General features: G+C 41.2%; 3 protein-coding genes and 1 long non-coding RNA gene across 8 annotated transcripts; 3 read left to right on the top strand and 1 right to left on the bottom strand.

The window, feature by feature from the left end:
* Positions 1–6,656: 6,656 nt before the first annotated feature.
* Positions 6,657–23,433, top strand: LOC130203275 (rho GTPase-activating protein 6-like). 3 transcript variants are annotated; one of them, XM_056429297.1, is made up of 12 exons: positions 6,657–6,875; positions 16,573–16,732; positions 17,183–17,254; positions 18,000–18,253; positions 18,376–18,571; positions 18,769–18,824; positions 18,929–19,079; positions 19,218–19,366; positions 20,177–20,356; positions 21,112–21,209; positions 21,377–21,639; positions 22,205–23,433. In XM_056429297.1, the coding sequence occupies exons 1-12, from the start codon at positions 6,729–6,731 to the stop codon at positions 22,753–22,755; spliced, it is 2,277 nt and encodes a 758-aa protein (XP_056285272.1). In that variant the 5' UTR covers positions 6,657–6,728; the 3' UTR covers positions 22,756–23,433. The 3 variants fall into 3 exon arrangements, with proteins under 3 accessions (XP_056285272.1, XP_056285280.1, XP_056285288.1); XM_056429305.1 differs by having other exon boundaries at positions 6,742–6,875; positions 16,593–16,732; XM_056429313.1 differs by lacking the exon at positions 6,657–6,875 and adding an exon at positions 13,404–13,467.
* Positions 23,434–37,081: 13,648 nt separating this feature from the next.
* On the top strand, positions 37,082–53,775 carry mid1 (midline 1). Of its 3 annotated transcripts, none has more exons than XM_056431964.1 (11): positions 37,082–37,277; positions 42,708–43,429; positions 45,175–45,237; positions 48,624–48,719; positions 49,203–49,310; positions 50,523–50,671; positions 50,763–50,890; positions 51,413–51,556; positions 52,139–52,300; positions 52,384–52,591; positions 53,237–53,775. In XM_056431964.1, the coding sequence occupies exons 2-11, from the start codon at positions 42,764–42,766 to the stop codon at positions 53,583–53,585; spliced, it is 2,073 nt and encodes a 690-aa protein (XP_056287939.1). In that variant the 5' UTR covers positions 37,082–37,277; positions 42,708–42,763; the 3' UTR covers positions 53,586–53,775. The 3 variants fall into 3 exon arrangements, with proteins under 3 accessions (XP_056287939.1, XP_056287958.1, XP_056287950.1); XM_056431975.1 differs by lacking the exon at positions 37,082–37,277 and adding an exon at positions 40,806–41,050; XM_056431983.1 differs by lacking the exon at positions 45,175–45,237.
* Positions 53,776–57,366: 3,591 nt separating this feature from the next.
* On the top strand, positions 57,367–68,466 carry cog3 (component of oligomeric golgi complex 3). Its single transcript, XM_056434903.1, has 23 exons — positions 57,367–57,577; positions 57,807–57,953; positions 58,036–58,097; positions 59,437–59,602; positions 60,090–60,164; positions 60,488–60,580; positions 60,885–61,010; positions 61,135–61,215; positions 61,309–61,352; positions 61,453–61,579; positions 62,211–62,302; positions 62,716–62,855; positions 63,175–63,335; positions 63,984–64,092; positions 64,225–64,343; positions 64,465–64,554; positions 65,148–65,268; positions 65,557–65,645; positions 65,773–65,907; positions 66,367–66,442; positions 66,558–66,685; positions 67,272–67,370; positions 67,531–68,466. Exons 1-23 carry the CDS (start codon positions 57,410–57,412, stop codon positions 67,558–67,560), a joined length of 2,478 nt encoding a protein of 825 aa, XP_056290878.1. The 5' UTR covers positions 57,367–57,409; the 3' UTR covers positions 67,561–68,466.
* Positions 68,467–68,532: 66 nt separating this feature from the next.
* Positions 68,533–71,350, bottom strand: LOC130206785 (uncharacterized). Its single transcript, XR_008834184.1, has 5 exons — positions 71,254–71,350; positions 70,939–71,044; positions 70,283–70,436; positions 69,834–69,945; positions 68,533–69,117 (listed from the first exon to the last, which is right to left on the bottom strand). It is a non-coding gene; the product is annotated as an uncharacterized LOC130206785 (long non-coding RNA).
* Between the last annotated feature and the right edge of the window lie 307 nt (positions 71,351–71,657).

Here is a 71,657-nt window from a genome sequence, read left to right as displayed (position 1 = left end):
ACTCCTCAGTAAAAAGCACATGGCAGCCCGCCTAGAGTTTGCAAAAAAGCACCTGAAGGACTCTCAGACCATGAGAAACAAAATTCTCTGGTCTGATGAAACAAAGATTGAACTCTTTGGCCTGAATGCCAAGCGTCATGTCTGGAGGGAACCAGGCACTGGTTATCACCTGGCCAATACCATCCCTACAGTGAAGCATGGTGGTGGCAGCATCATGCTGTGGGGATGTTTTTCAGCAGGAGGAACTGGGAGACTAGTCAGGATTGAGGGAAAGATGAATGCAGCAATGTACAGAGACATCCTGGATGAAAACATGCTCCAAAGCACTCTGGACCTCAGACCGGGGTGACGGTTCATCTTCCAACAGCACAACGACCCGAAGCACACAGCCAAGATAACAAAGGAGTGGCTTCGGGACGACTCTGTGAAGGTCCTTGAGTGGCCCAGCCAGAGCCCTGACTTGAACCCCATTGAACATCTCTGGAGAGATCTGAAAATGGCTGTGCACCGACGCTCCCCATCCAACCTGATGGAATTTGAGAGGTTCTGCAAAGAAGAATGGGAGAAACTGCCCAGAAATAGGTGTGCCACGCTTGTGGAGTCATACCCAAGAAGACTTGAGGCTGTAATTGCTGCCAAAGGTGCTTCAACAAAGTATTGAGCAAAGGCTGTGAATACTTATGTACATGTTATGTTTTCGTTCTTTATTTTTAATAAATGTGCAAAAATTTGCAAAAAACAGTTTTCACTTTGTCATTATGGGTTTTTGTGTGTAGAATGTTGAGCAAAATAATGAATTTAATCCATTTTGGAATAAGTCTGTAACATTACAAAATGTGAAAAAAATCAAGCGCTGTGAATACTTTCCGGATGCACTGTATATATATATAACCCTATCCTCAACGGGCATGAACAAATATATACTCATTCCATAGACAGGAAGTAGACAGAAGTCAATCACTGTCAATGAGATGGCAGGATATCACATTCCTTAAATCAGATAGCTACTCTTGTGTCAACACACTGCAGAAGCTCCTCCCTGCTGGCCTGGGAGGATAGATTTCACAGCATCCAGCAATTATCTGTAATGTGGGAGAAAAATCAATATGCCCATGAAAAGCTGCTAAGGTCACCAAGCCGACGCTGTCACTTGAATCAGAAGCACTGCGTTGCTGCAGGCTGAGCTCCAAGCCCATCAGCCGGCATCTGAGAGAACACGCATCATTTGTAATGCCATGAATTACGATCATTATTAGCCTAACGATATGTAAGATGAATGGTCTTTGCATATGATTACGGTAGGATGGGAAATTATATCAGTTTTCAGTCATCTAATTAATACAGATGACATCTATCATTTTAAATACAGGAATCATTTCACAGAACTCAGTTCAATCTTTTTTATACCCCATTCTTTATAAAACTATTTATAGCTTTATTTGTTGTTGTTCTTAGTTAAACATAGTTTTATTGTAGTTTTAGTTTAGTTTGTACCTCAGTTTCAAACTAAATAAGTATCTTTTGAAAAGCATTTCTAATAATGTGACAATTCAATTCAATTCAATTAAGTTTATTTTGTATAGCCCAATATCACAAATTACAAATTTGCCTCAGAGGGCTTTACAATATAAACACATGCGACATCCCTGTCCCAGGACCTCACATTGGATCAGGAAAAACTACCAAGAAATATAACCATAACCATTTTAAACCTAAAGGCAGAACTCAAGGTCCACAATCTACGCTGGTGCAGTTCGAGATTACATTTGTTACGCCAATATCTTTGAAATACAAAGCAGATTGGTGTGGGGACCAACATGTTTCAATCCTAAATATCGAGAAAAAAAATGCTCATCATTGAACGTTTCTGTTTTAAATCATTTTGGAATTCGTGGGGAAATAAAGAAGTAACACAGCTCACCTTTGCCGCTCGTTTTTTTCGTCCAAACTGCTGCTTAAGCCGATTCCCTGTTCGCCTAAATTGTCAATGTCCATGTCTTCTCATTCAGGTAAGGTTCCCACTACTGGACTAAACGAGGGGCAAGAATCAAGTGTGCCTCTTTGTGGGTTGGAAGATCCCGGCAGCACTGTAAGGGGAGGGGGAGGCCTCCTTGAAACATTGAGTCTTATGTAAATGCTATTAACGGCAATGGGATATTGAGAATAATTAAAAATCAATACCTTGTGGCCAGTAATGTTTGAAGAATCAGCTTGCTTGTGCTTGTCTCACATCCAGATTGCATTTTCCTCTCACCATTACTCCCACTTTCCTCCTTCAGTATAGAGAAGATGTGCTATCATATGTAAGATGGTAATCAAATTATCAACAACAGTTACCTATCTGATATAGCTGCACTCTTCTAAAGGGATTGGAAATGTGTTTTGTCTTATCATGTCAGATTTGAGAAGACAAATGCAGTGTTTTTCACGTCGAATGCATCTACCCCAGGGAAGCAGACACATGAGACATTCTCAGAGTCATTCTCAGACTGCACAGCCCCCCGAAAAAGATGGGATGTCTGCGATGACTCACCCAGTAAACACGTTGTATCTCTGCTGTGTTAAAGTGAAGCGAGAGCTTAAATAAAGAAAAGAAGACGCACACCCCAATGACGCAATGGATCTCCCGCCTACATACAGAATGTCTCTTAAAGCCCCTTATAGATCTAGAATTTAAATCAAAACAGCTTTCTTTTCTTATTAGGGTTATTTCTCAATATCTGCAATTTAATGGAGAAATAGGTGTCATACGCAGAATAGAAAATGCAACATTTCCAAAGGTGCCGTATCGCTCTCTTTTGGTAGCCCTAGGTCTGATTCACTCTTTACCGCGTGTCATTAAAGGTTCATAACACTCTGATGCACTAAATCTGTGTGACACCAGCACAGACAAGCGAAAGAAAGGAGGCACTGCATTTGACCACGGCAAAACTAAGTTAGTCTAATAATGCAATGTTCCTATGTTCATATTACACTTTTTGCATAGTTTCAGTATATTATGCGAGACGTCATTATGAAAACATGTTAAGCAGAACCTGCCTGCGTGTTGTAGTACAGTAGTAACATGTGAGGACGACCTCAAGAGATTTAAAATGGCTGCTGACTGTCCAAAACAAAGAAAGGTATTTGTTTGGATGGCATTGTAGCATATTTGAATATTCATTTTTAACTTACTTGGTAAAGTAAAATATCGTCAAATTTGATGTGTATCGTAAAAAAATAAATACTGTTTGGCAGATATATTTCTACATTTGCAACCTTGTTTAATTTATTAAATTGATTTATATTGTACTTGTGCTTTTGATTTGTCCATGTTATCTTGTCCATGAAACATCAAAATGTGCATTAAATAAGTACATCTGTCACAGTAAATCAAGTTAGGATAATATACACCATACAAAGGTGGAATGTGTTTTGTTGAGGATTACATTGTGTTGTGGGCAATGCCCAGAGACCAAAAAGTCCCCCCGCCCCCACCCAGGTTCACTGTGTTGCAATTTGTTTATGGCAATATGATTTATTTTTATTTTCTCGGTGAATATGAGAGTATCACACACACCACTAAACTACAATATTCACTCGCATGATATTAACCTTAACGTGGGTTCTGCTATATTACCTGATTGTGAGGCCCAGTCAAGCACTAACATTTGATGATGACACCTGTACTTACATGACCCATATTATGAATTACCTTTATGTTAAATCAAATTACCAGAGAGCAAACCTGAGACTGTCGTATGCTTGCATTGAAATACTGTTACAGTGCACAAGGAAGGGGTTGAGCGATGAGTTAATAGGCGCCCAGCAACTCATGTTTGCTCAAGGGACCCAAGCAGCTTAATCTAGCCACAGCAGCAAGCCAGGACAACTCTCCAAATCACTCATATGACACGTCCGATTTAGTTGATGCTTAGAAAGCAATGCGTGTGTGCTACCACCATCTAGTGGCCCGGGTTTATCACTAAAGGAGGATACAGAAGGAGGACACCGTCTCTCATTTTATAACATATACTGACTCAAACAATCATTTACAGCCTATCAACTACACATGGGTGGGGCTTCCGTTTGAATGTCCTTCACAAATAACCAATAAGTCCCAGAGTACAACTTCCCATCCATACCACAATATTCCAACTGAGGCTGCTTTCTTTTCATCTATTCCCCTCAAAATCGTAATAACTTAATATATCACGAGCAAAATTGACCACCCACATACATACTCTGAAACTTGTGGTTCCAATGGATCAGCAATCCTAACATCATCCCGTCAGCAGGCTGACATCGTACTGCTCATTATATTCCTGCTGTCTGAATGTGCACTGTTCACTATTCAATTCAATTCAATTCAGTTTATTTGTATAGCCCAATTTCACAAATTACACATTTGTCTCGGAGTGCTTTACAATCTGTACACATAGACATCCCTGCCTCAAAACCTCGCATCGGATCAGGAAAAACTCCCAAATAACCCTTCAGGGGGAAAAAAAGGGAAGAAACCTTCAGGAGAGCAACAGAGGAGGATCCCTCTCCAGGATGGACAGATGCAATAGATGTCATGTGTACAGAAGGACAGATTTAGAGTTAAAATACATTCAATGAATATGACAGAGTGTATGAATAGTTCATAGTAGGCATATTCCACGATGGAGACCTTCATGATCCATCAGGCAGATGGCGGTGGGGAGGAGTGGGCGGAGTCTCAACAGTGGGCGGAGTCCCAACAGTGGGTGGAGTCTCAACAGGACAGTGGCGTAGTCAGGAGCAGGAATTCCACGACCCAGACCTCGATGATCCATCAGGCAGATAGGATCTATGCCGTCTCATAGGGTCCGATGACCCCATGAGACGTGAAGTCAAAAGGACTCCGGGGAGAAAGCAGAGTTAGTAACGTGTGATTGAGAGATGAAAATGCATACATAAGGAGAGAGAAAAGAGGAGATAGGTGCTCAGTGCATCCTAAAACGTCCCCCAGCAGCTATAAGCCTATAGCAGCATCTCAAGGGGCTGGACCAGGTGAACCTGATTCAGCCCTAACTATAAGCTCTGTCAAAGAGGAAGGTCTTAAGTCGACTCTTAAACGAGGTGACTGTGTCTGCCTCCCGGACTGAAATTGGAAGCTGGTTCCATAAAAGAGGAGCTTGATAACTAAAGGCTCTGGCTCCCATTCTACTTTTTAAGACTCTAGGGGGGTTCTTGGGAAGTTGTTCAGCTGATCATGAAGGCAATCATCATTTGTGTTGAACAATATGAGCTACATTTAACAAAGAAATCATCAACTTTTGTGTTTCCCCTTGGAAGTGTGACTGCAGAACAAGAATCTGAAACCAAAGACTATTTTCCGAGCAATACAAAAAGCCCACATTAACGTTTTTTCTGACATCCTTTAATTGGTAGGTGGATGTGAGCTCCCGGAGCCGCACTTATGCCTCTGAGAAATGACATAATGGGAATTCTGATGATAATCTGTTTGGAGTGTACTCCAAACCTCGCCACCACCAAGTAAGTGGATCAAAGGCAAAGCCGTCCCCTTATCGCCACTTCCCCTGTCTGTTTGGTGGACCCTGCATCTGATGAATCCTTATCGTGTCCATACAGTGCTGGTTCACATGTCATGCTATCTTACAGGTCCCTTCCTAAGGGCCCCCACAGGAAGAGTCTGTTCCCAGGGCACGACATGCCAAGAATCTCAACGGCATACGGTGAGGAAACATGTGGCGTGGTCAAGAGGCGACTGTGGGCATGGTCTGTTCAATGTCTCTATTCATTCTAAGGGTCTCATTAAGCTATGCAAGTGAGAGCCAAATTAGATGAATCAAAAGGTTTGATTTTAAGTTTGTTGGATGTTTTCTGGTTCAGGAAGTGCCCCACTAAAGCTATGGATGCTGTGAATCCATGCTAAATCAGAATAATAATAAAAAGACACAGCCGCAGTTACCCTAACACTGATAAAGTCAAATAACAAGATTACCAAAAGCAGCATCATTATATACACAGTGTCCTTGAACAATATGCATCGTTGTTAATATTAACTCTGAAGTTTGTGTGACTTTTAAAGTGTGTGTATTGAATCAATTAATAACACTGAGTGGGAGATATCTTCTAAATTTGGAAAATTATATATTTGGATTTAAAATACAGTTTGAGATGTCTTGTTATTGGATGATCGGATACAGATTACCATTAATATAACTGCTGTAAAGCATAGAATATTGAATGTATGTCTTGAGGGCCTTTATATATATATATATATATATATATATATATATATATATATATATATATATATATATAAAAGGACCCACACGACAACAATTCAATATTGATGAAAACTTTTCATATATATATATAATTTAATTTATGTTTATATTAACTGGAGTGCATGAAAAGTCTATTTCACAGCAGGAGGACTGACGCGCGCACACGGTGCCACACCCGCGCATAAACAGGTTTACTGGCTTTTGAGGTCTCGGTGCCGCCTTGTTATTTGTTTTGGTCTTTTGGCGGGGAGATTAGCATACAGTGCTCTGCTATTAAAATCATATGAAGAGGAAGTAGTGAGTCACAGCATGTGGGAGGTGGAGGGGGTGTCCAGGGACTCCACAGTCAGCGAGCGGTTCATAATCTCCAGCATGGTGACGCGCTGGTGACTTGACGCTGCTGTTCGCAGCGGAGATATGCATCTCTGTTACAGTTCTTTAATCACAAGCTGACCAGCTGGAGGGGACATGTCGGCTCAGGGCTTGTTGAGCAGTGTGTTCTCATGCTCGCTGAGCCCCAAAACTCTCTCCAAACGGAGACTAAGACACACCAAGAGTTTGGACCCGGCGTTGATGAGCCATGACGGCTTCTACGGCGAGGAGACGTCGGTTCAGGTCAGTGGCCCGATCGCTTCACGGTGGTTTAAAAAAAATGTCAAGACAGCATCTATACTTTTGAACATATAGGAAACATCTGGACTCTTGGAGCTGAGATATGACATCGGGTCTGAGGCAGTGGTGTTGAGGGTTATACGTTATTGGAGTTCAATGATTTTGATGATAGGCCTACGTGTCATTAATAATGAGGGGAATTGAGTGATGCGATTCAGATTTCTAACTTCCATCACTTTTGCAAAGCAATTGCATGTCCTAAATGCATATAGGAAGTGCAACACATAGAGCTGAAGAGCAAAGACAACTTGAGTTCAGCGTGGTCTGCAACCAGATTCCGGAAGTGGCTGGAATTCCCTTAGGATGATGTAGCCATTTACAGGAGTTTACAGGGATTGTCGTTCATTCCCTTTGATCTCAAATGAACACATTTTGAAACTTTTGTAATGTATTTTTAGTAGGCCTACATGCAAATGTTTTGTCAAAATAGAAATAAATCAAAGGGAGCATGTTTTTTCCACAGTATTGAAACATAACTAAGTCCATGACTAGTCTACAAACATATAGTCTTTATGTGTGCATTGGTGACATAACAACTCGACTCATTCCTTTTGGTGAAATGGCAGCTGCAGCTTGCGCCAACTTGCTTAAGTTGGAAGTGGTGTGACTGGAAAGACTTGTCACATTTGGCAAGACGCAACTCAAAGAAGCTTATTTTCGACATCATAAAGAAAACTTTAAGGTGGGGTTCTGGAAAAAGGATCCTTTGATTTATTAATTCTCTGTACAGTGACGTGTCAATCCTGACAATTGTGCAAACATGACAAACAGCTATATGACAGAGCTGTGCGTTGTGAATATGTGCATTCACTTCTGGACCATTATATAATCCCTAATGAGCCGGAAAACACTCATTGCACCTCGACAGAACAGTTTCCTGTTTCCATTTAAAGTGACGCTTTTACTGGCCTTTTATTGTTCAAAAATGTAAAGAAATAACTTTATAAATGTATTGATAATATTTATTTATTAGTTGCCTCAGAGATGAATTGACAACAATCAACAGCAGTGCAGTAAATGCAAAGTATATTATCGTTGCCTTTCTTTATTACCAAAGGAAACAAATCCCCTAATTGTTAATTAATCATTATGCTTGGATATATAATAAGAATACTGTCCATGATGTTTGTCTCCATTAGGATGTGCCTTACTATTTAATTATCAGCAAAGAGAGGGGAATTGTTTTAACATATATTTAAAATATATTACAGTGGCCATTTGCATCTTTTTTATTGTTAAGGATAAATAGTTTTAGATTTACAGTACTTCTCCCTCGTCTCCTATGTTCATAATTTGAGCCAATCTGTTCTGCTGTGCTTCGGTTGGTGCTCATGGGAACGCCGTGTGTTTAGTATAATGGAAATGTATGACAGACTTGACATTATAATAGGCTTGTAATGAATACCAGGTATCTGGTGGCTCTTACAGTCATCAACAAGAACTCAAATCCTACAGCCAGAGCCCTTAACAATGTAATCACAGTAAATCTGTAAGAAGATGATTCATATTGGAGACAGCTCTGTGTCAGAGAGGATATATAATGTGATTTATGACTTTGGAGAGTGCTTGTGTGCACTACTATGCTCAGAGAGCTGCTCTAGATCCAGGTTTTTGCAAAGCATTGTTCAAGTGGTAAATGTTACCTCCACTGTGGATAACAACCCCAGACGACACATAATGTTTTACCACTAATATTGTACAATGTGTTTGTGGACAGTAGAGCTCTACTACTGTATTTCTAGAAGTCCAACAAGCCAGTTGGAAGAACTCCAGCCAGATAAGCTGAGGTCTGAGATGTGAGGTGTGAGATCCTTCCCGACTCACATGACCAAGCTGTCGGCTTAAACCGGCAGTGAGGAAGTGACCTCACTTCAAGTCCGTAATGAAAATCACATTTTCTGGGTGTGCAAATATCCAGCCAGCAGTTCATTCAGGGACAATAGTATCTATGATACAGTCACAACAGCATAAATGAAGTCAGCATGACAATGTTTCTCCCTTTGCAAAAAGCTCTGCTGCATCTCTGCCCAATAACAGCCCAGCTCTCCACAAGTCTCCTTTTATGAGTTGTACTATTATATATCTTGTATAACTCAGACTGTCCAGGCCTCTTATAAAAAAGAACATGTTACAGTACTAGTTTGTTGAATGTGATTCTTTGTATATGTATTTTTTCTTGGCAAAGAGTAAAACCAGTGGTTATGTATAAGACATACCTGGTGTAACGGCATGCTGAAGATGAGTCTGTAATCAATGGAAATACATCATAGATGTGTTGGGTCATAGTGTTTCCTGATGAAAGTAGATGCTCTTTTATATGTCTGGGATGGGTATGATTAAAATAGCCTTGTGTAGCATGCTATTGGCATAAAAGCACATCCTCTTCCCTGTTTAAAAAGCAGTGTCCGATTGGTATTTTTGATCTATGGTACAAGGGACGTTCTATTTTCCATAGGTTGAACATCACTGTGCTCTATTAGAAGTGTACTCACTTGGGGTCTCGGTAGCCTGAGCTGAGATGGAAAGCAGAGACATCTGGTTTACATGAAGAAAGCTTCAACTCTTATTTCTCACAGTAGAGCAGCATGACTTGAGCCTTGGCTACGGTCCCTCAGGCACATACTTCTTCCCACAGGAGACTGTCCGTTTGCATGGCATGGAAACAAACCTGCTGGCTTTACACAGAAGCCCCACAGCATCTACCTTGTGTCTGATAAGAGGGCAAATAAACAGTGAGTTAGATGTAAACATAGATGGTAAGTCATTGCTTCACGTCAATTAAATTAAATTAAATGGTGACAGGTCTTTATGAACAGCTTCGTGTCAACGTTGGGGTATTCCCAGTCTCAGTAGCAAGATACCTGCACTGAATAATATAATTGAGTTTACATGAGAATCCATGCGTCAGAAGGTGTTGGCATATAGTGCATAAAACACTTAGTTTGGGTATTCCAGGTGCCATATAGGCTGAGAGAATAAAGGGGTATGAGTTCAGTTATGAGACAATGAGTCTGTCTTTACTCTTCCCCAGTTCCCCTCTGTGCTTTACATTCAACAATGCAGTTGGTCATGAAATAAGATGGATGTGTCAACATTGTTTTAATTAAATGGACATGTTGTATTGTGGGAGAAGAGGCAGACGCAGTTTTATGAGATTAGATCATCATGCACTGTAGAATTTATCTTGAATTGTTTTGGATGCCTTTCATGATCATGACATAAGGCCTGACTGCCCCACTGCAAGTTAATTACTGTGTAATATGGCTGGAGGAGCCCTTCTCTGAGCCACATAAATGCCTAGCATTGGTCACGGTCATGTTTAGGATTCATTTATGCTGATTTTGAGTTTCATTTTGCGCTTTTATTGGACTGAATATGAGACCTTGTGAGATATTGTAAAATATTGCCTTTTGGTTAAATCCCTTTTGTAAAAACATAACTTATTAACTGTCATTCAATGTCCTTTTCTTTGCAGATGAAATCTTCTCTGTGGAAAAAAGTGATTTTGAAAGGACCCCGGGCAATATGTAATATAATCTTCATTCATTTGATATAAAGCACAACCCTTCAGAGAAATGACTTTGTAAGTCACTCTAAATAGTGAGAACAGATATGCAACAAACAAAATGTTTCCATTTGCTCAGGTATGTCTTAGGAAGCCGGTAAATTACAGGAAGGTATGAAGCTTTAGTTTAGAGGGAGCCATGTATTATCCTGTTGCAGTAATGTAGTGACCAAATAAAGGAATGACAATTATTACGGTTTAACAGCAGGTAGTATCTAAATATGTGTGCACTCATCTTGTATCAAGAACAATTCTAACGGACATTTGTAAGTTTTATCAAATGTCAATTCATTTTGCACTGTTGCTACTGATGTAGAGGAAGAGAAATTGTGCTCTGAGAACGGTGCATGAGAGCGGGCCTGCAGAAGAAATAGAGAACGTCTCTGTTATAAAGCCATGTGAATCTGAAAGGAAATTAATTTAGTTAAATGCAAGAGGAAACATATTTCATTTTAAATCCAACTTATTTTCAGAAAATGTTAGATTTGGAGACTCAGGCACGATGCTGAACGTAGGGCTGCTACAAATATGTCTGTCGGTATGTTCTCAAGCATTGTACTTTCAGTAGCACAGAGAAACACTGGAAACACTAACACGGAAGCTTTCAATTGAAAACCCACGCTAGTGAGCTCACCAATGCTTCAAGGGAAATATTTTAAAGGAAAATGTGATTTTCAAAAAAATTTACCTATAGAATTTAAATGATGTTTTCTCTCCTAATTGCTAAACTATTTATAGTCGACAGCATGTGTATTTAATCCCATCTTCAGGTTATAAGCAGCTGCTGGTCTGCTCGCAATATATGATACGATAATATTAGCTCCAAGTCAGCCCCCGACCGAGCTGCTATGCAAGAGGGTTCTCATGCGCTCTAGAGATGTATTCAAACTAATGTAAATACATGAAGGATTTAGAATATCTGTTGAGTTTGATTTGTATCCTGTATCAAAATTATACGCATTTAGCGTTTACAATATGTGAATTGGATTCCTCTCAAAGAGCGACACAGAGGGTATACGATATCTGTATCTAAATGTCTCAAACATTACACTATTAGTAGACTAATATTAGGTTATAGGTGACGTTCTTCATTAATTGAGATGTTAATATTGAGCTTTTTTTGTTTTGGGAAGCCTAAAGAGTTTTTAAAGTGAATGGATTTCCCCAGCCAAAATCGCCTTCAAAAAGCTTTGTGTCCGTTGAACATGCTACTTCCTGTTTATCATCACCATGCAGAGTATTAACAACCTCATTCCAGCACTCCAGGCTGTAAAAGACAGTCAACGCTTCCCCAGAGCCCAATAGAAGAGACATGTCCAATCGCTTGTACAATTTTCCTCAGTCTCAAACATCATTTAGAGGAAATCAATAATGTAGTCATTTTTTGCAGGCTACAGTTGTTCTAAAACATCAACCAAAATGAGAAAACTCAATCTCCTCATGGAGAGACGACTGCTGTTATAGTTGTGGTCTCCCGTAGCGACATCAATTAATCTGCTGCCGTCGCTGTCTGACTATAACAAATGGTCCACTTGCACAGGTGTTTTCACTTAGGCCGCCTGATTAGGCCTCCTCTCAGGACACATCAGGTGGTAGGCTGGGCCTAATTGGCGTCTCCCTCACCGTCTTGCTGCACCAACCGAGGCACCGAAATGTAATACAGACATTGATTTAATTTTTACACCTATGACATCCAAATGTGACGTCAAAATATATTTCATGAAAAATCCCTATTGATTATTTTTGGTAGATAGTCTTTTTTTTATTTTTATGTACGCAGAAGACATTTTGACATGTCACAGTAGAAATCCATTCATGCTGGCTCACTGTCACACTGACTTACGAAGAACCTTACATTCACAGCCATTGTTACTCTGAGTAACACCTGTGTGTTAACCATGAAGTCATAATGATTGCTGTGATCTTTAACTTGATGAGAGAGGTCTGATCCAACTGAACCACTCAAAGAATTGAGTGTGCAGGGCCTATAATTTATGTAGAGCTAGAACATGTTTGGATGTGTTGTAACACTGTTATCAATATTTTAGAGTGAGAAAAACAATAACTGACATTTTACAGTTGAATAAATAACCTTCTCAGTGCTCTCTGAGATTAACTACATAGCTCATATATTTGGCAGTTCGTTACTGACATCCCTTATTACTTATGTTATGACATATATTCAGACATAGATACATATATCTGTAATAAGCTCAACTATTACCAAAGTCTGGTGGATTTAGCAACCCAGCATGGCTCTTATTTTATCAGCAGGTGTACCTCGAGTTAACTGTGCTTCTGTATGACATTACAAATTCAGAGTTTTCTCCCTTTTTCTACTTTCTTGCTTTATTATGATTTATTTCCACAAGTGTGTTACAATAAAGTATGACAGTTATAGAGTACAGTATAATCATATTAGCTAGTCCAGTCTGTCTTACTTGCTGTTTTCGCGCCTTTGACTTTATTGAGCTCATGGGTATTGTAGTGTTCAGAAAGATTGAAAGCCACATTTTTTTTGCAGACTGCATTGAGCGATGATTAAATATGTCACAGTAGCTCCTTAAATACTCTGTTACGTCCCATATACATTTCTGTGCTGCTCCCAGTCAATACATTTGATATTAGCGTGACCGTGAACCATGTTTAACTTCAGCATACTTACAGGCAATGCTGCTGCTTATCTCCAGAGGGGTTTCTTTTGTTAACTTGTGCCCCGACAGTGACCCGCTGCTGCGGCCCCTCCCAGCCCATTAAGCAGAGGTCATGTTATTCACCGGGACTGCGCCGGTCCCTGTGACGTCAGCAAGTCGCTGGACTTGGTGCACTTGTAACTCATGCGGACTTATGCGAGGTCAAATGGCGTCGGTGGATCTGGAGTCCGGTGGTGGTCGACACGGTTGAGGGAGGGGTGACACCTCGACTCCCTGCAATGGGAGACCGACCCTTCAATGACACAGCACCTGTCTCGTGAGTAAACGCTTTCGTCAGCGTTAAGCGTGTGCACGAGTTTAGAAAAGTGGAGGAAACTGTTACAAAGATAGTAGACAGGGCAGGAATCAAAGGTTTAAGCCCCTACATTAAAAGTGCTGTGATAGGAATGGGTATATTTCTATTTTTCAGGTCATTAGGATAGTAGGCTCCTCACATTGACTGGGTGTTATAGTGTTACTGCATTATGATCTCTATCTCTTCCATCCACCACTCCTCATGTACAGTATGTGACATATTTATAGTTGTTTTATTATTAGCTCGGTCCTAGAAGGACCCTTTGTTCATGCTTTGCTGGTGGTCATTATTAACTGATTGCTGTCGACGTTGCCTTGAAAGCAAAAGGGGAAAAAGGCTCAAATGTATCGTGGATTTCTCTGTACATAGAGTACATTTATGGATGTTTACCTTTTTTAAGAATAGCAGGATGTGACTAATTGAATGGGTTTGTGTGTTTGTGCTGGTCGTTTCCAAGCTTCCAAGGACACCCCAATGTAATTGTGGTTACGTCAATGCTGTTACAGTCGGGAAAAAAGAGAGGAGTATGGGTCAACTGTCAGCCATTGAGTACAGTTCTAGTGATACATCATTTCCTGTCGAACTCAAGAGTTTAGGGGCTCTTGTGGAAAAGTCTTCCCACTGTGCCGCCATTGAATGGCTTGCTGAGTGCTGAGGAATACCCATCACCTCACTGGATCCACTTCAAGTGTGATCGAGTGTAATCTGAGTTCTCAATCTTGCCATATTGTATGAACTACCTTGCACGTTTCCTCTCATTGTATTCCAGGGAGCACGAACAAAAGCATTGTGTTACAACAAGGTCTTGAATTAAAGTTTGGATACTGCACAGCCACAAAAGTGTGCTCGCTGTGGATTCACTTGCACAGCAGAGTGTTGAGATACATTGCAAGTTGATATATTTCAATAAGTATGTTTACTTTATTGTACTTTGTTGTTACAGTCTAACTGAATGTTGAATACAAATCATTTTAGGTCATAAAGCACTAGCTTCATCATTGACCGTTGTATTTGTGAGCTCAGTGCGATAAGAAACAATAGCTTCATCCAGCTTTGACAGTGACTGATTCTGTAACAACTTGGAGCAGCTGTTTGGGACCGACTTTCTTCCACTGTGGCAAATATAGAAAACGTATCAACGGTTGTGTAAAAAGCCACCCACAAGTAAATATTTATATTTAGGATTATTATGTGCTACTTTCACTTATTTCATTTCACAGACGCTTTTATCCAAAGTGACTTACAATAATGTTACATTCATACACCGTAGACACAGCTACAGGGAGGAGTTTAGGGTTAAGTGTCTTGCTAAAGGACACATTGACTAAGACGGGGATTGAACCGCCAACCCCGTGATTGAAAGACGGACCTGCTAACCACTGACCCACAGTCAGCCAAATGTTCCATCTTCGGACAATTATAATAAGATAACTGGAGAAATGAGTTTAAATGTTGTACTGAAGCGATGAACTCAAACCTCTGATTATAGAATAGCCAAAGAGGTATTGCATCAAACTGCAGTAGGCCACACCAGTGTTTACCAAACTTTAATTCTGGGGACCTACTTTTTAAAAAGGATGACTCATCGTGACCCAGTTCACAATCGGCCGTATCCATAAATTATGAGAAGAGCACATTTGTGTGCAAATGAATGTTCCTGACCATTTTTACTGACATTTCCAGGTCACCATATTGAATACATAAACGTTTCAAAGAGATATACACTTGACGAATTGCACCTTTGTTTTATGCATCATGTGATGTTGAAAACAAACATATTACAATTATCAGAACAATACAAACATTCAGACTCCCTCATGAGGCTCAGAGGTGTGCTGCAGATATAAAAGTCAATGGAATGATTTGGTGACCCGAATTAAATCTCCTGCGACCCACTTGTTGTTTCCGACGCTGTCTCTGGGAATAACTTATTGAAGGGAGAGCAACAGAGGAGGATCCCTCTCCCCAGATGTACAGAAGCAATAGATGTCATGTGTACAGAATGAAGCATTACAGAGTTACATAAACACATTCAATGAATATGACAGAATGTATGAATAATTCGTAGTAGGCATGGACCATGATCCAGACCTCCGTGATCCATGAAGAAGGTAGAGGGCGGGGCACATCAGCAGGGCCATGGCAGGGTCATGAATGTATGTGTACTAGAACATAGTATGCTGTAGCACAGCCTAATTCTCATTTAATGTGTTTGAGCCACTTAAGTGTAAGCCTTATCCTGATAACGAGTTACTAAGCCTCTTTGGAACATGGCTCATATGATTGGCTTGACCGTACTGGGTCAAAGAACGGTAATCTCCAGCATGGAGATGCACAAAGGGTGAGGATTTAAGTTAAATTATTTGCCCTCGTCCTTACCACAGTACTACATCTTCAGAATGACTTACTTGCAGCAATGTTTACGAATAAAGTGTGTGTTTAAAAAAAAAATGAAAATGTCTTTGTTATAGATTGATGATAAATATCCATAAATCATTGGCTATTATCTGCAGGGTCACACACTTTATTGAGTGGAGGAGGGATACAAAGATGAGGTATTTAACATTTAGGAGCTGATGATATAGTATTTGCATTATTAATAAGCATGTTTTTGCCACTTGTAAAATAAGATAATTTACAAAATCAGTTGTCTTGTTCCTTTCTCTGATAAGACTTGCTCTGTCTTGCCTTATTCTGGGACACAGAAGTTCTGCCAGACAGTGTTGCTGATGCCGACATCTTGCAGTCCTCGCGTCTACAATCAGAAGGAAACAAACATGTCTGTGTTAGTTTTTGATAGAAATAAAAAAGTACAGCACAAATGCTGTATTCTAACATCAAGGAGATCATATCTTTAAAACATATCTGAAATCCTTTAAGTGTTAGCTGTCAGTTTTTGTGATTGGAAACCTATTTATGTTGTCAGAACCTTCAGCTGCAATTCATCAGTTCATACAAAGTGATGGACTGTATGGGATTGCTCATGAATGTAGAAGGTGACAGCAATGATTGATGTGTATCTGTGTGTGTGTGTGTGTGTGTGTGTGTGTGTGTGTGTTTCTTCAGGGTGACTTTACCTGGAACAGCGTGTCAGGACGTAACGTTGGCCTGAAGCCCGTCCCTTTGCACAGCCTCTCAGAGTTGGAGAGGGTTCATCTCCAAGACGTGGCCTTCAGACGGATGCTTCGGAATCGCGACCCGGGCTACCACATCACCATGCCTAAATGTATTGAAATAACCACCCACACTTATAGCCTTAGTCACATAACTAGTCTATTTGACATTCAAAGAATGATTTCCTTTTTGTGTAAGTGTGTCATGCTACCTTAATAGATTTCATGGTGTGAGACTGTCGGCCTTAAACATACTGTAATGACCTATGCAATCTCAGGCTACTGTAAACACGGTTATGTATGTTGTAAGTGTTAGTTTCTTTTATTAGATTCTATATTTTCTTCACATCTAACACAAATTACATTGTCAAAAAAAGAGAATGTTTTGAAATGTATGATATTATTGTCTGTAGTAAAGCTGTCCTACACCTGTAAATGGGTGATGAATGAAGGTTCAAACTCCACCTCTCCACCATTTATGAAATGTCAAGTGGAGCGAGCAAGAGCACGGGTAATAATGACCTGTTGTTGTTTTTAACTGTGACACCTCTGCTTCTTTTCAGATGGCCACAAGCACAAGAAGTTACTCAGGCGGAAGTTGGATTCATTATCTAAAGAGAAGAGTAAAGACAAAGGTAATGTGTGATTTACTGGAAACACTCAATACTGTAAGGGGAATGTTACTGCTCTCCATTGGGACTTTTATTGAGATAAAAATGGCTTACACACTCAGTTCTATTATTGTTAGTCTGTCCAACCCGGTGAAGATAAAGCGTTCTGTCTGAATCCTGTCACTTTATTCCCCTCCACTTTCTAATCTCGTCTGCCGAGCCAGACGCATGAAAACATACTCTTTCATCCCTTTGGCTGAAGCGGTATCGACTCAATGAAGCAGACATTCCCAGCTGCTGAGTGATCAGAATCTACAGAACGGTGAGGGAGTCTCAGAGGGAGCTACTCCCCCGCCCGCTGGCAGCAAAGGGATGTTCTCTGTCAGCTCGGCAGTCGAAGGAAATAACAAAAACAATCTTAAGTGGTGGTTCATTCATTACACCACCAGCCCCCTCTTTTCTCTTTTCCCCTTGTGTTTACAAAAGCACTCCAGAAAGTATGCGCTCTCTTTTTTCCCCCCTTTATTTGCCGACATTAAAATATAAATGGCGGCCTGTATTTGAAAAGGTCAGCTTTGAATATAAAGAATGAACGCAAAGACAATTTAGTGGTGCTGTGAACAGAAAATCAAAGCTCCAAAAGGTTAACATATAGAATGCGCTGACATGACTGGCACATCTTTTAATCTGATTCGACATCTCCCAGTTGACTTGGGGCCAAACCAGATGAACTTTAAATCTCCCTGTGTTTCCCCTTCTCCTCACACAGACACGATGCCCCAGGCGTTTGGCATACCGCTGTCGCAGGTCATATCCAACGACCGCACACACAAGCAGCGGCACGACCCCCCGCGGGAGGAGAACAGTGACTTCATGCTGTCCTTCTTCCACTTCAACTCCGGCTTCAAAAGGGGCAACAAGGAGCTCTCCAGCAGCAACTCGTCCCTTAGCTCCACTTCGGAGACCCCAAATGATTCCCCTGTGTTCAGCGCACCGGACGCAGCCCCGCGGACACGCAGGAGGGTAGGCTTGTCCTGTCAGATTACACTTGCGCGTTAGATTAGAGCTTCTTTGGGGGAGGGGGATACTCATTCAGCGGGTGGCCATTAAACGACTGCACTGGTTGTCGCCCATCTGCCTGACAGGGCGGAGTGTCGGTGGATTGCATCACCGATCTTGACGACAACCAGTCTCGGCTCTTGGAGGCCCTTCAGCTCTCTCTGCCAGTGGAGGCAGCTGGCAACAGCAAGAAGCACCATGACAACAAACTCAGCCTTAACCCTATTTACAGGCAGATGCCCAGGGTCGTGGATCTCTGCTGCCAGCACCTGGAAAAATACGGTACACAAAGTTGAACAGTAACACGATAGTGTTTCGTATATGAAGTAAAAAAGAACCGAACATATCTCTGTGGAGGGTTATCATTTAGTATTAGTGTGTTCATAATTTCCATTCATCATACAATTGGAATGTCTTTGAAGCTACATGTATTATCCACAATATTGGCACTAAGTGATTATCGCCATCTTTAATTTCAGGCCTGAACACGGTTGGAATTTTCCGTGTCGGAAGTTCCAAGAAGAGAGTACGACAGGTACAAGCTGGTTAACCGTAACGCACATCTCAACGTCTTTCTTAATCTCCACATAAAATGTGTCGACACTGAGCGACATTTTGCTTGAATCATGTTTCATTCAGCTTCGCGAGGATTTTGACCAGGGATGGGCGGTGCACTTGGACGAGGAGCACAATGTGCATGATGTCGCTGCATTGCTGAAAGAGTTCCTCAGAGACATGCCGGACCCACTGCTCACAAGAGAACTCTACACGGCCTTCATCAACACAAAGTGTGAGCAACACACACATGCACACACTAAAAAGTCACCAACAAGTTACCATGCAGGTGGTAGTTGGATAGAATTTAAAGTTGTGTTGCATTTTGTTTTTTTTACTGACATCAATGGTTTATATCTCTTCTTTTCTGCAGTGCTGGATAGTTCAGACCAAGAGAGCGCCATCCAGCTCCTGATATTTCTGCTTCCTCCCTGTAACAGCGACACGCTGCAGCGCCTCCTGTGCTTGTTGTCCACAGTGGCTGCAAATGCTGAAGACCGCCTGGACACTGACGGACAAGAGGTAAAGGAACTGTTCAAGCACAGTTTTATTGTCGAGGTGGCAATAATTTGGCATGCCATCGGGCTTATACGGCCATGAAAGGAACTATGGCAGTGTGTCACACAGTATGTCACACATTTTGCAACTGAATTCAGTAAAACGGATACCTGGAGCCTTTTAATTCAAAGTAAAGGATGTGCCAAAGCGCAGCGCATTTTGCATGATGATTTATTGTCGGACTCACACAAACGACACAACACTGGCGCTGTTCTCTTACATACATCATACTGTTTGTTCATAACTTATCTCCCCAGTTTATGTGTTTTAAACTTCAAGTACTAGAAGTAATTTGCAGCATAGAGGGAAACGGTTCATTTTAAAAGCTATGTACTGTATTTGCACCGACAAAAACAAGTCCTCCTCCGTGAAGCCACTCTGGGCCCAAATCGTCTTTTCATATTGATTTGATTTCATAAATACTCATCGTCACAGCGGAGATGGCTTGTTTCCCACGGTTCTGTAACATTGAACTACAGGTCTGTTTGGTCTCTTTGAACAAAAGAAGGCAGAGCCGGCCTTATTGATGGTGGCAGGGCTCTTTTATGTGCACGGTCACAACATTTCAAGAATGACAAGGAGGGGACCGTCTCCAACAAAAGACTTTTGAAAACATAATTGCAGTACTCTATGTGTGTACGAGTTTTGATTTCCTGTGTGGCCAAACCTTTGCTGTGAAGTGGCAGCTTTACTAGCGAGGTAGATTAGTCTGGTTTAACCGGAAGATCCTGTTTCCAAATTTAACAAATCTATTCTGTCCTCGGCTTTGTTTAGATCACAGGAAACAAGATGACATCACTCAATCTAGCGACCATCTTTGGACCCAACCTCTTGCACAAGAAAAAAAACTCAGACAAAGAGTTTGCTGTCCAGAGTTTCGCCCGCGCAGAGGAAAGCAACGCCATCATCAGCGTGGTCCAAAAGATGATCAATATATATGATATGCTTTTTATGGTAAGCCATCCTTACGGCAAACAGTTCAAGACAGCCCTGGGCTTAATGAAACAATCACAAGGATTATTCAGGATTGAGAGTGATTCTTGAGTTTACCAGAGTGGAGCAGCCAAATGAAATGTAAACATTAGCTTAATAGTTTGTGAGAAGGGCTATGCTCTTTTAGGCCCCTATAAAACATTGAGTGTCACAATGAAACAGTGAACCTTATGAACTGAGGTTTAGTGAACACTCTTTTTAGTACATGGGAATTGAGAAGCCTCTCTTGTTCAGTCACTAACTGGTATTCCAGTCTCTGTTTGGTTTATAGACAAAGATTGGGAGCGAGGGCAAGATCCTCATCATCATTATGTTTTCTGCTTTTCACCAGAAACTTAAGTGCAGATGCACTTAATTCCAGATTCCTGACAATGATCTTTTAAGGAAGCCAGAGGGCATTAGTCATTAGTTTAACCTTTCTCAACTGATGTTATTCTTGTTCACTTTATACCACAAAAAACATGATGTCTCTGCAGCTTTTACAAATCTAATCTGCTCTGGTACATACAGTAATGCTGTCATGTGTCTGTAGTACAGATGCATTGCATATACTTCTCCATGGTAAATATTGAGAAGTGGATCATATATTTTTTGTGTAATTAAAGTGTGGTTATAATTTTAGGCACAGTGAAATTAATGGGATGAATAATACGCAGTTTTACGACTGTTATCCCTTTGTTATGAGCTTCAGTGAAACTGGATTTTGACTCTCACAGGTTCCTGCTGACCTTCAGAACGAGGTGCTGATGAGTGTGCAAGAATCTGATCCTGATGTTGTGGATTACTTACTGCGGAGAAAAGCCTCTCAGTACTCGTGAGTTTCCACTATTGTCTCATTGTGTGTGTGTGTGTGTGTGTGTGTGTGTGTGTGTGTGTGTCTCCTTCTGCTCAAATGTCCAAATCCTCAAGATGAATAATACATTATTCACCCCCCTGGTGATGATGATCTTCATCTTGATTGCATATTCTCTGTTTCTGTAGTGAGCCCGGCCTTCTTAGAGCAGAGGATTCCTTCTCTCTGACTGAGAGGTACGTATCCAGTGACTCCATCAAAGCCTCTAGCGGAGAGGTGTCTCCCTATGATAACAACTCTCCTGTCCTGTCGGATCGACTGCTGTGTAAATACCCCGAGGAGAGCGGTCCCCTCTCAGACGGGAGCCCCAGACTTTCTGGGCAGTACCAAATCAGCGGCCATTCTAAAGACGGATCTGGCTGCACCTCTCCGACACTTTCTACGGATAAAGGTGAACTAAATGTATTGCGACATATACTTTAGAAGAAGAATCATTTGAAAGAACATGTTGACATTTTGGAAATATTTATTGACTTTCTTGCTGACATTTAGATGAAAATATTGTTACATAAGTAGAAGTGTATAGATAAGTCAGTTATCACTCGGAAATATGGTGGATGTGTAAAATGTGTGAAATAAAAACAAAAATAAAAAATAAAAAACGCAGAGCAAACTGCACACCTTATATATTTGTTTTTCTTCAACGATACATATTTTAACAAAGACAAAAAGATGACACCAAATGTATTATTTACGCTTGGCCCTGAAAAAGAAGAATGAGATGATTAAATCGTACGTTTAGTCAATGTCACCGCAGGGTTGGAACTGCGGCTAGGAATTTTTTCTTTTTCTTTTAGAGGGCTCAACTGATCATTTCTGAGACACCTGGCATTGACTATTCAACAAAGAGTTTACTGGTCATCATATTACTAGAAACAAAATATGTTGTACATGTTGCTGCAGATGCTCTAGAGATATGTAATGAATGCCGGATGTTAATGAATGGTTTCTCCCAGACTTCCTCGGAGACGTGTCGGAATGTGAGTCGTATGGATCTTCAGAATGGCTGAGCAGTCACCAAGGTAACAATAAGCTGCCCGTCAGACAAACCTCATTGGACGTGTTGGAAATCAGGCCACACCCCCCAGTGACTCGCAGCTGCAGTGGTTCTCATGACCAGAAAGGACAAAGACAACCTCAACCGTCATTACATCAGTGGAGTAGCAGCCAATCAGCAGCCCTCCGCTCTGACACCTTAGCAGAAAGGACAGGACAACAATCATGTCCGTCACTTAAGGTCAGGACTTACGGTTTGGCTCCCCCTCACTCCTCCGGAAGGCTGAGGGAGACCCATAAGTCTTACTCCACGCCCTCCGTCTTTATATATGAGTCTGACACCCAAACCCCACAGCAGTGCAAGCAAAGCCCCGCCGCCCAGAGTGCAGATGCCTCTGGGCCCGGACCAGAAAAGAGCCCTGGTACACCAGACTGGCAGACGCAGAGGTGGCATATATGGCATATGCTGTCAAAAGAAAATGCAGACGCCCTGCCGGAGACATTGGTGTGATGCAAACTTCGACTATGTTATATGGAAGATAATTTCTAATATAAGGGGCCATTCTCCTGTCACATCATCAGTTGCTGAAATGCTACTGTGTGTCCGAACATGCAGTATCAGTCAATGTTTCTCATTGATAAACTGATGGGACTTTAACATTGTGATGATAGTGCTGTTATTTTGCAGGGGCGTTTAACTTTTTATATATTCATATTGTTGTGTGTGTTAACATGATGGAAATTATATGTTATGTGAATATGTTAATGAGCTATTGTCACTAACAGAGATTATTTGAAATACAACCATCAAACACTTTGTATCCATCTGAATGTCAGAAATAGACTTGAATGGTATTCATTTGAATTTGACACAATGGATGTTTTTAAGCTGAATGTAACAATATAAATTATGTTTATGTTTTCAAATTGAGATGTTTATTATTATGTTCTACAATTATAACTTACTTGTGGAAAAACTGCAGAATGAGAATTTAAGAATGTGTATATCTAATGTATATAAGTGAAGGAAAATGGCTGCATGAAATGAATTTCAATAATTTCTGTGGGATGGTATATAAATGTAACATTAATGGAATAAGTGATTGTAAAGGTTTGGGTCAGTACATGCATTCATGTTTAAGTTATACTTTGTTTAATATACTTTGGAATACAGTAATACCCTCTCTTCCTTCATGGCTGGTTGCCAGCACTTGTCATTGTTTCCAATTAACCCAAATCATAGATTTATTTAAAAGTGTCAACAGCTAAAGAGTAAAATATATAATCACCAATTTAGGAAAATAATGTAAACGTCAGCAGGGTGCATATTACATTCCTATGAGTAGCTGTGTTTTACGGTTCATGGTAACAATCTAATGTGGCCCTTTCACTTGGGAGTTAATTAAGGAATCAGCATAAAGTTCAATCAAACGTTACCAAATGATGGCGTGCAGGACGGATTCTGCTCTTTAGTCAAAAAACAATTAAACAATTACCATAAATGGCCACCAGAGGACAGTATAAGACCAGGAAATGGTTTTCAATTTCCTTTTCGGCCACAAACTGTAATCCTTGTGCATGGTGGGTATACAGTGTTTTTTTAATGACACACTAAACCGTTATTAGTTCAGTTTAATTATTTGTAGACACCTTTTCCCACCATGATAGGGATGGTGTGGATTTCATGTGCTATGGATGGTGGTGTTTTATATATTTGTAAAGATCTCATCTTTCAATATTGTCTTCTAAAGTAATCTATGTGACTAAGAAAAGAGAGATCTGAGACAATAACAGTAACATGTACCACTAACTAATCTTTTAAAGTACTGGAATTGCAAGAAGTACCCACAATAAGTATGCAATTATGCAGACAATGGCGACCATTGCGATCTGGCACAGGTACTATAACAATCCGGGAATGCAGTTTTGAGGATACAACGGCATGTTCACTCGCCTTAAAGGGATGGAAATGATTGAGATTACTGCAATTGTGTACTTTAAGAGATTGTGTTTTAATTTTGTGTTTTAAAGCCAGTAATCTCACTATGTTTTTACCATCGGCGTCCTCTCCCTGATAATAAACTCTTCCCTTGTTAAGCAAAGCTTGGAGATTTCCTCAACACCAAGACGTGTGGTTCAAGTTTCCAGGACGTATCTGTCTCCACATCTGTGTGAGCCGAGCTGCATTTGGCCACCACACAATCCCATTCTCGCCGAAGAGACAGAGCAGGATGTCTGGTTGTGTTTTGCAGAATCACTGCCGTGTGTCTACTCTTCTGCATCTGCTCTGAAAATGTAGCAGTTTGCCTTCACCATCCCATTGAATGTTGGAAACACTAACAGGCCAAGCATTAGGGGGCTGGGGGTCAGGGGAGCAGCCTGGAGATGCTTTTTTCACCCCCCTTCATTTGCGACCTGCCTCCCCAATGCAAACAATCAAGACCAAGCGTTTAATTCCACATCTTATCTTTGCAGCATTGGTGGATGTAAGTTGATCCTTTGGCAGAGAGCCGCAACTGTTCCCAGCAGGGGGTCCATCCTGTCTGAGGCTGCTCGCTGGCATCAGGAGCAGCTGCGGGTAGGACAGAGGAAGGTCAAAACCCAAAATGAGGCTGAATGTCCAGAAACCAGGGAGCGCTGCCCCTGGTGTTTCAAGGTCGAGATAGATACACAAATCTCTACAAAGGAGAAATAGAGCTGAGCGAGGGCTCATTAAGCTGTTGCTTATGGCACAAAACACTCTGAAATCCAATGTTACAAAGCCTCAGTCTATTTCTGTCATTTTGGATTCCAACTCTAAACTACATAATATGCTGATGTGTCCTGACATCTTTAGTGCTGAAGGATTTACTCCACGGCCGTAATTATTATTCAACGCTAAGACAATATCAGGGAATGTAGCTTTAAGTGAAATACAATCATTGCCATCAATGTTGAGGTGATGTGTTGCATTTAAATTTCCTAAAGTTGAAACAAGCTATTTTGTGCTTAGTTATGATTATACTTCTCCTCCATTGTGTCTGGAAATGTGCACCCAAAGCCTTCAGTAGTGAGGGACAGTGTATGTCAATAATCAGTGATTATTTTACTGATGGGAAAAATTTGAAAATCATTGGTCAGCAGACATGTTAATGACTGGTTTATGGGAGTCACGGTCATGACTGGGTAATGACGGTTTATTTCAAGAAAGAGGATTGTTTAAGATAAAAGGTTTAGCCGTTATCTCATTAAGTCTCTCAGCTCAGTTCATCACTTTATGAACAAAATGGGAAGTTTTCAAACCCAAGTGTTTCACTGATAAGACCAGTTTCAGTCGGTTCGTGCAATTCTGAGCAACTTATCTTTCGGGGGGTTGAATAGTGCTTAATTGCCAATATTTTTCTTAATTTCAAGGCTTTCCAAATCAATTTATTTATAACTGTTTGCAGATTATCAGGACAGTAAATGGAGCAACATTATCTTCCCTCCCTTTTCTATCTCAGTGAAGTCAACACCAGAGCTGTACAGACCCCAAATCTGCTCTGCCAGCATCCTCCAATCAGGATAAATGTAATTAATATTTCTCCTTTTGAAACAATTGTACTAAAAGATGACCGAAAACGTGTTGAACTTGTTCATTTTGATGTTTGTGTTCAACTGAACAAGAAGGCTATGAAACAGTGTGCGCTCATTGTGCTACATCATGGCTCGTCTGCTCATATTGTTGCTCAATGTTTCCCCTTCTCTCCTGGAGGCCACATGATTAAGCGATTCAGTTGGGAAGCATGCCGTGTGTGTGTGTGTGTTTTTTGTGTGTGTCGGGGGGGGGGGGGGGCATCACACTTCAAGACAGCTTCCAAAAGGCAGTTTTCAACAGGCAGTTCGGTTCAGCCTACAAACTTGCGCAACAAACACATTTCGTGGGCGAAACAATGACTCCATGGAACTCCCATGCAACTGAATTTGAGCATCCAGATGTTCTCCTCAAAAGCTGGTTGTTATCAAGCGTAGGCTATTTTATGACAGCTATGAACACATATTGATCTTTTTTTATTTATCATAACACTGATAAGAAATAGGCTGCTGCTTTATCGTGTGTGTTGTGTTCCAAAGATGCCCCGGCAGCTCTCCATTCTGTTTAGATGTGTTTTTTTGCAAAATATAAGCAATCCACCAGAAAAATATTCACGTTGTTGATTTCTTGGAGAGAAACTCAGCGTGCTGCGGGCTACATTTGTTAAAATTCCCCAATGAACACTGATTGCAAGAGAAGACACGGAGCATTAAATCAAGCATCAAGCATATACTCGTGTTTGTTTAGAGCTTCAAAGAGAGAGCCAGCAGTTAATACTCAAGCAGGGGATCGACCTAGGTAATTATCACAGAGTGACTACAAAAATAAAACAGTTCGAAGACTAAAAATGCACACATGTTGAGAGAATAAAGGCTTTAATCAGAAAAGGGAAAAGATCACACCATTGTCCCGAGGAAGACAGTGGAAGTTCTCTCTGAACATTTCCCTCACCAATCTCCTGCTGGCAGGTTGTTCCCCTTTGGCTATCTTGGTTTTGCCTTTATTCCTTTTATTAATAGAACATATGTGTTTTCAGAAACCTGCTAATTGAGCAGATTCCCATAATGTGCTGCATCATACTTGTCATTCTCTCTTCTCGTATGTTGTGGCTCATCCCACAGTTGAGGTGAAATGTTCATCTGGCCTGTTGTATATTACAGGTATAGAGCAACGACCAATGAATGAAGGCTCCCACACTGGAACCCTCTAGTTCTAGCTCTATATCAGTCCCTCTCCTTCATGTCTGTCTAAGATAACACACTAACACTAACACACTATATATATATATATAACAAAAACAAAACAAACCAGAAATTCAAGAATTGTCCCCATTAACCGTTACCTCATCATTACTGTCAAGTCTATACTTCTCCAGAGTCATGTTTTAACATTTTTTGGGGAATAATTTTACTTTCATTGATGTCATCAGTTAAAATATTCCACTGTTTCAAAAGGTATTGCCAGTTATTTATAACTAAAAAGGTATTGTCAGCAAAAGCAAAAAGAGCCATTAAACTAGGAGTCACAGTAGCTCAACTGTTGGAAGGGAAAACAAAGACAGTCCAAAAAAAGTATTGAAAAGTGAAAACATTCCCGTGTAATAATCCACTATTCCATTTTGAAATTATTATATTTAGAAGTTGAGCTTCAAAGGATCACAGGGTTCAAAATCTGTCTTTTCTTTATCGAGTCGAGCCGTGTTAATGAGCGTCGACGTTCCAGTCTCCAGCACAAGAGCAACTTACCGATCCAAAAGCAGATGCTTCACTGTACAGATGGCAAACACCAGAGCACATGTGATAACCTCATTGCTATTTTGGCACTAAAAACATAAAATTACTCCTCAGAATTAAGTGCACGCTTCAGAAGTGATTTGTGAATGGTGCTGTGACCTTCTGAAGCTTTCTCTCTCTCTCTGTCTTTAGGGCCAACAATCTTCTCTGCAGTCGGCGGCACATGTGTTGTGATGTTCAAAGTAAATGATCCAAGAATGTTCCATTGTTTCATCAATATCAGCACCCTTAATGTTTGTAAAGCAATCGCATCAGTATCACGTTATCTGATATTGTTTTCATGGGAAAAAATTTAAACTCGCACTAATCCTTTAAGACTATTGGACCCTGGATGGCACATGATTTCCTGCTGCAGATGTACATGTAACAGCGAAGCTCTGCATGCCCAAACATTGCAGTCCCACCCAACAGACAGCTGCTAAGGATGAGGATGGGAATATGCTGAAGTCATCAAACTGCATATGAGTGAATCATGCTGAAAAGGTGTAATCATCCCACCACAACAGGTGTGGAAAAAGTCCCCTTAATCCACACCTTTATTGATGTCATGAAATACAAGCAGAGCCCGGCGTCTTGGGAGATGTGGCAAACTCTTTATGAACAAAAGACGCAGCATGTGGATGCCATCTTTTCCATTGAATTATTTAAAACCGTAATAAGGCCGACAATACAATATACAAAGGAGACATTGAAGATGTGGGGAAAACAATGTTCACCATTCAGCTATCAGGATGCCCCAAACACTGTGTAGCACTATTCCGGGGTCTGGTTTCGAGATGAGCAGTCCTCCGTCTGGCATTTAGCTGCCCCGTATACGGACATTGGCCAAAATTGCTCACAGCACGGTTCACTGGGATTTGACATCCAGTGTCCTTTTGAAGGCTTCTGCCACAACACAGCAACACATTGACTTCCTCTGGACGGGTTCCTGTCCTGTGACTGGGGCAAATAAGGTGAGAAGTGCCTGAAGCTGTCTGTGATGTGTTGACATCATGTAGAACTCCTCATTCACTACCTTTGCAGTCGGAGGCTGTCTGGACTGGTGTAACATCCGTCACAGAGAGTTTTCCCAGGAGCTTTTGCAATTGATGCACATGATCATAATGCACCTCATTCTCTATTCAATTTCTTATATATATATATATATATAAAATGGAAAATATAGAAATATGGAAATTGAAATTGATGCCATTTTTCTATATATATATATATATATATATGTATATATATATATAGTGGCATCAATTTCTATATCTCTCCTGACTAAAGCTTTGACCCACACATTATTTTATCCGTGCAATTTTTCAGACACAGCCTTACAGCACCTTTTCTGACACGTAGACACACTACATCTTCATATCCAGACATTATTTTATTAGGAGTTGAAAAGGGGGATATTCCTCACTGAAATTACTGGTAACCTTGATTTCTTTTCACTTGGCCACCCAATTCCTCAAAAATGATCTCATTATTGCAGGTATGGAATTGTGTTTTCACACTGACTCATTTATCTCACAGGATGAATTCTCATTAAGGTGGACAAAAACAAGTCTCTCGAGCAACGTTTTTGTCCTTCTTCGCCTGCTGGCTGTTGTGGACCCTGAAGATTGATCCTTATTTCTTGCCACCGGTAACTCAATGGAGCTGCCTGCCATCCCTGTTATATGACGGAGACTTGCAGTATATCAGTTCTAGGTCCAGACATTTGTCTTTCTTTTACCTGCACAACATGTAGAAAGCTACTCTTGAACTGTACCATTACCCGTCCTGGTGGTATTGGTGCAAAAGAAAAATTTGAATACCCAAACTTGTTGTATGATTTGTACACTAATGCATGGACATATGCATATCTTCCTTTATCATTCCATTATTCCAGCCAGGATAAGGGTTAAGTACTCTTCTTGGGAGCTTTCCATGCTCCTGTGTGAACCTGTAGAGCAGATGAGAAGCAGCGTGTATGTCAGTGAGGTATGTGTGTGTACACGCCCCATTGAAGGGGAGTGTAAGACAGAACAACTTCAACCTCCTGTCTGCTTTACCTCAGGGGAAATACCAGCAGGCTAAAAGACATACTCTTCATTAGCATAGATTGTGTTCACACGGAGAGACACATACCACCGCAGCCATGGGGAAGCAGGTAAGGTCTGACAGAGAAACACTTTTCAGGGTTAAGGGACTTCCTCATCGTAGATATGGTTTCCGTTGCTCAGAGTATCAATGCTAACGGTCTCAGTGTGAGCATTGGGACACTTGAGGGAACTCTTAGCACTTATGTGTTGATTCAGAAAAAAGATGACCGTGGTGGTTGCACATGAATCCCAACACGTCAGCAATAATACGAGGATGCTGATTCCTACGACGTGTGAACCGACACACTGCGCGGCTGCACAGCGAGGACCACATCAGAGACACACGTGCATGGATGCACAAGTGAACAACCGGGTTTGTAGGAGAAGAAGCGCAGCACGTTGCGCGTTTGTCCGTGAAATTTAGAGGTGAGGCGGAAATGTTGTCATAACAAGTTCCGTCTTGTGTGCACATGCATCACATCTGCTGACAGTTGGACGTAGGCTACACATATCAGCTTCCTCAATAAACAGCTTCTGGCAAAGGATTGAACTGGCAACAGATGTAATATGTCCTGAGCACAGGGAAAAGAAAGAAAATTATTGTTTGCACTTTTTTTTTTCACAGAAGATATTTTCAGTGAGTATCGCGTTATTCCCCTAACTTTTGTTTTGGCGAGAGCTAAAGCAATGCCATGTTGTTTTAAGAGAGAACAGAATGTGTCATTCTGCCAAATAACTTTGGATAGGGAACTCTGGTAAATTCGTTTTTGGTTTTCAGTACTTTCCCACATCGAAGCATCTGGTTCTGCTATTGCTCGTCACCGCCCTCCTTCCCTCTGTTTTAAGACACTCAAAGTAGAGCATTCTTTCTTGATATTAAGCTTGTGTAACTCGGGATTGAATTATAATCGTTCAACCATCCTTTTATCATATTCTAAACTTGACGGGGGAAGACACTTTTTAAACGTTGCATTACTTCCTTGAGTGCTTTCAATGTGTGGTGATCTGTTTTACTCTTGCTCTCGTTACCAAGCTCTGATTCTTCAATGCTCGGGCTAAATGTGAACAGTAGTGTCTCCATCAGCAGTGCCAGCTCGACCAGCAGCTGTGAGTTCTCTAGACCTGCTTGTTGTGACAGTGTGAGGCCTGGTTCAGTCTCATTGTCAGAGGCATGGAAATGAGATATACATGTGTGTGTGTGTGTGTGTGTGTGTGGACTGACTCACTATACTGTACGGCTGAAGAATATTCTTTTATCAGCGATAAAGTAAATGTAGGAAAAGTAAATGTTTAATCCATTTCAAACTCCAGAGAATGTGCGTCACACAGGCCAAGATTGAGGAATGTGTCCTGGGCTGTCTTGGAGGAATGCTCGGTCGACATGTGAAGTGAGAATAGTTAGAGCCACCCTGAGCCAAGGCTCACGGCAACCCAAGAAAACTGATCAGTTGACTGCTTCTTAACCTCTGGAGCATCTGACACACAGCAGAGACAGGCCTCTTCTATCTGGGTGCACTAAACACTGGTGGTTATCTGAGGTCGAGCTAACTCGGGTGTTGTTGAACACATCCCTTGGTCCCGATGCAGCAGACCCAGATTCTAACAGCTGGGCTTCTGCCTTTGGCTCTGACGGTCTCCTTGGACACACAGCCCACCAAAGCAGATGTTCAGTCCTCCTCCAGCATTTCTTGGTGGGGGAGTGTAGTGTCGTCCCCGACTGCGGGGTTGGAAGGACAGCACAGATGTAGAAGTAAAGCTTTATATGTCCTATTCATAAGCTTATGTGTGTCTTTAAATGCTAGTGCTACTTGTAAAAAGCTATTTATTTGGGAGCTGGGTTTTAGGTGGAGTTAGCAATTGGGAGAGTGATTGAGTGCTTTACTTATGCCATATCTGATAAGAAAGGTGTAGTGTTGTTGAAGGGAGATTCTTGAGAAAGACGTGAAGCTATAGCTTTCTCCTGTAAATCCCTCAGAAGCTGGAAGCAATTGCAGAATGCAGCAGGCATTCACCGCACCCTTTTAGAAGGATTTAGAAGCCAACAATTTCAGGCAACAAGTCTGTGGTGTGGTCTCAGCATATCACATGACCATACTTTCCCAAAAAGTCCTTAATTGTTTCATTTCAGAGCGATAAACACCAGATGGAGGAGTGTTTCATTGTGTTGCTTTCAGCCACAACATATTCTGGTACCTGTTTGTTTTTTTGTGGTGAATGAATGATGTTTCTTTTTTTTCTTTTCATCTTTTGTGAAAATCTGGACAAAACAGCTGATGTTAAACATTCCTACAACTTCAGACGCACAGCGGGCTATAATGGTTTTCCAATGTCTTTGCTTCAAAAAGGATACAACCTATTGGGTATTGATAAAGCTCTCTTAGCTAATGTAATCTAAACTATACAAATGTACATCTCCAGTAAAACAAATTTAAAATAGTAAAACAATTCAATCCAACAGTTAAATTCACATCTTTCTTTTGTTATCATCGTATTTGAGAGGGAAACTAAATGCACGTTTGATTCGGTTGTTGGCAAAATCATAAACACAGCGCCAATAAAATTGCAGCACACTCAGAGGAAAATAATTAATTCCAGGTCAATGCTCACAACAGCCTTATAAAATGCAAGTGATGTGCACAGCAGATATGTTATACACTTCAGCACAGCCGTGTGATAAATAGCTTTATTAATTAAAAAGGGGCGACTTTTCTCCTAATTTGCTCAAAACAACACTTGAAAGCTAATGCTAAATTGCAGTTTGTCGTAATTGGTTGTGTGGTAACGTGTTCATTATTTGCTTAATGTTTGGATTGATTGTGTTATGGGCAGTTTGCCTCGGTGATGAAAGCAATTGAGATGTTGAACCGTTGCCATGGTGAGGGCAGACTACGGTTTCATCTTATGGTTTACTGGCTCTTTTGAACTGTCCAAGAAAAACAATCATTGATGCTTGGATAAGTGTTCAAGAAGGCAATCTGTATGACAAGGCTAACTTAACCAGGCACATGCTTTAATAGTTCCTGAGGGCCTCACGGATACCATAACATGATAAAGATATTCAGTTTGTGTGTTTGTATGTGGTGTAGGATCTGATGAGCGCCCTTTAGTGAGCAGCAGAGTGCATCGCTTGCAATGAGGCTGCGTATTAAATGCAACCATGCAGCAGAGCCCTGGAGACTGATCCCATCTGTTCGGGACCTGGGTGTGCAGTCACAAGCTCATCAAAATGGTCTCCCCAAAGGTTCACGCACCCCCCTTTGTCTCTCCATTCGATCCATCTTTGTCTTTTTGCTGAGAGGGCGGGGGGGGGGGGGGGGGGGAGGGGAGCCAGGGGCGAGAGCTCAACCCTGGAGAGAACAGGGGTGGGGCTTGATGGACTATGCATTAATGGAGACACTCTCCATGAAATGACCCAGTGAAGTGACGCTTCCTGGGCAAGTGTTACGCTCGCATGAGCACACGGCTGGGGCTGGGGCAGGGTGGGGATCTGGAGCAATAGGGAGGGCGTGTGGAAAGAGACTAGCCGGGATGCTACTGTATGTTTTGTTTAGTCTTCCACCCATATGCTCCTGAACTAGAGTGCTGGGCTGCCACTGGGAGCTGCATCTTCTGTGTTTTAGAGGATCACACTCGACTACAGCGTGTAAGTATAGGACTAACTGCCTTCTCGTGTGGCTGATGAATTGAATGGAAAAGTTATGATGATTTGCTTTAGTGAGCAATTCTGGTGATGTTGTTTTGACCATATCCTCCAGCTGATGCAATATGACTCTCATCCAGCATAAAAGTGGTTCCTTGTGTTTTCTTTTCTGTTTAAGGTTTTAGATGTGGACATTTTAAGATGACATACAGAATTCAGGATTCCTTTGTTTTGTCTAAAATGAGTTTGCACTTGCCGGTGGCCGAGCACCAAGGTGAAGAACAACCTTTTCACGTCATGATGTATATGTATAAACAATAGTTTACAACGGTTTTTTCGACTCCTCCCTGAGAAAGATCCTTTTCCTTTTTTACATTTCAACGTTTATGTAACATCAAATTTAAAAGCCTTTTTTTGTTTTTTACTTCTTATCTGCTCCTTCAGGAAGGGTGTTCTGGCCTTTTTCTGGTCTTTGTCCAATTAATACATCTCAGTGTGCCAACCGCCATCAAGAGAAGTGCCTCAGGCAGCAAATTAGTGGGGATGAATATTCATTTATTTTAAATCATTATTTTAACAGTGCTGTTGCTTATTGATAAGAGAATATTATGTAGAGTATAATTCAGGATATTTTCTGGAAGTCATTTTACTAGGATTACACCAGGAACTTCAACATTCTGATTGTTACGCATACAAATACATAAACAATTGTTATTGTCAGTTTCATAACCTCTGGACTGGATTTGAATTGTGGCTTTTAATGATATGTTGGACTTTGGTTATGAGGAAAAACAGATAAGAAAACAGATAAGAAACAGACAGTTTCTCTTTGGGCAAAGTTGATATGCTATTACATAGTACATGTCACATAGTTAGAGTTAAACAATATATTTGTTTTGATTAGTTTAAGTTAAACTGCCAATGAGGAACATGAATAAGCAAAAATAAATGTTTTTCTACCATTTTCTGAACTGGAAGCCACATAAACTCTGTGTGTTAGCCTAGATCAAGGATCAGATTGGGTTTCCAGCGGTTGTAGTGGGAACAGTTACTTAAACCGCCGACCAGACAAGTTTTCTCTTTTGGAATAGTTCAAACAGAAACAGACATTTTCCTCTTTATGTTCATTGCAGTTCAGAAAATGGGCATGATTTTGAATTGACCCTGGAGAGGTAAAACAATTTTCACCTTTAAAAGGCACCAAATGTCGGGACTTCACAGTCCATGTAAATTGCACAGGCATTATTGCATTTTATTGCACCGGAATTAATCTTAGTGCGAGAGAAAGGGAAAAGGCAAAGTCATTATTACAAAGTCAATTTCAATGTGTAGCCTTGGGCAGAAGTAATAACGCTCTCTTGTAGATCTTCTTGTTGTTGTAAATTACTGGAGAGGTGGCATTCAACTGAGGACTAATGTGAGAATAGTGTGTTTCACTTAGGAAATGGATGTGTGCTGTGCTGTTTACAAATCCATTAGTGTGTGGCTAATGTGTGTAGAGTGAGTGGAAGTCGTGCTATATTCGTCTATAGTCTCTCCTTACTTGTCAGCCTCAGGAGTTGAGTTGTGGTCACTCGGAGCAGAGTGACCCGTCTCAGCTATTGTTCCCCCCGCTCACAGAGTCTTTACACATTTCTTTTCCTCCCTAAATGCAGCCGACTTCAGACTGGCATGTGATGCTGGAGGGAACTGGAGAGTGACAGACAGCAGAAGGCTTGACTGAGAAACAAGCTGTGAAGAGAGAGCCAAAGGTTTGCCAATGAAAAGATTAGAGTGGCATTTGGCTCCATCGCCAAGATGCATCGTTGCTCTTGCCACACTGCCATAGCAACGGGAGCTGTGTGCTCTCCTCCCAGTGCCCCCACTGAGTATCCAGATTGTACCAAAGAGTCATTTAAAGATCTTGTGATTTCTCCTCTCGACCCTAGCAATTTGCTAGTTAGCTATGTCAGCTTTGATTACCCGCTCATTTACATAGCTTTATTTTGTTTTTAATGACATGTAAATGAGATAGCATGAACGTCTATTATGAATGTGCACGTAACCTCAGCTCAGCATCTCTACAAGGCCTATCAATCCCAGTGCTCCCATTTGTCATGCAGGGCACCTCTGTTCCCCGGTGACCAATCAGGAGTGCCTCCTTGGCTGCTAAATGCACCCCCTCCACCCCTTCACCATCTAGTCATCAGTTGTGATTGACAGCCTCCCAGAGGACAGAAAGAGAGGGGGGGGGGGTATTTACCTCCTTAAGTTCTCATGGGACTAAGTTAATGATCGCAGCCAACTAAATAATACAAAGAGGGAAAAAGCTTGAGAAGTCGGCGCCTGGTTAAACCGTTTGGAGCAGCTTCGGCTTCATTTAGAGAGGATTAGAGAAGAAGAGGTCGTGTGTGGAGAATTTCAGAGATAGCAGTGAGACGAAGCAGCAGAGCCCAGACAGAAAGTAGGAGCTAAAGGGAGGTTTCTGAGGAAAGACGGTGTTTTGAGAAGAATCTCTTTCACGGCTTTATTTCTGCATTCATCTGTCACCCGGACTATGGACTATCTGGTTGACTGACAAACATACTGTGAGGTAAGAGACCATTTGGATTTCCAATGGGTGTCTTTACAAGCACCCACTTGGTCTCTTTTAGACTTTTAAGTTAGGCTTTGCGAAAGTTTTTGTGTGGCAAAATAATGCTGCTTTGCAGTATTATGCATGCATTTTTTCTATATGTTTGACATTTTGCTAATTATTCTCAGTGAAAACAATACATCACCGGTGATGTTGCAGCTATGCCCCTTTTTCTAATTAACTTTCTCTGCAACTGAATACAATTATATTTCAGGGTTCATTTCACATTATGTACACACCGGTGTGACCTTTGCATATGCATTGGGTATGTAATTACCGAGATAATTACTGAAGAGGTTTTTAACTTTAAGTTTTTATCTGGCTAAACATACCTTCAAACTATGTTATTTTCATTGCTCTCACATTTCTTTTCATATATTAAACCTTACAGGCGAACCTGAGACACAAGGCTTTGGGTTACATCTGATCTAAACCTGTACATGCCTTATGTGCTGTGGTTTTACAACAATAGAAAAGAAAATAGCTTTACTCAAAGATATTGCATGAAAAACAGACTTGATGACACTGACAAGGTCGTCTGAGGTAAAGGCCTCAAACCAAATACCTGTTTCCATTTCAGTGACTTTATTCACAAGGAAAAACAAAATGGGTGTAATCGCTCCGAGAAACAAGGTTGCTGGATGCAGATTCCCAACTAAATGTGGTGTGCGTGATCGCCATCTGTGCATCATGAGCATGCCAACTGCCAGCAGAGCATGGCTGCTGTGTGGCAATGTTAATATGTCTTTGTTCATCCATGTTAGCGTGTGCACTTGGACATTGACCCGGACACAAAGCGGCACTGTCCTTCCTGCAGAGTAGAGTCATCATTGATTCCTGTGTTTACTTATGCACCACTTCCTTTGGCTTCACGGAGTCTCGCCTGAAGCATAAATCAAGAGAGAATGTGTTATCAATGCATTGGATGTTGTTGGTTTTGTGGCGTGCAGCTTCAGCTATGTAAATGTTGTTTAGTTTAAGCTGATAACAAAAAAAGGCTTTGTTGAGAGTTCTGGCAACACTCCATGCTCATGGTCGCCTCCAGTGATAGACCAAACCGGCAGAAGTCCTGCCCCTTTTATGTGATTGGCCGATGCAACAATTTGCATCCTACTTTGTGTAGATGGGATAGGTAGAGAACTCAGTGAGAGGAGAGAAGAGGGTGGAAAGTTTGGATCCTCCTGCTGGTTTACTGTGAGCTTAGAGAAAAGGGCTAGAGGGTCAGAAACTCACAGACAGCAGGAGATACGAGTCACACTCAAAGTTCAGAGCACCGCACCGGATCAGCTTTGGCAAAGCCCAAATATCAACACAGACTGACTTTAAAAGGGCTCTTTTCTCTCCTGGATGTAATCATGTGGCGGGTAAGTCAGAGGGCCATTCTCAAAGTCTGTAATATATGTTACTGCTCCTCTGTGTTTTGATACCAAAACATTGAGTCATCGTGTGTATCCAAGCCTCGAGGCAGAGCTCTGCTGAGGCTGTTTGGCCTTGTTGTGTTCACAGATTCCGTCATGTTCCGAACTGTGAATAATACTTGTGGGATAAGATGACCAAGTGAGAAAGCCGAGGGGAATTGTGTGATTAAAATGCGTGAACGAGAGTGGGAGTATAGCTGAAGTAGGTATCCAGTGTCAAAGCAGCTACTCTGTGGAAGCTTTGTAGAATTTCTCAAAGTATATGCATTTGCACTGGCTTTATCTAAAAGGATATCATACAATTTATGAGAACAATCACTTGTGTCTAGCTTGCAATTTTGCTTCGCGGCTTTTCCTTTTCTGAGCTGTCATGAAAATAGTTTTTTATTATTACCTTTCCTCAAACAGAAGGCTCCTCTGCAGCACTGAGGGAGATAACGCCTGCCGTTCATCCATAATCTGGTAGCCTCATCATGACCTACAGAATACCATTTACCCCATTTATGAGATAACATACTGTTGGCAATACATCTGGACACAGTTTTCTGAGAGGCCGACATGCATTTGAGCCATTTTACACAAAGCTAATGAAGAGTAGGGCTGGGGCGCCGCTGTTTCCCTTATTAATTAGTAACTTATCTCGTTCCTGTCGGGAGGAATGCTAGACATCTTCCCACCAGAGTGGCTGCCTTTGATCGCTAGTGTGACAAATATATATCAAGCTGTCACCATGGCAACACGTGTGGTGGTCCTTTTTAATAACAGTTGCATTGGTTTCAAGTGCAGGGTGTAGTGATATGGATCGGAGGGTGGCTCTGTGAATATTAATGTGGGTTGTTGTTGTTCCAATTAGTTTGCTTGTATAATTTGGATTAACCTAAACAAAAATATGAAGCTATAGATGGACACAACTTAATTTATATTAGTTTTTATTCATTATTATAGTGAAAAATGTCACTGTATAATTTGAAAATGTTTTATGTAACCCCCCCCCTTAAAAATAAGATATATAAATGTGTTTACTGTATTATATAAATCTTCCACCAGGTGTCACTCTTTGAATGTCTAACCCAGCATTAAAACACCATTACCGTTGTGTTGTATGTGTCTAAAGGGACACACGTGCTAGCCACTGATTTGTGCGACTGAATGCTAACGAACTTCTATACCTCGGGATGCTTTCGGGCCCAGGAAGGCATTTCTTCTTCGTGCACTAACGAGCAGCAGGCTGCAGCTGCGTGCCTGGAAAGTCACATTCTGTGAAGTTCCTGTGGTCGTGGAAAGGATGCGGTGTTTTCCTGCCGATGCCACCCGCCAAGCCGCGAAGAGGAAATGAGAGCTAGATGAGACCTGCGACGCTGACCACGATGACCTGTTCAGCCCAGACAGTATAGCCCTCAGAGAAATGAAAGAAAGGGAAAAAAATAACCTGTTCAGCCGACCTTTAGACCTCTATTCAATTATAGTTTTTTTTCTGTGTGCCGTTTCCTCATCTGGAGCTTCATTATGAAACATCCTGTTCACTTACTGCAGGAAGTTGGAGCCTCTTAATGGAAAGTGGATTTGAGTCATCTTTTTTTTCAAAACTGAGTCATGTCTGCAAACTTCAGATGACAGCCACACTTATCCTAGTAATCCTGTTTGACAGATGAGTTATAAATGTAGTAGCCGGAATAATTTTTTTTGTAATTAGCTTGGCCTCCACGATCCTTTAAATATCAGTAATAATTGGATGACGGCCAAGGCCAGGCTCCATAATGTCAGTAATGTGTTTAGGTAGGTGTGTCAGTCTATAATCAGCTGGCTTGTGCTGCCACAGCTGAAAATCACACCAGACCCTGAGTGGGCCGCTGCTGAGCTGGCTGCTTTAGGGACCAGCAGCCGGCAACACATTGGCCACGGCCACGCTGCGAAGACAGGATTATAGATAAATATGTGAGGTGTCTGCCCCAGGATAGAAGACAAAGAGCAATCACACTCTCTCAGTCGCTGAGTACATGGTTCAGAGCCATCATTAAAGGTGATGAAAGACCATAACCAAAAGGATTAGAAAGTGCTTGAGCAGCAAATTGTCTTCCTATCCAAGACGATGGCATTGTTTCATCTCTAAACGAGCCATTACTTCCTAATCAAATACAACTCCAAATGTTAAGTCGGCGCTTTATTTCATCATTTTACAAAGAGCCACGCCGTTAAGAGCATATGTCTCACACCTGTCATATCTGCAGATTACGGAGCATTTAGTATCTTGAAGCATTATTCTCCTGTGAAAAAAGTCCAAACCATTAAATGAAAAGGACATTTGTACTCACATTCACACAGACTATTGCTTTAACTATTTGCCCCCAGCAAGCTGTTAAAGTATAATGATATAATGTTGGTTTAGGTCGATGATCATTTATTTTTTGACTATTCAGTACGTGATTCTGGGTATTTACCATGATATATCTTCGAGATGCACATGGGAATGTAAGTCCCATTCCCATGTGCATCTCCCAAGCAATGTGCCCCCTGCCCCACCACCATTGTTTTGTCTTCGGGTGTCTATAGTATTTACAGTGTCTGTCTAGCTCTCATGAGAATAGACACTCAGGGGAATCCTTTTGAATGACAAGACGATTCAAATGGAGCACAGCGGGGATGTGGCTGGAAATAGAGGCGCGTGTTAAGCAGATGGTACACCGGTGATTCCAACTGGGACCGAGTTGTTCGTAGCAGATGATGTTCAGTGGTGTTTGTCTTCATTTGCAGCTGTCAGATAGGAGGCGGAGTGACTTTCACTGCTGCTGTCAGGAAGTTGAATGGAGATTTGATATAATAGACATGGTCTTAATTACTGTTATTTTGAGCGGTGTGTGTTTTTTTATAATATTTGTGGCACTCATGTGTATTACATTCACAAGCCTCCACAGACATCCGACATGGAATTCCACCGGAGTCCCAGACCTCTGTTCCACGTTTCCAGATGAGTCTCAGGCATGCCTCTCACCTGTGTTTTGGGGTATTCAGTTTTGCTCTTCGACTCCCCGGTGGCATAGAGAAAAGAAAAGTTCCAATCTCCAGCATTGTACTGCTGGAAGCTAGAGGGACGGTCACACAATGAAACCTGAAACTGATCCCAACGCTTTGAATTTCTGACTGGGCGGGGCGGAGAGGACACTATGCTGCCTGTGAGCGCATCGGCTGGGCCTCCGCTTGGCTGATGTTGCCTCTCTCTCGCCCTTTTTCTTACTCACTCACTCTCACTGTTGTCTGCTCTCTCTCTCTCTCTTTTCTCTGACTCACTCACTCTCAGTGTTGTCCGCTCTCACTTTCTCTCTCCCCCTCTCCCTCCCCCCCTCTTTCCCTCTCCCTCACTCTCTCTCTCCCCCCCTTCTCCCTCTATACTCCCCCACCCTCTTCCCCCCCCCTCCTTCCCTCTCTCTCTCTCTCTCCTTCCAGTACTGGCCAGCGCTCCAGCTGGAGGTGGAGCTGGCTTTCCTGGAATTGTCGAGCAACTTTTCCTGTTGTGTTTTCTGCCTCTTGCTCAATCTCTGGCTTCATGACTGCTCCGCTGCAGGATTACTGGGGCAGGGAAGACTTCTGGATGCCCATCTGCACAGCATGCTGGGGTTTATGGCTGGTCCATGTGTTGTCATAAATATGTTTTCATGATTTGGGACAGAAGTTTTCCTTCAGCAGAAATGTCTCGGCATTGCAGAGTGGGGCGAGATCCATCGGTGGGTAAAGTAAACTGTATGAATGGGAAAGCTTTCAGAAGGGCGTAATGGACTTGGCTCTGTCATGGAGAGTGGCACTTTGCCATAGTGTTGTTCTACAAGCTCTTTGTAACTTATGGTATTTAAGACCACAGGAGATGACGTGAGAGAATGAGCGTCTTTGCATTGTGTTTGTAGAAATATTTTGTATTCGGGACAGCCTGGGTGAGGAAACAACTAAACCTTTAGACTAGTAACCGCTATTGTAGCGGGCAGTTTTGCTCAGTGTTATAAAATGTTGTCTTGTGTGTAAAAGTAAAAACGTGAAACAAATGGCCCAAAAAAAGTTGAATATGTAGTTTAGTAGTTTCATTTACCACATTGTGGTTACTCTGTAGAAAGTGGTTTGGTTTGAGGCTACTTAAAAATGTTAAATTTTTCAAGAAAATAAGGTTAATGAATGATAAAATATCAACATTTAAACATTATCAGTGTCAAAATCCTTGATATTTAGCATGTGAACGATTGAAGGGTTTGCATAGTGAAGAAGTTGTGTTTGATCCTCTGTAATAACTTCTCGAGACATACGTTCGCCACTTTGTCTTTAAAGCACCAAAAAGCAAAGGAACAAAGCCCCACAGATGCATCACAGTCACTAGAGACATGAGACGAGACGTGTATTGTACAGTGCAGTGGGATGGCTGCATGTCTGTGAGGATTTGAATAGAATGGAAAGAACAAACCCGGCTCTGTAGCTCGCGGGATCCTTCACAACTTCAAAAGGCTACTTGTGCCCGGCTGCTCTGATAATGAGTTTTTGCCTTCTTCACACATAATGAGTGAAGGTAGCTCGACGCTGTGAGCACAGTGTGTCCACTCGCAGCTGGGGTCTCTGACTGACCGGAACAAAGGCTTAGTGTCTGTGATAGTGTGGAGGCTCAGCCATAAGCAAGCAGGCCAATACACTTCTGCTTGGCTGAGCTCTCAGTCCTCACCGGCCTGCTGGCCTGCAGACTGCAGACCAGAGAGGGACACCTGGGGATAAACTCTTCTTGCGCCAATGTGAAATGATCCACTGCTGCATTGTCCACGTCCTAAGCTCAGCCAGATAGACGTTACAGAAGCGTGATATGTGTTTAAAATGCAGGCACATATTTTGGTCTGAGATTCCTCCTGTTTGCTTGTTTTATTTTTCCCCCATAGATATCTCTTTCAAATATTTACATAAAGCCATATTTATATTCATGTTTTCATATTAAATTTGCAATGGAAATCAAATTAAACGAAAGCTTAGGATGAATGATTTTGGATGGTTATCATAAGTACTTGTGATGATAAATAGTGACGGAATATGCAGTGTCTTTCTGTATTCCTTTTTTATTTTATTTTTTATTCAACTGCTCTCTCAACCTTGGCAAGGATTCTTTTCCTGATTAATCGGTGTATATAATTTATTACATTTTTTTAAATAGTGAAAAAGGCTGGTTACAATTTCCAAAAGGCAAAAGTGATGTCTTAAGATAACTTATTGTGTCAGACCAGCAATTTACTGTCACATAAGATAAACTTAAGCTGAAAATCCCCATTGTTAACAAACTTAAACAAAGGAAAGTTTGGTATTTTATGGTAATTTACTCCTATTCATGGTTTATTACACATGTCTTTGTCATCTTTACAGATAGCTGATCAGCTTCCCTGGATTTCGTTGACGACTTCCCTTTGTTTCGCCTGAAGATGGAAACACTGGAGTCGGAACTGACCTGCCCAATCTGTCTGGAGCTCTTCGAGGACCCGCTGCTCTTGCCTTGTGCTCACAGCCTTTGTTTCAACTGTGCCCATCGTATTCTGGTCTCACACTGCACGCCCAGCGAGCCAATACAATCCATCAACGCCTTCCAGTGCCCGACCTGTCGCTATGTCATCACCCTCAACCAGAGGGGCCTAGAGGGACTCAAACGCAACGTTACATTACAGAACATCATCGATCGCTACCAGAAAGCTTCTCTGAGCGGACCGAATTCTCCTAACGAGACTCGGCGCGAGCGAGCCGTCCCCGACGGCAAAGCCATGACTTGTCCCGGTGACCGGGTGCAGTGTCAGTTCTGTGAGCAGGACCCTCCTCAGGACGCTGTGAAGACCTGCGTCACCTGCGAGGTGTCGTACTGTGACGAGTGTCTCAAGGCCACCCACCCCAACAAGAAGCCGTTCACGGGCCACCGTCTCATCGAGCCCTTGCTTGACACCCATCCGCGAGGGCTCATGTGTGTGGAGCATGAGGATGAGAAAGTCAACATGTACTGTGTGACGGATGAACAGTTGATCTGTGCGTTGTGTAAGCTGGTGGGCCGACACCGGGACCACCACGTTGCAGCCCTCGGTGACCGGTTTGACAAACTCAAGGTGAGGAATGATCTGTGGTTTGAGGAATGCTTGTGGAATGATGATGCACTGAAGAAAACTCATGTTTTACTTTGTAGTCCCACAGAAATCAAAGCTGATTTCAGCTTTAAGTAAGTAAAGTAAAGTCTAACTTTGTAACATTGGTCATTCGTCATTTTCTCTGCAGCTGAACTGAACGATAATTTTTTTTAATTGTACAGTTTCAACTGCTCGTTCCATGTTGGATCCGCTCCCCTTTCCGAGTGAAATTGACACTGGATTTGGACTCTCTTATTTTGTTCAAAATAACCCCTAAAATACAATGCTATGTTCCTTGAAAGTACAAACTGAACTGATTAATGCTGCTCAATGTTCCGGCCAGTGAGATGCATTATTGTTCATTATTGGAAATCAAATGTGAAGCAAGCATTGTCTTTTAGCAAATATGAACGTCATGTACTGTTAACTTGATGATAAACTAAATTAAATAACTGATGCTACAAAATGACATCATTTAATTATACGTTTATTACAATAAGGTCTGGTGATGTTCAATATTTTTCTCACTGTCAAATACATAATGGATAATTAATTGGTTCTTCTAACAAGTTTGTACCTTATATAATTTATTAATCTGTGCCTTTGACCTCCATTGTTGTTCAAAAACACATTCATGAGCCACATCATTGGTATGGGTACCATATTCCCTCAAAACAATGAACAGGACCCTGAGTTTTCTTTTGTATTAATCCCACACAAATCATCCTTCTGCTGTGAATAATCGCTGCATGACGTAATGAAAATAAAAATAGTTCCCGTCAAAGACATTATTTCATTGAGAAACCTTCCTTTAACATCCATGGTTTGTTATCTTGTTTTGAAAGGATTACATATTAAATATGGACTTGGGACTTGATGAGTTTTTTCACAGGATTTTTTTACGATATAAAAATATAGAATATTGCACAGCCTTTTCCTTTAGGACCAAATGTATCATAAGCCCTCAAGAAAAAGGATAAATATAGTGAGTTCGAGCTCTCTCTCTCGACCACTCTTGAATACAATGACTGCAAGAGAATGCTTTCACAGTTTTTAGGTTAAGTGGAATTGGCCACTTTCAGCAAATGGGACACATTTCAATAAGGCATGCGAGGATGCTGTTAGCTGGAGCATATGAAAAGGTAGCTCTGCATTCCTTCCATTATACATGAATCACTTTTTATCATGAGAATAAGAAGAATTTGGCTTCTGGGGTCAGTGCTTCGTGGACACAATGTTGGTCTCTAACATTTCTCCAGTAACCTCAGGGGATCCTTTTATAGTCCGCAACAAGGCAATCACGCAGCAGAGTTTTATCGCGAAGCCTTTTGACTTAACAACTATAACAATGTTGACCAACGGATGTAACTTAATTCAAGCAAGGTCAAATCTCAAATCATCAAAATATGTATCATAAAAAAATAATATTTTGCTCAATAGTTTGAGCTTTCTAGTTCTGTCAAAGTTCAACCGTAAGCGTATCCAGAACATTGCATAGCATCCACTGCATGAAATATACAGTACTGCTTTGTTTTCACAGTGTCCATGCATGACACAAGAGGGGGGGGGGGGGTTGGTGTATAAGAGGTAACACTTGAAACCCTTCTGTGTGCCTCTCTATCACAATGCTTAGCCACAGTGTAACTGGGATGCAAGCAAACAGAGAGATAGGTCAGAGGACCAGTCTTAACCTGTCTCCTTTGTTTGATCGTACTGTCGTTGTGCAGAAACCGTCCGGCCGCTTTCTCTGTGTGGTGGGGCGTGGTCATTCAAACCAGGAGGCCGACCAGGTGACCAGCATCATTTCTTTAATTCTACATTCAGGGACAGATTTATTTCATGGAGAAAAAAAAATTACATTTTTGTTTTGCTTTTCAAGGGCTTAATGCTTTGAAAAGCAAGATAATTGCACTGGTCAGCCACCAGTATCCTTGGTGGTTAATAATGTGACAATTGTGGTCTACGTATACTGCTTTTGTGTTTTTATTATTCGGTGTTGGAGAGAAGAGTTCTTCATCCTCCGAGCTATGTTCTGATTCCTTTTCTTCTATAATATCCTCAGTTGCTTGATGTCATTTTAACAATGAGACATATTCTACCAATTATATCTAATGTTGGCTCGTCTTTTCATCTTGTTGACCTCGTATTACATGCATTAGCCGCATCGTTAAAAGTCTACAAAGACAGAAGAGGAAATGGCAATTTCCATCAAAGAGAGAAATTATTTTTCTCTCATGTCACACAGGACAGGACCCAGGTGGAGCGCAGCTGAGCTTGTTTATAGTTGCGAGTTCTTCTCACACATGTTTACAGCCTCAGTGCCGCAGACTTTTCAGAAGTCCAGGATGTTGTGATATTGGCAAATGTGTTTGTGTGTGCAAGCATGCATAATGCTTTTGGCACTCTGTGACATGATCCTAGTTTTACACTATATTTGTTATCATTTATGCATCATACATTGTCAATGTCCAATGTATATATTTATATTGAGGGACAGATGAGGGGCTCGGCTATATCTCAACATGCAATCGGGGAAGGAAGTGGAGAAGATTCTTTTTCCGTTTATGAAAACAAAAAGAAACTTGTAGAAAATTTAGTTTTCCGTTAAAAGGCTGACTACGTCTACTAATTAAAATATAAATATTACAGAGTAATCTATATCCCACTTTATGAAGAGGTAATAAAAAAAAATCACATCCTATTTTAACATGTTGAACTTTTCAAAAGGGGGGGAACCACCACCTAAACAGGGTTGGTAGGTCCTTTAATAACAAGCCTTTTTCCCCAGCACACTTTTTGACTTATTAGGTAAAGCACAGGTATTAATTCAATTCAATTCAGTTTATTTGTATAGCCCAATTTCACAAATTACAAATTTGTCTCGGAGTGCTTTACAATCTGTACACATAGACATCCCTGCCCCAAAACCTCACATCGGACCAGGAAAAACTCCCAAATAACCCTTCAGGGGGAAAAAAAAAGGGAAGAAACCTGCAGGAGAGCAACAGAGGAGGATCCCTCTCCAGGATGGACAGATGCAATAGATGTAATGTGTACAGAAGGACAGATTTAGAGTTTAAATACATTCAATGAATATGACAGAGTGTATGAATAGTTCATAGTAGGCATATTCCACGATGGAGACCTCCACGATCCATCAGGCAGATGGCGGTGGGGAGGAGGAGTGGGCGGAGTCTCAACAGTGGGCGGAGTCTCAACAGGACAGTGGCGTAGTCAGAAGCAGGAATTCCAATATTACAAATAATATTTAAGATGGCTCGTCTCTCTTGAAGTTCCCCAGTAGGGCCTGACATTTGATACAACAGGAGTCTGATACTGAAGCAGTGAAAGGAATTTAACCATTTGATTATTTACAATAGTCAAAATGTCCTCGAAAATTTAAACAAATATATTTTGGTTTGTTTGGATTAGTAATGTTTGTAAAAAAATAAGCTTATTTAAAATTATAATCAAATAAGAATATGCATAGAAAAAATCAATGATAAATGTGAATATACTTATAATACAACCAATTAAAATAAATAAATACTTGGCCTTTAATGAAGTGCACCTGGTGTTGAGTTAACGTCTACTTGATAGTAGTGTGTATTTACACACTATCATATTACACCATCATATGCATTTCTGATTGAATGAACTAAAAACCATAGATGTGCAACAGGGCTCGTGGAGTTCACAGGATGAAGTGACAAACTCTTACAATGGATAGAATTTCTAATGTTGACACAGGATAAAACTCATCGTCCCGTCAGTGACCTCACGGGACTATGAGAGGAAGGAAGAGAGACCGGCCAAAGCAAAGGTGTGGGACCAGAAGCATTCACATATGAAAGGAAGCTGCTATCCTTTCCTCTCATCAGCTCTAAATGGCTCTAGGAAGGAGACCTCCATTAGAGCGTTCTAAACACATGAATATGGGCATTAATGTTGCAGGAGAAGCGTATTTTGGGCGCAGTGAAAAATACAGGACACCGAAATGTCTCTCGCAGTTTCTGCCTCTTCCATTTGCTCTGCCTCTCTTTGTCTTCATGTGATACTCGTCATACGCAAACAACACCATTGCTGGGGGAGAGTTGTAACCGTGTACACCCGGCTATATTCAACATGGGGTTGATTAATATGTTATGTTTCATGCTACCATTTAAAAATGTTGAACTCCCCTCACCTGCACCGACAGCATCTGTCAAGGTTTTCATCAGCTTCTCTTCCATATAAATAAATCATATTTGTGAAAGCGATAAAATAAAACTTCCGCTATTTTAGTACACAGTGACGCAGCCGCCTCATGAAATCACAATGTGAGACGTCGAAGCTGAAAGAGGTCTACCCGCTATGTTCCACAAACTTCGGCTCTTTACATGCCTCTCTTTTCTCGTTTCTTCTCTTCTTTTGACTTTTTTAAGTATTTCGTTTTTGATCAAGGGAAATCAAGCCCGATGCGCACAATTACATTGTTGTCCTCTGTAAAATGTTTCTTGATGTTCACTCCTCTCCTTGGAAAAGCTTCGCTGGGTTTTATCGGTTCCATATCTTTTGAAATCGATCTTACTTTTGCTGTTTCTCAAGATTACCAGACCTAGCTTAATACATTAAGTATTTTCTGCTTCTAACTTTATTAATTGAAAGTGTGGATAATAATTTAGAGTTTATTAAAACACCATGAGTGACAGAATGTTCCACACCTCTGCTTTTGGTGGGACTACACTCTTGTTTCATTGTATTCAATGCAATTATACATTTATCATCTATTTTAGAAGAAGAATGGGTCACATCAGAAGATGTGTTGTCCTACCACAGTACGCAGTCATCATGATACCCAATTACAGTAAGAGATTAAGTGTGAAACATAAGCCTTTGATCTGAGTCAGTAATTAACACAGCCGGGTTTAGTTGTCCAAATCACTGGCAGATGCTCGGCTAAGCTCCGCGGCCTCAGCGGGCAGTACGATGTGATCTTTGGCACACGCGATCGGAGCCCAAATGTGGCCACTCGTATCCAGTGGCAGCCATGTGTGTGCTCTCCTGTGCCCATTACTCCAGCCGGATACGCTCCTCGTGTTCACATTCACCTAACTCTCCTCCAAGTTGTATTCAGCTATTTACAGTTTGATGAGGTGTGTGTAATGAAATGCTCATTTTCAATTTTGTTTCCCAGCAAACTTTGGATTGCAACCTCAGCAGTCTAATCAAGAGGACCAGTGAGTTGGAAAGTCTTATGGGGAAACTCATCCAAACCTGCCAACATGTGGAGGTGAGGGTTGTTTATCTGTTCACTTTGCACTTCACGGGCAACAATTCATTAAATTATTAAATTATTAACACAGTGAATAATTACTGTATCTGAGAGTGGCTTTTCATCACGTCAACAAGATGAAGTGCACTTTAGTCTGTTGAACTTGGAAATAAACAATTTGAGTAGTTATTATGTGAATATTTAAACAGCATAATGTGTACATGTTCATTACAATGTCTGTGATTGGGGTGCAAATATGAACAAGGTGGACTGGCTACTGCTCTGCTTGCCCAACAATAAAATACTTATTCTCTAATGTGGTTTTCCTTTCACATTCCTTCTGAGTCTGCATACAATGAATTGTCCTGCAGAACGTATATATAAAAATAAAAAAAATATAATTAACCTGCAGTGCAGAGAAACATTTTGTTAAAGAAAAGGAATTACAAAAACGCTTCCACATTAGACACTGTCTCTTATCTATGCTTCTTTCCTGTCCAGGTAAATGTGTCGCGACAAGAAAACAAGCTGCTGGAGGAGTCTGACCTGCTAATTACTATCATACAGCAACGAAGACTAATCATAACCACCAAGATAAAGGAGGGAAAGGTAGTTGTTACAACACTTTTTGTTTGTTTCTTTATCACCTTGTGCCTGTTGATAACCTTGACTTCCCACATTACAACCCAGCATTCCACCAGAGACAGTTCATAAGGGAAGAGAGTCTGCTTCCTGTTCTCTGCCTCAGCAGACGCTTATTTGTTAAATACTAAAATGTCTGTGAGCTGTGTAAATGTTTGCAAAAAAAGATGAAAAAAACAAACATATGTTATGTTATGTTTGTGTTGTTCTTTATTAGAATATAGCAGCAGAACATTACTGTTGTTGGGAAAAACAATCATCAAAATTATGCTTTTAAGGTGAGACAGTCATTTTTTAAGAATTAATTACTCTTTTTAAAACAGGTTTTGCTGCTACAGCTCCCTTAGTCTCACATGAACAGAAGCTTATGCAGGCACTTATGTGTAATGTAATAAATTAAGCTAACTTTATGTCTTTTCTTGATTTGTCCCACACTATGTCCCAGATTACTTAATTTGATCTTTGAACAACTAAGTTAATTTCAAGTCATTTACTGCTGCTCTGCAGCTATTTCTGCTTTTTTGTTATGTTTTCAACCTTTCTTGGTGGTAAGAAAAACGTCAAATGCAATGATATTCTAACCTAAAGCTCAGAATGGGGACTGATGGCAACATGTCCACAGATCTGTATGTGGTTTTGTACACTTGTCTAAAGCTAAATACACTGAAATATGTTGTATTTTGTCTTCAGTCCTGAGTTTATTCTGTGCCTCTTGCATGATTTCCCTTCCTTTCCCATGTTAGATGCCATGCAGTGGCATGCTGGGCCATGCTCAGTGGCAGAGTACTAGCAGCCCTGCTTCCTGTGATGGCCCTCTGAGGAGGAGGACTCTGTCCTTCCTCACCCCGTGCCTCGTGTCACGTCCAGCTTCTGCTTTCAACCATTAAGCCAACATGGCACAGATGCAGGATAGAAGGGTCTGGTTACCATGGAAGTTTTTATAAATTCACTTCTTGTGCCAGTGTAGCTTGTAGAACAGGTTGAAGCTCCCCGTCATGAGGGTATTACACAACTGAAAAATCCCAGGTGTAAATCAGATTTCCGCCCCAGTACGATGTTCTAGTTAGTGAGGTCAAATCCAATCTGGCAGGTTGAGGCCACGTACAGTAAATAGGACATTGGTTGGTTATTTACTAAGCTTTTCATCATCAACATTTCCTTATTTGTCTTCTTGTTTAGTCTATGCGGCTGAGGAAACTAGCCCAGCAGATAGCCAGCTGCAAGCAGTGCATTGAGAGGTCTTCCTCCCTCATCACTAAGGCCGACCACACTCTCAAGGAGACGGACCAGACTCGCTTCCTCCAAACGGCTAAAAGCACCTGTGACAGGTGAGGTAACAAAGATAGCCAACACTATCAACTGACAACAGCTACGGTCTATAAAACCGTCGCCATATATTAATATACCTTTTGATTACAGAGTTTCCATGGCAACGGCCTCGTCTCAAATCCTGTTACCAGAAATGAACCTGAGTGACACCTTTGATACTTTTGCTTTGGACTTCACACGGGAGAAGAAAATGCTTGAAAGCTTGGATTACCTCACATGTGAGTGTGGTCTGTCACTGCCAGATGAGTGGAGTCCCTGTACAGCTTTTGCGTAGTTTTTCACTTTGTAATTCTTGAAACTAGACGATTTTTTGGCTATGTTTTATCCAAACAATGCATTTCAAAATATCCTAATTTTATCATTCAATTTAGAATGCACCGATCCGACTATCGGTATTTTTGCATCTCGGCCGTATCCTACATTTAAAAGTTTTACAAATATGTGACTTGGCAAAAGAAAACTAAAAAGCTCATAGATGTAAGACTACAATTTTCTGCTGAGTGAAATGGGTTTGATTAGTTGTGCTCAGCACCCGTTATGCAGCGTGAATTTACCTCTGCATGGGGGCTGTTAGCTGTAATAGCAAATTAGCTTAATTACACTTGTCAGTTTAAAACGACACAGATGGATAGTGCCATCATATTGTGAGTTTGTTATGCTGTTGTTTGCAGAACAGAATCCCCTCAGTTTTTGTTTCGTTCTCAGAAAAAAAACGCTTGTCTTTCGCTTTCTAATTGCAGCACCAAATCCGCCAACAATCCGTGAGGAATTAAGTACAGCTTCATACGACACGATCACAGTTCACTGGACAACAGATGATGAATTCTCTGTTGTGTCATATGAACTTCAGTATGCCATCTTCACCAGCCAATCCAATGTTGTCAGTAAGTCTATGTGCAGCTCTATGGCGGGGGTGCAGTGTATTGTTTGTGGTGGGAAACAATGATGGAGGGATTTGAAAGGGATGTCATACATGGACCTTAAATTAATTGGGGGATATACGCTACAATATCCAAACTTAATATTGTACTGTAGCAGCAGGAGAGGAGAGCTATGTCCTGGCTCTCATGAGTTGTTACACAAATACACTGCAATGTTTGCAGTGTCTAGAATGGAATATTGGAAAAATAACAGCTCAGTCAAACTGGATTTACATCAAGATGCTCATCCAAAGCTCAATATTATGGTGGGGTTGGAATGAGCAGCAGACTGTTTGAATCGATTGCTCTAACAAGGTCACACATGCTCGATCAAGCAATCTATTCTAATCTGCCTCAGTACTCAAGCACACTTGGATGAGTTGTAATGCGACGATATTTGATGAGTTAAAAACAGAAGCTAAAGATCGCAAGACTGCCTCCAATTACACTGCATTGTCCCATTGAATGAGGCTCCAACTCCACAGTGAGGAGACTCTCACATTCTATTGTTCTTTGTCAGTGACTCTTTGTCTGCTTGTTCTGCAGGTTTGTGCAACTCTGCTGACAGTTGGATGATTGTACCAAACATCAAGCAAAATCACTACACTGTCCACGGGCTCCAGTGTGGCACCAAGTACATTTTCATATTGAAGGCCATAAACCAGGCTGGGAGCCGCAGCAGTGAACCAGGGAAACTCAAGACCAACAGTATGTCAAGAAGTTATTCCATGATTAATTTCCCATGATAATTGTAATGCATAACAACTAGCATTGTTCCTCTTTTCTTTAAGGTCAACCATTCAAGTTAGACCCAAAGTCAGCTCACCGGAAGCTCAGGGTGTCCCATGACAGCCTGACGGTGGAGAGGGACGAGACGTCGTCCAAGAAGAGCCACAGTCAGGACCGCTTCTCCAGCCAAAGCAGCTACGGTATCACAGGGAATGTCTACATCGACAGCGGCCGCCATTACTGGGAAACTCTGATTGGAGGAAGTTCATGGTAAAAAGATGAATCCCAATGGCTTTAGAACGCGGTTGTGCTTTTTAAGGAAATGTCTCGTCGTCTATCTTATGTAGTTACATGAAATTTGGTTCAGACATTCTGGTTTCCAAAAGAAATAATTGTAATAACTTAGTTCGTCCCTTAACTTCAGGTCAAAATCTTTGTCGTGTGGGTTTGGTTTATGACCAAATACCTACAAAAATAATGACATTCTCATCGGTATCAGCTAATTAGCAAATGTTACCATACTAACAGATGGTGAACATGGTACGCATATATTATGCGAACATTTCCATCATCAGCCTGTTAACATGCATTTAGCTCAAAGTACTGCAACAGCCTCACAGATACATACAAATATCATGACATTCTCATCGGTCTCAGCTTTTCTTTATGTTTATTGCTAATTAGCAAATGTCACCATGCTAACACGCTAAACGAAGATGGTGAACATGGTACACATTACACCTGCTACATAGCAGTATGCTAACATTTCCACTGTGAGCCTGTCAACATGCATTCAGCTCAAAATACTGCAACAGCCTCACAGAGCCCTAGAATGCTTTGTTGATAATAGTTTGGGTTTACAATGCTAGACATATACAGGATATTTATGACTGTTTTTTTCCATTGGGCATGCAGGTTTGCAGTGGGTATTGCATACAAGTCAGCACCAAAATATGAGTGGGTCGGCAAAAACTCTTCTTCCTGGGTACTGTCTCGATGCAACAACACGTGGGTGGTGCGTCACAACAGCAAGGAGAAGCCCATTGAGCCCTCACCCCACCTGCGTCGTCTCGGAGTGCTGTTGGACTATGACGCTGGATCGCTGTCTTTCTATGACGCTGTCGGCGCGCAGCACTTGCATACGTTCGATATCGCATTCGCTCAACCAGTCTGCCCAGTGTTCAATGTGTGGAACAGGTGCTTGACAGTCCTCACCGGACTGCCCATCCCAGATCACTTAGAGGGGACAGACTACAACAACTGACCAACCTGTCCTGCTGGATTCTCTTTGTGTAAAGAAACCAGACCTCATTGACTCGTATGCCCACATACATTTTGACAAACAAAATAACAACGGTAACTGAACGAGATGTAATTAATAGCCCAGGTGTACATTCCTAATCAAGCAGATGTAGGAATTTAAAGGGAACTATTAAAGAAATGATTTACAAGCATCTGTCGATGTATTTCTTTGCTTTGCACATGTAGGCCTATGTATATTACACTGCTAGATGGAATTAAGGGTTTGCTTACAGTTTGAAATTAATTTTCAAATAGGTTTCAGATTATTCTTATTTCTTACGTTTATTCCATGCTGTTCCATTCATGTTTGATTATAATTATAAACCTTGAGGTGCAAGTGACAAACAGACTCTGGAGGGTTTGTATGATTGGCTATTTTAAGTGTCACGTTTTTTGAAAGATTCTTTACATCATAGCACTTTGAGAAGTTGTCACTATACAATGTATTTCTACGCCACTTAAATGCAAACGTTTTCTTGTCATTGACTCGTAAGGAAAAAGCACTGAATAGATCAGTGAACAAAGATTTTAAAAACATGTTTTAGACTAATTTAAAATCAATTAAGTAATTTTCAAATATTTATTATCTGTCAATGTGTGCAGTTCAGCATTATGAGATCATTCATCACAATTTTCACATTTAAGTTTCTCTCTGACAAGCTGTAATAAAAGTGACTTAATTTGATAAGCTGTGTTGTTTTTCCTGCATGGTTTTAAGATGAAAGATAATAATCTAATATTCAATTCAGTTTATTTGTATAGCCCAATTTCACAAATTACAAATTTGTCTTGGAGTGCTTTACAATCTGTACACATAGACATCCCTGCCCCAAAACCTCACATCGGATCAGGAAAAACTCCCAAATAACCCTTCAGGGGGAAAAAAAGGGAAGAAACCTGCAGGAGAGCAACAGAGGAGGATCCCTCTCCAGGATGGACAGATGCAATAGATGTAATGTGTACAGAAGGACAGATTTAGAGTTAAAATACATTCAATGAATGTGACAGAGTGTATGAATAGTTCATAGTAGGCATATTCCACGATGGAGACCTCCACGATCCATCAGGCAGATGGCGGTGGGGAGGAGGAGTGGGCGGAGTCTCAACAGTGGGCGGAGTCTCAACAGGACAGTGGCGTAGTCAGGAGCAGGAATTCCACGACCCAGACCTCGATGATCCATCAGGCAGATAGGATCTATGCCGTCTCATAGGGTCCGATGACCCCATGAGACGTGAAGTCAAAAGGACTCTGGGGAGAAAGCAGAGTTAGTAACGTGTGATTGAGAGATGAAAATTCAACCTTAAGGAGAGAAAAAAGAGGAGATAGGTACTCAGTGCATCCTAAAACGTCCCCGGCAGCTATAAGCCTATAGCAGCATATCAAGGGGCTGGACCAGGTGAACCTGATTCAGCCCTAACTATAAGCTCTGTCAAAGAGGAAAGTCTTAAGTCTACTCTTAAACGAGGTGACTGTGTCTGCCTCCCGGACTGAAGGTGGAAGCTGGTTCCATAAAAGAGGAGCTTGATAACTAAAGGCTCTGGCTCCCATTCTACTTTTTAAGACTCTAGGAACTACAAGTAGTCCCGCATTTAGTGAGCGTAGCTCTCTAGTGGGGCAATATGGTACTACAAGCTCCTTAAGATATGATGGTGCATCACCAATCAAGGCTTTGTAGGTTAAGAGAAGAATTTTAAAAGTGATTCTTGATTTTACGGGTAGCCAGTGCAGAGCAGCTAGTGCAGGAGTGACGTGATCTCTTTTCTTAGTTTTAGTGAGAACAGCTGCAGCATATAATATATAATAATAATATATAATATATATATATATATATATATAATATACAATATACTGTGCATTTGTTGTTTACACTCATTTGTACTTGATTTCTCATTTAAGCTTGAACAGGCTCTCACAACACCACAATGAAGAGACAATAACAGCACCACCATCGAGAAATATGTCAGTCTTACTTTACAGGGCTTCCTCCGACCCACACTGAGCCAAAATATAACTTTGACAAGATGTGCTCTGACATCTATTTTTGTTCTCGAGTAACATGGCTTGAATTCTGCTGCATCCCCTTTCAACTAAAGTAGACAGGAGCAAAAAAGAAAATGTCTGAACTGTGTGACCTCCCCATGAGACACCCTGCAGACAGAGCTGTAATACGTGAGCGCCATCTCCTCCACGACATGCAACCAGGATTTTGAGATACAATTTTGTTTGTGAAAAATACTGGAAGTTGTTTGTGTAATCACAATAGATACATTGGTCTGGTTTTGACCTCAATTTTAGCTCTAAGATAAGCTTTAAGTTAATTTATTTTAATTAAACAATTTAAACAACAAACATAGAGACATAAAGAAAAGATTTTGTAAAAAATGAACAACTAAAACGTTTTATCAAGTAATAAAGTGTTAATACATAATTGTGTTAATTAAAAAAGCCATATTATCACATCATCACTTTTTATTCCATATATATATATGATATACTGGTCACAGGAGCGTCATTAGGCCTATTTCAGGGGGGCTTCAATGTTTCCACTGATTGGTATATTTGACACTGAACTAGTTCATCTTTATCTCAGTGATAGGGTCCAAATGAGTATAAATTATCACTATGACCCTGACATTTTGTCTCTAACAATGTATATCCCCCCCCCCCAAAAAGAAAAAGAAAACAGGCATTAAGTTAAGGCTGTATTTTAGATGATAAGACACATTGTCTTTGCGTGTCATCAGGTGCTTTACTCTGAATGTGCATTTAGAGATTTAGAGAAAAAAAGCAATTGTCAGACCTGATGAGCAAGATTGGATATCTAATTTTGAAATATAAAAAAATGTGTCTCAAGTCTCCACCTGCTGGATTTTTATTTTCTGTGATTCAATTTACAACTGTGCTGCCAGATGTAATATCTGTCACACCAAGACATTGCATCTATCATGTTGGTTTATTTGTCTTGTGGTGTTAGTAATGTAGTTTATAATAATGATATAGTGGGCCTCAGATTGATAAGATAGGATAAGATAAAAGAAGTTAAGAGAATAAAAGAGAACATAAGAGAAGATAAGCGATAACAGACACTGTATTAGCATCCATCATTGCAGCTCATAGAGGAACATGATTGTGTTTTGCTGATCCTTAAAGCAGAAAAAAGTAATGATGCAACAATCAGTGCCATCCAGGTGAGAGCTGATGCAAATTTGACAGAAAAAATAAAACTCAGAAACAATCAAATTTAGACTAATTTGACACTTATGAATATACTTATATGCTCAAAAAGCTGCTTTATTTAATAATGTACTTGTTTGTTTATGTATCTATTACATTTTTAACCTATAATAATTTAAATGGAAAAACTAATTTGAAGATTGCTATAACCAACACACCATAATATATTAGTATGAGTAATAATATTTGCAGAAAACCCCGAAAAGAACAGACACAACCAAACAATCAATCCAACATAACAACTAAAATTAAAAAAGACACACAAAAAAGCAGAAAAGGCATGAATACCAAACATGTTATGTCAAATTAATGATGGAGACATCATCATGATAAACACTGAACAGAAACATAGTTTATATTGTTCTCATGATCCGGAGAAAGCCAAGGCCACTATGAAAGTACTCAAATAAAATATACTCTATTAAAATAAAGTATTTTGGAACTTCACTGACCGCATCAGACGGCCACTTCTCCAAGCCCCGCCCACAATCCCGGAACAGGAAGTACCTGCGCGTTTTTCGCTGCTGACGTTGGCGCTGTACGAAGTGACGATGGCGTCAACAGACCAGTCCTTCCTGGACCTGATAGATAAAGAAACCCGGGAGAAACTGTCATTTTGGGATCGCCGGACCGACGCCATGGCTCCCCTCACCGAGAAACAAATGGACGCCGTCCTGGAGATCCGAGCCGCAGCGGAGACGCTCGCTGTCCCGTCAGAGGTGAGCCGTGACTCTCCGGGAGCGAGCTAGCGTGCTAACTGTTGTTGCTACATTACTTTATTAACGTCAGTGTCGCTAGCTAACCTGAACGTGCCTCTCGCTCTCTTAAACCGAGAATCGAATTGTAACGCCACGTATCGCGATATGTCAGCTTGCAGGCTTCACCCGCGAGCTGGCACTGCGACGTCAGGTATGTTCAGGAATAAAGAGCCCCGCTTTGTTTTCGCAGTTGCCCATTGAGGACCTGTGCAGCCTCTCGTCGCGGTCCTTGCAGTCTCCCTTCTTGGCGTCTGTGCCCGCGTCCACGGAGGACGTCCTGCTCAAGGGGTTCCAGATGCTCGATATGGGGAATGACCGGATAGAAACGGCACAACAGGTGACGGGAAACAGTGCCGCGGACGTACTCTCGTCACAATAAGGTGCATGGTTGTTTAACACTGTGCCCACTTGTGTTGCAGTTTTTTGCCTGGTTTGCCAAGTTGCAAGCAAACATGGACCAGGACGATAACTCAAAATACAGGTGCGTGCATGTTTAAGTGCTTTTACTCGACACTGTGCAGGATTGTTTTGGCTATGTGCTTGTTTAGAGAAGGGCAGGCTTGGAGTAATCTTTTTGAAAGAGTTCAAGAGAACCCCCCCTTTGTTGACAAGGTAAATCAGTGTTATTACAGTTGATATTAATATATCATGACAAGTATGCATGCTTAACATTAAAAGGCCAGTTTTTCATCACACACCCTAAAAAGCCATCGTAAACTAGCCTGTTTTCAGACCCCTGAATCGTTGCTCACATCTCAGATTTGGTCTGTGATTCAAATTAGTTGAAAATAAGGAAATAACAACAACAATAAGGAAACCTAAATTTCCCGGACTAGCAAGTCCTTAACCCCGGACACAAACGTGCACACACATGGACCACGTAACTAATCAAAGGTGAACAAAGAAGATTAATCCTCAGGCTATGTATTTTACAGTGACCGTGTTTACATGCGTTCGAATTATTGGCTTAGTCGGACTGAAATCGAATTATCCGTTTCATGTAAACACCTTAGTTCGACTATGTGCGGTCCGACTACGATCCGATTAACACCCTGGATAACTCGATCCGATCCGGTTGATAATTCGACTATCGCGGCATGTAACGGTGAATTGGATTAGGAACTGGACTTTGCGTCTTTGCGCATGCTTGAGATCCCGCCGCCCTCCTCCCTCCTCCCTCCCATGTCGTGACCCGGAAGTCGAAAGAGACGATAAGTTGTCACTGCCGGGAGCCTGGCCGGCAGAAAACAAACAAACAACGCCAATAGCGCCATTTGCATTCGCTGTACTCCTATTAACATCATGCAAGAATAGTCGAGGGATGTAGCTTCGCCTTGCTCTCTGTTCGCCATCTTTCTCGAAATGTTGATGTTGTTGTTGTTGGTTGTTGTTGGTAGTGGTGAAGAGGTCAAGCGGAAATGGCTGTATCACCACGAGTTGTAATGAAAACAGCGCCGCCTATCGTATCGGATATGACATGCTTTCGGCCAATGATTCGAATTACTCACTGCCATGTATATTGGGATAACAGCAGATCCCCCAAAAGATAGCATAGTCCGACTAGATTCGAATTATACCATCATGTAAACACACTGACTGTATGACGACATATAAATATGCTGCCATGCTGCTCTCTATGAGATAAATGTCTCAGCTGTACTTCTGGTCACTCCCCAATGAGTGGTCAGAAGTACAAGAAGAACAGTGTGTCAAGCTTTCTGATCAGTGTTAAAACATTGTCAAAACTCTGCAAACCTGGAGGTCGCTTCACTGCATCATCTTGGAAAGCACACGGATGATATTTCTGCTTTCCCCTTCAGAAAAACCAGAGATGATCTAAACTGCTACCAGGAACAATGCGACGCTATCCTGGAAGATGTCTGTACTGCTCTGGAGCACTTGGACTCCCTCCAGAAACAGTATCTGTTTGTGTCCAATAAGACTGGCACCTTACACGAGGCCTGTGAACAACTCCTAAAAGAGCAGGTGAGCTCAGTTCTATCCAGTTAATAACTCACGCCACATAAGAGTCAAATCGATGAGACTTGGTCAATAGAATATGTTTAAATTGAAATCTTACTGGATATATTTTTCTTATGGTCCAGGACTGAATATTGGCAAACATGAACATCACTCCAAAACCAATAAATTACATAATTAGCTGCCTGTTTGGTCTAAAATCTCGAGCTGCTCTGAATTAGGAAGTTGTGTCAAAATAACTGTGGTAAGACCAGAAGGAGTCACCTGAGATGAACTCTGTCCTCATCTAGTTCAGAACAGTGTGACATAAATAGGCATTGAGGAGATTGAAAAAACAAAACAAATACATGCTGCTCATGCTTGACATATTTCATATCTTATTGTTCATAATAGATTGGACCATTTGAGGAACTTGAGCTGAATTGAACTTGAAATGAAATTAAAGTGTCATGTATAATTATGTCGGGTTTGTTTTGTTTCTGTCTGTCTGCAGTCGGCGCTTGTTGACCTGGCAGAGAGCATACAGCAGAAACTGTCATATTTTAATGAGTTAGAAAACATAAACACGGTAGGTTTTTCTACATCTCGATAAATCTATGCCATGTCTTTATTGTTAATTAGATTTTAACCTGAACCTATACATCTTAAGATAATCAGTCAATCATCAATAATATGGATGTCGGCTACATTTCCTATATAATTATTTCTAAAAGGTTTCATAAAATGTACTCATTAAATTGTATTTTATCTCCTAAACCTTTCAAAGTAAAAGCTGAACGACTCTTTTTTAATGTTTTTTATGAAAATAACAATGTTTTAATTATAAATCTGAAACACTATAATTGTGTTTTTGGAATGACTTTGAACCTAACTTTTTATTTGTCTTTGCAGAAACTGAACTCACCAACCCTGTCTGTAAATAGTGACGGCTTCATACCAATGCTGTCAAAATTGGATGACTGCATTGAATATGTTTCTTCACATGTAAGTAGCTCGCACTCTCGATTAAACTTCAATTCTGTTTGTGCAAATGTCATCTTACTACCAGCGATAGAAAAATTAAACACAAGATGATTAAATGCCTTTTGTGTTGTTAATGCATATTTATACACCACTGGGAAGTTTAATTAAAACGAAGACGATGCCAGTACAATGTTGAATTGATAAAGCTGTATGATTTATGCATTGCAATAAAATATTAAATTGAGAAAGCTGTATGATTTATGCATTGTAATATGTGATCACATTTAAAGCTGTCTTAACTCTTCCTAATCTCTGTTAATTGCAGCCCAATTTCAAGGACTATCCAGTTTATTTGGCCAAGTTCAAACGGTGTCTTTCTAGAGCCAGACACTTCATGAAGATCCACATTGTGAACACAATGCAGCATCTCACGAGCCAGTTAACAAAAAGGGTAACACAACACCACATTTCCTCCTCTTATGAAGCCAACAATGGCGGAGGGAGGCAAGCATATTGAACAGTACGTGTGCCTGCTTCAAAATCAATAACTGATTTAATTGTTTTGTCTCCCCCAGGATCCAATGGGCTTGACTAATGCAGACAATGCATTTACACTGTACTATGTGAAGTATAGAGCAGCTGCACCCAAAGTCAGAGTGAGTAAACTGTTTCTACTCCCTCACGAACATTCTACACGCATCATTTAGTGTAATATGACATTTCCATCGATATTTTTCTTCCTCTTTCAGTCACTGATTGAACAGATAGAACAGCGAGCAGAGAAGATTCCTGAGTGAGTGTTAATTAATCCTCCCAATTAACATCGCAGCATTCCTGTTATATTTCTCCCGGGCACTAAATGAACTCATTCCTCCTCGTGTTAATGTGAGCAGATACCATCAGCTGCTAGATGAAGTCCATCAGTGCTACCTTGACCAGAGAGAGCTGCTCCTCAGTCCCAGCATTACATCCACCATTACTGACCTGACCAACCAGAACATCAAAGACCACTGTGCTCTGGTAAGGCACGCCTTGTTTAAAGCAGACCTGCCCTTTAGAAATAAGCTGACATTTGAGCTTCCAGAGAATGCACATTATGGTCCCTCTGGGTTACTTTCTGGAGTGTTGGTGCCGACTCAAAGCTGTGCACATGATAAATGAGATTGTGCATCCACAGCCTTGTTTAGTTCACAAGTGAATTCCGGTGCAGTGTTGTTTGTATACTCTGTCAAACCTCATCTATGAAGCAGTCACTATTGTGCTGTTTTCCTCTACTGTTTGAATATGTAGCTGACCTAAAGGTTGGCCCTTGTGGTAAAATATCTTTATTCCAATTTGATACTTCAGAAATAATTTCGTCACCCAGACAGAGTATGTATTTTGATGCCGTTGTGGCATTTTAAAAACACTTCGCTAATTGGCTTGATGGGGGACGCTACGATTAAAGGTCAGACTCTCACACAACAAACGGAATAACGGCAGCACCACCTGTCCGAGATGTTCCTTTTTAATGAAACTTGAAAGGTTATGCATCTTGTTAATGATTGCTATAATGGGTGCCTCCGTGGGAGGATGTGTTTGCTCGTGTGAAGCGGAGCCAAAGCAAAGTATTCGTCGGCAATGCGGGTGATCGTGATGTGTATTTGTACAGGTTCGCAGTGGCTGTGCCTTTATGGTTCACGTCTGCCAGGATGAACACCAGCTGTACTATGAGTTCTTCTCAAAGCCCACACCTGCACTCGAGTGAGTAGCACCCGCCTCCGTACGATCGTGATCGCTAAACACACTGAGCGTCATGGTCTCGCAGCGCACATGCAGGCAGGACGTGTTTATTGAAGGCGTTTGGCTCGATATGTTAAGTGCTTGAAATACCAATTTACACAGCATGTGCAGACAATTTGTATTACCATTTTCTAAGCCAAACTGTACTTAACAGTTTGCACAATTATTTGTAGTCATTACTTTATTGCTTATCTTGAAGGAAAGTCAAAGATAATTACGAAGAATGTATAATTTTAGACTCTTAGATGAACAAAGCAATTAAATGGTGTTTTATGCCAACTTGTTTTAATTGACGACTGTACTGCACTTTGACACTTTGTCTGTGATAAGTGCAATATAAATAATCTTAACTTACTTACTTTAATCTTTGACAGTGAGCTGCTAGAGAAGTTATGTTTGTCGCTCTATGATGTCCTCCGGCCTCTAATCATCCACATCGTGCACCTGGAAACCCTGTCTGAGCTCTGCAGTATCCTCAAGAATGAGATGCTGGAAGACCATGTTCATAACAATGGTATGTTAGAGATTTTGTCCCCTCAAATTGTCTCACTCGTCACATGGATTTTCAACGGTTGAGTTACTAAGATACAGCTGTGCTGGAGTTTGAGGAGCAAAAACCAAATTGTACTAACTCCAAATTGCTTTTTTACAAGGGTATTTAATGTTCCGGGCTATGTCTTGGATGCAGCTCGTAGAGAGTTCTGGAGGTTACTACTCCCAAGAAATAGTCGGATGCGTAACCTCCAGGGAATGTAGACGTTACACATTAAACAAGGTACAGCGTTCTAATTAGTGAGCTTTAGGCTGATGTTGTTCCTGCCTCTTTTGTTTAGCTTCTCAGTTGGGGGCCTTTGATGCCGTCGTGAAGCAGATGCTCGAGGATGTCCAGGAGAGGCTGGTCTACAGGACTCACATTTACATACAGACTGATATCACGGGCTACAACCCAGCTCCCGGGGATCTGGCCTACCCTGAGAAACTAGAGATGATGGAGGTAAGTTGAAAGGGATGTCGTAACATATTTACAAAATAAAAACTCTGCTAACTGTTATCTGTTGAGTTTCTACTTGCAGAAAGTGAAACTAATTCATAAGACCTGTTCATGTATTGACAATTCTTAGATTAGTTGTTTTGGCTTTGAATTGTCTCGGCTCATGGTTAAAATGCTTGTTATGGCCGACTTAAGACGCACATTTGTTTGAATGTTTTGAGTTGAATTCCAGCGAATTTGAGCCTTCTGAGTCCTTCTCACTAGTGAATGTCTGAACACTTGGTAAAATACAACTTTGTGTATTGGCCAACTTTTCAAAGCTCTGAAATGTGTTTCAAGTGCCTTATGGCCTCAATGTCAAATATCAATGTTGTTGTTGGTTAAAGCAAGTTAAATAACATTTTATGAAAAGCTTTTTAAAAATCCTGTTGATATTGAAGCAAAGTAACAAAAAGTGACTTTCCGATGTTTTAACACTTTCTAACTGCAGGTCCTTGAAAATCAGAATTCATTAATTGTGAGCCTTGGTCTTCAGGCTTGTGAACATCTGCGCATGTTATTAAATACCTTCTGAGCTGAATTTACTCTTTTGTTAAAGCAAGGAGGAAAAGAACAAGCTAACACATTCTATCTTCTAACTCTTGCAAATAGAGAATTGCTCAGAGCTTGAAGGAGGAGCAGATGAAGCGGATGTCCCAAGAGTCCATGTTTTCTGATGTTCAGCTTGAGGATCCTGATGGCCGAAGAAACAGTGGGGCTGGTCCGTTTTTCCAGTTGTGACGCTTTCATTTATTTTTTTATATATATACACACACACACGCACACATAACTTTTGATGTAATTGTTGCACGATAGCTCTCTTCCTCTTTTTTTTTTTTAACAATAACTACAGGCAATATAGAAGCGTCCCGCCTCCAGACATCCATCTCTCCTGCTGATCTGCACGGCATGTGGTACCCCACTGTCAGACGAACGCTGGTTTGTCTGTCCAAGCTCTACAGATGTATAGATGTGAGTGCCCCGTTTTTTATTGAGTTAACAGTCACCCATCCTCAAATATGGTAAGATGTGTGACATTTTCCTCATTGCATTTCTTATTCCTGTGTTTCTGACTGACTTGGTCTTTTTCCAGAGAACAGTCTTCCAGGGTTTATCTCAAGAAGCCTTATCTGCCTGCATCCAGTCCTTGCTGAAAGCTTCAGATATCATCCTTAAAAACAAGGTTGGCACACATGGTTAAGAGTAGAATATGGTTTTATGTTTTTACTGAATAGCTGGAAATGAGCCTTTCTTTTGAAACATAATAAGATCAGCTCCCTCTTCAATAAAATGGGCTCTGTTATTCCAATTCCTTTCTGCTACTGGATCCCTAACTAAAGCAGCAGGGATGTCATTTGAAGTTTATTTTAATGGATGCTTTATTATGCTCTACAGAGCGTTCAGCAGACCATCCTTTATTTATGGGCTTCTCTCACCTTCAAATTAGCTGTCTGTCTGTGCTAACTGGCCCGTTTCAACCTAACACTTCAAATTAAAGCAGCAACATCAATCTCAGAGGATATGTTCCCACCCCATGTTGATGATGTCTTTTTCCAAATGTTTTTTGTCGCTAGCTAAGCAAATAGTTTCAACTGCCTTTTTTTTCTCACAGTTATATCTCTTTCCAGCTATTGCTAATCAGCAGTTATCAATTAGGCATATTCCGTCTCTAAGCTCATGCCTTTTATGTTATCTGTCGCTTGGATAGTCAGCAGATGCCCTTTTGTGTTGGCAGCCTGCAGTGTGGATTTAACAGTGTGCTATCACTTTCTACAGACGCAAATAGATGGGCAACTTTTCCTGATCAAGCACCTGCTGATAGTGCGTGAACAGATTGCCCCATTTCACACCGATTTTGCCATCAAGGAAATCTCACTGGATCTGAAGAAAATGCGAGGTGAGATAATTAAAGGTGGAGGGAACATTGGTGTTCAGCTCCATAAAGCCAGTCATTACATTCTCATGCTCATTAAGCAACTTCTGCCTATCACATGCACCGGTGGCAACAATTAATGTGGAAATTACAGTGTAATCTAACACCATAATGTACGTTAACCGATGGCTCACAGGGCAGATTTGCTTCCTCCTATCAGCCTTATCGCTGTCAAGGTCATATTTAATTTGTATCACTAGAGGGCACTGTAATTCTACACCAGCCCAGATTTAATCTCTGCTTTGTGTGAAGATGCCGCCTTCAAAATCCTGAACCCTAAGGCTGTTCCCAAATTCTTCCGTCTTAACAGTCACAACGCCATCCTTGAATTCCTGTTGGAGGTAGTGTTTTTATTTTTTTGGCCTATTTTATGAAAGCTACCATACACTTTATGTACTTTGATTAAGCACCCTGTCTCAGACTAACGGCACTCGATAGGACTAAAGCCTTCATCTCTGCGTCCCCCAGGGAACACCAGAGATAAAGGAGCACTACATTGACTCTAAGAAGGATGTGGACCGCCACCTGAAGTTCAGCTGTGAGCAGTTCATTCAGCAACAGACTCAGATCTTTGTTGGGAACCTTGAGGAGTTTCTCACCAAGGTGACTGAAGGCAGAATGGGCCTCAGGCATTGATGGCTTCCTGACCTCCATTTTTTTTTTTTCAGCCTTTACCTTTTTAATAAGTTAAGAAATAATAACTGTTTTGGTATGCTAATGACAACTGATGATAAAATGGCTGATTTTCATCTCTCTTATCTAATTCTAGTGTGTAGGTGTGTGTGTGTAGGGGTGTGTTTCTGCATTTTGACATTTCATTGTTCTGAAATCTTTCAATGCAGCAATTGTGCTGCAGTAATTGTTTGCCGGTCTTTTATTTCAACTCACCTCACTCAGTTATGTATTCAAAAATTAAATACGACTCTGTCGGGTTCAAGACTGCGTTGAATTGAACAAATTGGCATCAAAGTCACTCTTTTTCCCCTGCGTCGCTAATAGTAACACCAGCACCAATTAAGTCTTTTCAGATTGTAATGTGTTGTTTTGGTTGTCTGCACTCAGGTTGCAGCTCTTAAAACTACGGCTATCCAAGGGGGTCCCACGTATAGTCTGTCTCAGCAACCTTGGGCACAGCCAGGTAAGATTTGTCCCGGCGCCTCTGGCATCAGGTGGTAATTCATCAACGCGTATAGCGAATGCTAGAGGGCATCTCAATGTTTTGTTTCTCTGCTTGTAATTTTTTCTCTTTTTAGCAAAGATCAACGATATAGTGATGACGACCTACCGTGTGATGAAGAGCAAGCTGCCGAGCACTTTGCAGAGCATGTCCTTGTACCTGGCCAATAGAGACACGGAGTTCATCCTTTTCAAGCCTGTCCGGGTGAGTGGTAGCAACGCTGGATTGCAGCTTGTTCAGTTTCTTTGCAAGTCCTTATTAAAGCTCAAATAATTCCCTCATACTGTATTTACAAAGCAGCATTCCCATGTGTTTGCACTCAAAGGTCGAATCAGTGATTTTCTCAAATGTAAATTTGAGGTTATTCAAATATATCACTGAGAAGTGCAATTGTCTTTCTCTTCCCTCATAGGCATTGAAAGTGTAGGTCTTTTGTGCAGCGCTGTATGCAGACATGATGTAAACAAACCTCTCTTCCATAACTCGTATTTATCATTAGCGAGGCTCGGTCACCGTAGTTCAAGACCTGTCGATCAATTTGGAAAGCCAACAGTCTTGGGCGTACCCATTTGTGTTCCTTTAGCTCTAAATGATTTGTTATTGAGCGCTAATAGAGAAATCTTTGTGCCGCCTGTGTACTGTTCATCAAAGGGCCAGGTGAAGCCGAATGAGAGGGAAACGACATTCTGCAGTTGACATGGAAACGAGATAGTGGGGGGGCCATAGGCCACATCAAAATGTCGTATTAATTTCTCTGCAGCACTCGGTAATCGTATGGCATTCCCCACAGAATAACATCCAGCAGGTATTCCAAAGACTGCATGCCTCGTTTCAGGAGGAATACAGCGGAGAGGACCTTCAAATCATTGCGTGTCCGTCGATGGAGCAGGTACAGTACTGTGGGACTGTCACAGCCCAAGGGCACCTGACATATAGTTGTGATGATAACATCCCCAACTGCTGAGAGCTTCTTAAGTGGAGAGCCGTTGGATAACGTATGCCAGCTCAGCCACGGCGAGCGCTCATCATGTTTTACGGCTCTCTTTCAGATTAACCTACTGCTGTCTGTGAATAAGTAATGTCCACGTTTGGTGTGGCAATGCTGGTGAAACACCCAGTGGATAGCAATGGGATACTGCGACCGTGACCAGGAGCCGTGAGGCTGAGCATGCAAGATGGCCAGAGACGCTCCACCTGAGCTGCAAGCCTGACCGGGAGTGCTGAAGGGACGGCGGGGAAAAAAAGAAATCCTGCGCAAGACCAAAGATTCTCCCAGGCTCGAGTCGTGTGTTGGTCCATAACAATGATGACTTTGTTAGACTGATGGTGGGTTTGTTGTGGTGGATTTCTGATCACAGTGTCAGACTCTGCGGGGATGGGGGAAGTATTAATAGTGCGAGGACGAGGGCCCTTTGGGTTTGCACATAGAGGCACTGAAGGGTCTTTTATCAGCCCGGTAGCTATTGGCCTGTATGAAAGATTTCATTCAGAAGCGTAACAGATTCCCTGTATTGTTCGGAAGGAAAAGCAAAAAAATCCTGCAAAAGAGTTTAATTCCTCCGCTTAAAAATGTCCCAACATTTGGTCCCTTCAGTCGCACTGTGGTGGCCTGCTGTGCTGCAGGACTCTCAGGTCCCCCAATCCTCCGCTTTACTGGTCCTATGTGTTCTTAAAGATTCTTCTTGTGAATTTTTTTCTTATTCTGTTGCAAATTTGTACAAAATACGATGACATGATTTCTACTTTATCCTTTTATATATCGGTTGATTGCAACTAATATGCTTTTACTCCATTAACCGTGGCAGTTTTGCACTGTGTGTTCATGGCTGTTTCCTCATGATTTTCTCTGAGTAAAAATAACTAATCAAACAACCAGGACACTGACAATGTGACATGTGCTTTTTTTTCTCGCCCCATGTAAAATGATGTGTACAGGTGTACTATTTATAAACACACTGATGATTAAAAACTAAAGGTTAAAGGATCTTATTTGATTTTATTGCGAGAAAGCACTTTGTCATCGAATTGAAATTCTCTCAACAATAAAGTAAGAGTCACATAAACGAGGATCTGCCATTCAAGGACATCCTCGGTTTTAGGGGGTCTTCTTGGCAGACTTGCCGTTTCATTGGCAGCTGCCATCTTTCCATGGGTTTGACCTTCTGTGGACTGACAGTCTTTTGATAGGTGATGAGGGACTGGATGTTCTGGAGCAGGACGTTGATCTTGGCACTCTTCTGCCGCAGATACCTCTGAAGCAAGTCAGGCCCCGGCAGCGGCCGCCCTAATGCCTTCATTCGACTGCGACAGCAAGGGCTGATAAGACCAGATGAATTAATGATTTGGCCTTAAATTGGGTCTCCTTATGTCATCTTTTGTATTTCTCTTTGAATCAGTGTTGAACCTAAAGGCCCCAGTATATTACTTATAAATGTTGCCCCTACATTAAGCTGTACATTGCATTTACCAGAGGTGGAAATAATGCTGATGTGCTCTTGGGATTGGATGTTGAGGTGAGGGCTCAGTGTCGGGAGGCTGGGGCATGAACGTGATGCTGCGTTTCCAGCCAGCCCCGCTGTTTCTTCAGATCTCCTGTGTCACTGCAGTCAGTTCCTCCCCATGGAGTCCGATTCAGCCTAATAAAGAGAAAGCCGCCTGTGAACAATAAGCCCTTCGGGGGTTTAATTCTTTCTCAGACAGATTGATCTTCAAGGCCACCACCTGTGTAGCAGTGAGAAGAATGGCACGCCTTTTTGACGGATAGCTCTTAAATATGATTAGGCCAAATTAATTAAACGGTAAGTATTAATGATATGTCTGATTCACCACACTTGTCCAGTTCTAGCTGGAATAATCACAATCAATGTGGTGTTCTCCTCTGTTGAACCAGATATGAATTAATGTAGGCTTCCATACTCGGCTGTAGTCATGATCGGCCGTGCTACACTGATTTCAACATATGCAAGTGCCTTCGCTCCCGAATGTTTTCCATTGAAAGAGAAAGTGTTCTCAGAATCCATGATTTCTACGAAAGTTCAAGCATCTGATAATCAATTGTGTCAGGTGGCAGATTCTTGTTGTCTGTGTCTTGAAATGTAGTTAAATGTGTAACAGCATGCCTGAACAAGAGGGAAAGATAGGTCAAATGAATCTGCATGAGCAGTCTGTCTGTGATAGATGGTGTGTGTGTAATCTGCTCTAGGGGTCTGATGATCTGGGCTGCTTTTAAATTCGAAACCTTTCAGCCTGCGGTGTATCATGTAAAATGTAGCATCAGAAATCCAATGGTATAGACATCATTTGAAAAGCATTTAATGGTGAAAGCCAATAATGGAAACAGAGCAATCCTCACCTTTGATCTTTCTGCATCGCTGAGTCCCTGTCAGTCACGGTTTCCTTACAATAACCGCTGTACCCTCCAGCAGAATCTCTGATAACCTCCGAGTCTTCTCACAGCAGAAAAACTCACAAAGACGGAGAGAGGAAAAAAGACGTGTAAATGTCAAAATGCTGCAAAATCCTGCAAAATGCTAAAATCATATTTATTATTATTACTCTATTCTTATAGATGCACAACATAGCCGAATTGTAAGATCTAACAATACTAATTTCTTAACGTAAAGTCATTTCAATTGATTCTTGGAAAAGTAAACTTCACAAATTCAGTCCAAAAATAAATATTCAATCTTCTCAATGAGTCAAATTCTGATCTAATGAAATAAGCAGGTTTCCCAGATTGGATTAGTGAAATTCAGACAACAAAATACAAGATAATAACTGGGCCACCCTGGCTTGTTTTACCTCTTGTATTGTCGGCCACTTAGATGTTTGAAATGTAACAGTTCCACGTAGCTGAGGCCGATGTGAATGTCATAAACCATAATATTTAGACGAATGTCAACTTTGATGTTCGGAAATTCAGGTGATCATTTGCACCACGGGTACATCCAGTACTCTGAAACACAAATGTCAACCTTATGAAGGCACGAAGAAGAAACTCGGGACCACACATGCCTGCACCTCATTGCCCGGCAGCCGTCCAGTAGTTTTTGAGTCATTTCTATCTGGGTTTAGTGGTTAACCGACCAGCGTAGCTACATATGCTATAAGGGTATTTGAAATGACTAACCACCTTATCTCAGATGGATTTTGTTCTTGAATAGTTAAATGCTCTCATGCTATTGAATTTAAATTTCCAGGTCAATAATTCAGAAGTGGATACAAGTCACAGGTGGTCGGTGGATTATGAGATTTAAATGACCGTGGCTATTATTTACTTCCATAATCATCTCAAGTCCCAGCTGCACACATTCACACTGAATGCACCTTCATTCAGCCCAGTCACACTCTTCTTCAGTCCGCTGGGGTTTTCTGTTAACATGACATATCAACAGTAGTGTTAGCTGCTCGCTCTCTCTCTCTCTCACTCTCTCTCTCTCCCTCTCTCTCTCTTTCACCTTTTTAGGGTCAACACTGTCGTCGGTCACTGGTCACTTGTGGTTTCTTCAGCTGCTGGATGCAAACGTTCCACACAGTCTGATGACTCATCCACTTGAGATGGATCTGAAATGGTTGTTTGAGTCGATACTTATTTCGTTAAATAAGAAAATCCCATTTAATTTCTCAAAAAGACACTGTCACAAATACGCAGTATCCGAATATTCCAGTTAATGACGTATTAAAAAATGCATTTTACAGTCTGGCATGGTTTGAAACCAGCTGCAGTGACAGGTATGTTTTGAAACGAGACAAAGGGTAATATTCCTCCATACCTTGACCAGATGAAAAACAAAATCAGTTTCCCCTTGGGAGTTTTGGTAGTTTCCTTGCAGAGTGAATCCAACACTTAATTATCTGGGGATATCTCCAACTCAGACTTCATGTTTTTGGAACGCTCTAAGGAGAAAAAACAAAGACGCTTCATCATTTATTAACTTCTTTGAGGTCTTTAACTTGTGCTTCATGAATAAATCAAACCATGTCTCTGGATACCATGTCATGTCATCTACATATTGTCCAAAATCAGAGGCAAGAAAAAGGAACACTTCAGTATTTCTTTTGCAATAATAGTAAAATGATCTCTAAAACACACAACAAGGTCTCACATATACTAATTCACAATGTGTCTACGCTCTCTCTACAAAGTGCTTTTAAAATATTAGTTTAACGACATAAA

Source organism: Pseudoliparis swirei, chromosome 2 (assembly GCF_029220125.1).
Source record: "Pseudoliparis swirei isolate HS2019 ecotype Mariana Trench chromosome 2, NWPU_hadal_v1, whole genome shotgun sequence".
Lineage (NCBI taxonomy): Eukaryota > Metazoa > Chordata > Actinopteri > Perciformes > Liparidae > Pseudoliparis > Pseudoliparis swirei.
This window is presented reverse-complemented; position numbering and strand designations above follow the sequence as displayed.

Coding starts and splice junctions, on each gene's coding strand:
- mid1 (XM_056431964.1), top strand. CDS start 42,764: ATGGAAACACTGGAGTCGGAACTGACCTGCCCAATCTGTCTGGAGCTC. Junction 45,238..48,623: donor CAAACCAGGAGGCCGACCAG/GTGACCAGCATC, acceptor TTTGTTTCCCAG/CAAACTTTGGATTGCAACCT. Junction 48,720..49,202: donor AAACCTGCCAACATGTGGAG/GTGAGGGTTGTT, acceptor TTTCCTGTCCAG/GTAAATGTGTCGCGACAAGA.
- LOC130203275 (XM_056429297.1), top strand. CDS start 6,729: ATGTCGGCTCAGGGCTTGTTGAGCAGTGTGTTCTCATGCTCGCTGAGC. Junction 6,876..16,572: donor GCGAGGAGACGTCGGTTCAG/GTCAGTGGCCCG, acceptor GTGTTTCTTCAG/GGTGACTTTACCTGGAACAG. Junction 17,255..17,999: donor AGAGAAGAGTAAAGACAAAG/GTAATGTGTGAT, acceptor CTCCTCACACAG/ACACGATGCCCCAGGCGTTT.
- cog3 (XM_056434903.1), top strand. CDS start 57,410: ATGGCGTCAACAGACCAGTCCTTCCTGGACCTGATAGATAAAGAAACC. Junction 63,336..63,983: donor AGAAACTAGAGATGATGGAG/GTAAGTTGAAAG, acceptor TCTTGCAAATAG/AGAATTGCTCAGAGCTTGAA. Junction 64,093..64,224: donor CCGAAGAAACAGTGGGGCTG/GTCCGTTTTTCC, acceptor CAATAACTACAG/GCAATATAGAAGCGTCCCGC.